Below are 71,760 nucleotides of genomic sequence, written 5' to 3'. Positions count from 1 at the left end.
ATGTTAAGGGTATCGTAGGACCCTTAAGTGCTAGGCGTAACGAACGGCCTAGTGACTCGGTAGCAGCTTACCATTTACTTTACACAAGGCAGGTGTATGGGTTGTTATTTTTGTTAGGGTTCGGCTCCCAGTGTGATTATAGTATTCAGTAATCGGTTAGGCTTATTTGAGCACTATAATTGAACTGCATAGTTTTGGCCTAAACTGTGATTGTGAACTGGTGAGAGGGTGGACGAAATCAACTGGAAAACAAAGGGTATTTATTGCCCCCTAGCAGTTGAAACGTAGTCAAAAAGGGATTTCTGCGTGGGAGCAGCTTTTCTTCCACAGGTGAGTGGAGGCGTCTAGAGGTCTTCCATAGGGTTCATGGATACACCCTTTTTCCAAGGCGTCCGCAGGTAAGTGAAAGTATCTTGACTGTCTTTCACCAGTTTAAATCTTTATTGAAAAACGTAGGATTTGTCTCAGGATGGGAGCCACGCAAACAGTAGAGATGTTAGACAATGATGTGCTGCTAATGGAAGCGCCGATTGGATCGGCACGTCGTATTATGCATACTAAGTATGGTGCTTATGCAATTAGGTACTGTGATATGTGGTTTAAGATGACGATAAAGAGTGTAAGGCCGTTTCCCAGATTTGCTAGTTTTGATAAGGATGTATTGAACAATGTCCGGGATCACATCAGTCTGGTGCGTTCTCGAGTGAAAAAGGTAAAATATAACGAATGTTTAAAATCATGGCAGCATGAATGGGATGCGTGGCTTAAAGGTGTGCAAGTGACGCAAACTAGCGTTGCAAACGCATTACCAGAAAGTACACCCACAGCACTAAATTGCAATGTGTGCGAGCCATGAAATAGCATGCACGTGCAGCAAGGTAGCGTTGTGGAAGGTATTGCCAGTGGTTCACGCGCACCACCGCCACCCTATGTTGACGGTGGTGCAGGTACAGTTGTTGAAAAAACCCATAAAAATGTAACAAGTAATTTGTACCTTCTCTCAAGTAACCATAAGGAAAATGTTTATGATGTGGATGATGAGCCTAATGTTATGTCTGCCATTTCCCATGCTGTACACGTTAGATGCTCCACCACGACAATCACAAGTGGCGCCGCCATCTCCATCAGTGATAGTACATCCACTGCACCCGTAGAGGAAGTTGTTAACCCTATATGTTGCAGTAACAGACTAAACCCCCAGCCAGGTAATAAGGTCAAAAGTAGCAGTGCGGCCGGTCTGCATCCCATCCGGACGATAACTGTTCCAAATGGGAATGCGGATGTAATGCATTGACCTTGGACAAGAGCAGAGCTAAATTCCATAATGAATTATTTCCCTGATCCCAAAAAGGAATTAGCCAAATGTCAAAGATTTTTGAGAATTTGGGTAGTTCTCACGAGCCAACCAACAAAGATTGGCGAGTGGTGTTAAGGGCATGTCTACCACGCAATACCGACGTGACAAAATTTATCACGGATTGTGTATTGGATGGAGATGTTCCCTTAACAGACACAATTAATCAAGGTAACATTTCCCGCATTGTAACTCAATTGGGTGTATATTTTCCAGTAGTAGTTAACTGGAACAAAATCTTCACCATAAAACAAAAAGAGAGTGAATCTGCAGAAGATTATTGTGACCGGGCTCTGCAGGCTATCACCCAGTAATCTGGGTTAGAAGATATTAAAGATAGTACTTGCCACAGGGGAATGATTGTCACTGTACTCATGGATGGTCTTAAAGAGAACCTAAAGACCCGGGTTCAGACTTCACAGCCTGGCTCGAGGGGAGTCACAGTAGACACCCTCATAGAATCCTCAATTAAACATGACAAGAATATCTCTAAAAAGAGAGAGACCCAGAGCGAGAAACTAATGGCTGTCAGTATTCAAGCTCTAGAAGGAATGACGGTAACATCAAAGCCAGCAGACACACCTGCATCCACCACCTGCACCTGAACAGTTACACGTCCTCACTAATCTTACACCACAGCCCTACCCCACTTATCACACACAGCCACAAGTCACATACTATCCAAACCCCATATCTCCCACAATATCCTCTCCCTCAATATCCTTACCCATACCCACCACCTTTCCCTCCTGCTCAACTCACACAACAATCCTTTCATCCACCCAACCCACGAAAGTGTTTTAATTGCAACCAGCCAGGACATCTAAGTAAGAACTGTACGGCAAAAAGAGTAGGACCCACTAACCAGGGAGTACCTGGATATCCCCATAAAGGATATACACAGAGACCAGCAAATGTCCAACAGGCACCAGCTCCAATTGTGGCCGTTAATGCTTTATTGGAGAGTGGAAGCCAACGCTAGGGGTCAGGTCATAGCTGTAGTCTACAGATAGTCAGGTTAACGGGAAGTACTAGGGAAGAACCGGTAATGATGGTTGATGTATCTGATACTAAATATCCTTTTCTTGTAGACACAGGGGTGACCAGGTCAGTGATAAATCTCCCATTAATTTAACCAACGAGACAGTACCAGCAATGGGCGTAATGGGTAAAGTGCAACATTATCCTTTAACCAAATCCACAGAGGTTACTATCATGCCGTTGCATACCAGGCATTCTTTTCTCCTGGCAGCAGCAGCTCCTACTAACCTACTGGGAAGGGATTTGTTATGCAAGATGGGATGTGTCATATATTGTACCCCTGATGGTGTATTTTTAGATATCCCAGAGAGAGTTGCGCACGAGGTGAGGGATATGTTGGGCACTCCCCAAAGGATAATGTATCACTCTACCAGTTTTAAGTGAAAATCCACCTCAGGCAGATCAAATGTTATCCCAAATTCCAGATTCACTTTGGACTAAGGATGGACAAGACACTGGATTAATGGCAAATGTAAGCCTGTAATGGTACATTTAAAAGGCGGTAGGCAAGCTCCAAAAATTCCCCAGTACCCACTAAAACAGGAGGTAGAAATAGGGGTTTATCCCATAATTGAGCGATTGTTACAATAGGGAAGTTTAGTTCGTACAGCTAGTGTAGCCAACAGTCCATCTTCCCGGTAAAGAAGAGTGGTGGGAGGGGTTATAGGCTAGTACAAGACCTTAGAGGTGTTAATAAGGTGGTAGAGAGCCAATTTTCTGTTATGCCAAATCCAGCTGTCATTCTCATGCAGATCCCACCAAATGCAACCCATTTCACTGTCATTGATCTCTGTTCTGCTTTCTTCTCTGTGCGCCTTCATCCTGACTGTCAGTACCTATTTGCTTTCACATACAGGGGTGTACAATACTAATGGACACGATTGCCCCAAGGTTTCATAGACAGCCCCAGTATCTTTTCCCAGGCCTTGCACGACTGTTTACAATCTTTTCAATATGCCAATGGGTCTGTTCTAATACAATATGTAGACGATTTATTGCTATGTTCTGATTTGTTTATGTCATGTTTAAATGATACTAAACTTTTGTTGCTTCATCTCTCGCAAACAGGACACAAGGTTGCTAAGGACAAACTTCAGCCATGCCAATCCAGAGTAGAATACTTGGGACACTGCTTAACCCAGGGGTTACAACATCTAACTACTGTTCGAATCCAGGCCATACAGAACATGACACTGCCGCAAAACCAACAGCAAATTTGTACCTTCTTGGGAATGTGTGGATACTGTAGAATGTGGATCCCAGGTTTTTCTATTTTGGCCTTGCCATTACAGGACTTAGGACCTCATTCAGAGTCGGTCGAAGCGGCCGCACGGTCGTACGCCACCGATGTTCGCTATACTGCGCATGTGTAAAGTTCGCAATGCGTGTGCACAAACTAGCCGCTACGATCAGAAATTTCTCTCTCCTTGAACACAGCCAGGTCGGTAGTTTGAGTGACAGATTGAGGCGTTTGTGGGTGGTAACAGGGGAAGGTGCTTGAAAACGGGGGAGTGGAGATCCGAATGCAGGCGTGCCTAATTATGCGAACAGCGTTTTATGGGAGTGCATACGGTTTATGGGAGTGCATAATTAACAAAGTAGCGTCATGGCACATGTGACATGGGAGGTTTTTACACTGACATGCTTAAGAGAGGGTATGGTCAACCTTAAGCTCTACGACCAGTTCCGATGGTTCACGATGGTCTCGATTAATCCTTATATGCCCGGAGATGACATGCAATGCGCACGAGAAGGGGGCGTATTTTTTTTTTAATTCCGGACGCTTCCTCCCCTTGGTCGGCCAGCTACCGATCCGAACTTAGGGACGCAACTTGCGAGCGAATCATTTGAATATCCAGCCCCTTTTCCCGTACGACTGTGCGGCCACTTCGACCGACTCTGAATGAGGTCCCTAGTCTCTTCATCAAAGCCCGACCATGTCATACACACAGAGGAATCAGAGCAGGCTTTCCTTAATCTTAAGGATAGTCTGACAAAAGCACCTGTATTGGGAATACCTGATTATGAAAAACCTTTTGATTTGTATTGAACGGAAGCTGATGGTTGCACAGCAGGTGTCCTCACACAAAAACATGGTGATGCCAGTAGGCCCGTAGCATACTACAGTGCACAATTGGACACTGTGGCAAGATCACTCCCAACGTGTTAAAGTAGTGTAGCAGCAACCGCTCCATTGGTCACCAAGAGTGAGGATGTGGTACTAGGCCATGATATGATTGTCTATACTCCCCATGCTGTATCTGCTCTGCTGAACTCTGCCCAAACCAAACACGTCTCTTCGGCTAGGTTTACCAAATGGAAACTAGCTTTAATAGCCCCTGCAAACATCACTGTTAAACGATGCAGTACGTTAAATCCAGCAACGTATTTACCATATGTGCAACATGATGCACAAAGGGTGGAGGGAGACGGGTTGCTGGCGGGAAGTGGGTTTAGCAGACATAGTGATGCACATGATTGTATGGAATATCTGAACCAGGCCTTTACTGCACGACGTGACATACGTGATACACCTTTAGAAAATGTGGATGTGACATTTTACACGGAAGGGAGTTGTCATAGACAAACAGACACAGGTGAATTATGTACAGGTTATGCTGTTGTAAATGACACAGACATCATAGAAGCTGAACCCCTTGGTCCTCCTCACTCAGCCCAGGTGGCAGAGTTAGTAGCACTAAAAAGAGCGTGTGAATTGGCAGCAGGGAAATTTGCTAACATTTACACTGACTGTAGGTATGCGTTCGGAGTGGTACACGATTTTGGAGCTCTATGGCATCTGAGAAATTTTATGACAGCAGCAGGCACACCAGTTGCACATTCCAGACATATAAAACAATTACTAAAAGCAATTCAACTGCCCAAAATGGTGGCAGTAAGCCCATACATGTGAGGATGATCCGGTGTCACTGGGCAACAACAGAGCAGATGAAGCTGCAAAATCTGCAGCAGGGTTAAAAATGAATATACCAATGGAACAAATTATGTCTTTTCAAACAAATGATATCCTGAAATTAATTGAGATGCAAAATTTGTGTTCTATCCAGGAAAAGTCAGTCTGGAAGTCCAAGGGATGTGGGCAAGAGCCTTCTAGACTCTGGAGGGACGGACAAGGTAAGCCAGTAGCTCCCAAGGCGTACTACCCAAGCCTGGCTGAGGCAGCGCACGGTCTGACTCATTTGGGAAAGCAAGGTATGTGCAAATTGGTGAGAACATACTGGTGTGCACCAGGGTTTGTCTTCTCAAGTGGATAAGAGAGCAATGTCCTGTCTGACCTGTTTGAGGAAAAACATTGGGAAAATGATCCCTACCGAACCATCCCACATTCCACCGACTGACGGACCTTTCCAGGTAATACAAATTGATTTCATCCAATTACCACCTTGCAGGAAGCTCAAGTATGTATTAGTGTGCACTGACGTGTTTTCCAATTGGGTTGAGGCATACTGTCACGCTGGGAGGCGGTTTTCTGGAAGCTGAGGCCTGAGGCTGCGGGAGGAAAACGGAGGCAAGGGGCCTGAATGTACGACCTCCGCATCCACGGGTCTTGGTCGTTGGCGAGACCTAGTCAAAGGTGCGGAATCTAACCCACGAGATGGTGTTCGCCAGTGACCCCACCAATTGGGATATGGGCTTGAGCTGCACCTCATAAGCAGGTAGCGGTCCTTTGACTAGGTGACCAAAGCCTGCGGGAAAAAGGAGAGATGAACACTCGTGGCCCAAAGGGTCGGTGCCAGTAAGGGGCATGTAGGGACACTGTACTTGAGGTACAAGGTAGTGTGCACTGCGGACACACTCTACCGGGCTGCCGGTCAGAAAGAGTTCACCACGATCCAATACTGTAACACGTAGGGACCTCAGAGTCCAGTAATGAGGTGGGTAGTGACACTGGAGCCAGCCAGAGATTACAACGCTGGAGAGGTGGGTACAAATAACTACACTCAGGCTGTGATGGTAAAGCACTGGTGGAATGGATAGTATACTGCACACAGTATAAGGCAGGCCCCTGTAGTGCCCCCATATTAAGCCCCCAGTAGTAAGGCAGGCCCCTGTAATGCCCCCTGTAGTGTCCCCATATTATGCCCCCAGTAGTAAGGCAGGCCCCTGTAATGCCCCCTGTAGTGCCCACATATCATGCCCCCAGTAGTAAGGCAGTGCCCCCATAATTATGCCCCCAATAGTAAGCCCCCCCACCGCACACCGACATACACAAAAAAAAAAAACAATACTTACCTTAAATCCCGCTCCAGTGCCTGCTGCTGTCCATCCCCAGCGCCTGCTTCTCAAAACTATGGGAGTGACGTCATAACGTCACTCCCATAGTACACTGTGGGACCCGAAAACCGAAGCTCTCAGGAGTGTGCTCCATCCTCCGGCTGCCGCTGGCACCGGGGGGGGGGGAGAAAAGAAGCCGGGCACCTGCTGGTAACACAATCTTAGCGGGCGCCCGGCAAATGGAGGGTGCAGGGGGTGCTGTCGCTGGGCCAGCGAGCCCCTTAAGCCACCGGGCCCCCTAGCAACCGCACCCCCTGCACCCTCCATAGTTACTCCACTGCCCAAGGGTGAGCCTCAAGTACTGCATAGAGAAAGCAAGTACCACCATTGGTACCATAAAGTTAGGAAAGAAGTAAGGAGAAATATTACCTCCAGAACTTGGAGGATGCGACCCCCAGAAATGACCAGAGTCTGGATGATCTTGGAACCGGTGGATGGTTCTGAGAATAATGAAGAGGAACTTCGCAATGAGAATGCCTCATCCCATGTAGCTGAACCCAGGGGTTTCAAGCTGGGGAGGGGGATATGTGGCAGTATCACCAGAGATGGCACTGGTGAGCAGCTGATTCTGTGTGGGGAAGGACAGATCCGCCCACACAGAGTAGAAAAGCATTGAGGGAAGATGCCTAATGGCTGCCTTGTGGAGAGAGCTCAGCTGTGGGCTGATGAGAAGGCAGACCAGTCAGGCTACGTCTGGAAACAGTCTATGTGAGACTGGCAGCCAGAGAGCCCAGTGAAGCTAAGCGAGCCATTGTGGGCCAGGAGGCCTGTGTCTGGACCTTGCAGGAGGCAAGGGGGGACCATAAACCTCTCAGACTGTGTGACCTTGAAGCATCTGGGCTGCAGGCCAAGGAAGCCAGGACCTATTGTATACCTGGAGGATACAGGGAAGGCACAGAGACTGTGAGAGGCTTTATTGACAGTTTAGCTGCACCCTTATAGAGAGGGTTCAAGAAGTGAGTTAGACGCCCTAAATAGTGGCTAGGTTGTTTGTTATTTTCTGTATGTTTCCTGACTTTCAATGCTGGAAAGTAAAGCATCATTATTTACCTGAAAGCTGTGTGTGGACCCTCATTAAGCACCTAAACACTGCACCAATCCACCCTCTGCCGAGCTAATTACCCCCAAGATATCACATAATATATATACATATATATAACGTTGTGCCTGCTGCAACAGTCAGTCATGATGACGGTACTAGTCATTTAACCTCATCTAAATCCGATGTTCAAGGGCATAAAGGGGTTAAGTCAGGGCATCTGAAATAAAAGAAAATTACAGGGGTAAAGACAAAAACACCTCTATTAAAGGGAAAGTTTAGTGCTGATAAACAGAAAATTGGCAACATGCCATCCACCACATGCAAAGGAAGGCTCAGGTCTTGACCTTTATTTATGAGTGGTGGTTCTGAAAATAAAAATAAATAAATATAAAAATAAAATGAAAAATAAATATAAAAATTAAATAAAAATTGCAGAGCCGTGGTCACTTTTGGTACCATCACACTATATGGACATACCGGACCGGATCCACACTCTAAACCTTTAGCAGTTCATTAGAAGTACATATACACATTGTGTTTTCTGCACAAATAAGGACATGGAGCATATCCAATTCAGACAGATTCTGATTGCTCCAACACGATTCTTGGATTTCTTGACCTTCTGATTACCCATTTTCATCGGCCACTTTTTCATTCATTTTTATTTTTCAATTTTAATTTTATTTTTAATTTTATTTTTATATTTATTTATTTTTATTTTTATTTTTATTTATTTGTATATTTAAACTTCATCTTCATACCCTATTTTTGCAACATTATATTTATTTTTCACGTTTTTATCCCCACCTGTTCACCCTTTCCTTCCCCAGTGTGTTGTTACTGTGTTTTTATGGGAAACTAAAATCTATTTAATTTATTAATCTATTTTATTTGTAGCGAGACCCGTAGCGACGGAGCTGCCGTCGCTGAATGGGTCTCGCGCATGTGCACGCCGGAGGCAGCGCATGCGCAGTGGTGGACCGTCGACCCGCTTGCGAGTGCTGTGCGCATGCGAGCGGGTCTGAATCATGTCCCAAGTTTGAGAACCTCTGACTTTGCAGAACTCCTCCCCGGGAGCAGCTCGGAGAGGAGACTCTGCAAACAGCCTCGGGGTGCGGTGCAGCCACCCTCATTTGCGCAGTGGAAAGGAGCCGGACAAAACACAGTCTGCCACGTGTGTTCCAGTGTGGACACCGAACCTCCAGCTCGGTTTGCTATTATTGCACATTCCCCTCACGGACGGATGGAGACGGGGACTATTCATAGTGCTAGCGCAGAATCCCACAACCTGGTACACATCTGCTGGACACTCTCCGTACAGAGAGACAAGGACAGAGGCTGCATTCTAGTGCCAACGCCGAATTACCCCATCCGGTGCCCACCTGCTGTACCCTTTCCGCATAGGGGATTGAAAACAGGGTCATGGTTTATAAAGCACACAACCTGGGGAGCACAGCATCCCGACGACATTTCTATCAGGCCAATGAAGGGTTAGAGAACCAGGCATTCTGCTTAGTGTAAAAACTAAGCAATTAATAAGCAGTGTTATGCAGAGTCTAATACTACCAACAGGATACTGCACTTCAGCAGTCTTAATTGGTAAGCACTACAAACTATCATTTATATAAGTATATGTTGGATCATTGTATCTAATTTTAAATAAAGTGACACTGCCGGCTTACTTTATAAATTCTACATGGAACAACTGATTACTGTTTCTACTTAAAAACGGATATAACTTCAATATAATATTTCAGACTTTTCAGTGTTGTTCTCGAGATTGACAGTGTACATTTTTTTTTCTTGTGGCTGCTGGGACAACAATGAAGTAACATTGCATATTGGAGTATTACTTTTTTCATTTAATCACAGTGGAAATTTTATTTATCTTATTTTTTATTTCCATATATTTTGTTAATAAACATGTAGATCATGTTCATGTATATATATTTACATACATACCAATTGTGCACTTATTTTAATTTATATTGTGTCAGAATTTAATTATTTGTATAATAAATGTGATTAATTTGCTCCAGGTACAAAGGAGCCCATAACAACCCTAAATGGCTGCCTAGCTGAGCTTCAGGAGTGGATGAGTGCCAGTGGCTATGACTGAACCCTGATAAAACAGGGGTCCTTATGACAGGTCACAAGTCAGGGCTACAGCATAGCCAACCAACAGGACTTACGCTTGGGGGATCAGAATGACAAAACACTGAATATGTGCGGTGTCACGACCAGGGTTTCGCGGTGTGGAGGTTTGCGGTCCTTACCGGTGAGGGCGCTGTGGCGCAGTCCTTCTGTCGGGGGAGCTGGCATGTGGAGACTGGCATTGGCTGTACGCAGAGGTCTGCCAGCATGGGACCATCCTGCATCCTGGCAAGGGTAAGTCTAGTGGCATCTCTGTGTCACAGGTGTCTGGGCACTGCCATGTTGTCTTTGGCCATGTGACATAGCAGGCCAATCGTCTGTAGGTGACCTGCTCTCTCTGGCCTATCACGTTCCGCTACTGGGTACTTAAGGGTGTTTGGAGCTCCCTGTAGTTGCCAGTGCAACGTGTTCACAGCGTAGCTGTGAGAGAGAGTTCTCTGCGCTTCTGTACCCAGACTGGTGTTCCGGTGCTAGCCCTAGCTCCTTGTCGGTCTCTGGCTCCCTGCATAGCCTGCACCACTCTGCCTAGCCTTGCTCACTGCTGAGATCAGTCCTGTGCCTTCCACCAGACTCACTCCTGCCTGAACCTGTCTCCTCAGTTAACCCACTCCTGCCTGAACCTGTCTCCTCAGTTAACCCACTCCTGCCTGAACCTGTCTCCTCAGTTCACGCATCACAGCATTTCCGGATCTCCATTTCAGCCAGCATCACTGCATTACTGGATATCCCCTTCAGCCACTATTCAGCAAACCAGGATTTTCACTTCACTCTCACAGTTCATCTGGATTCATCTCTGCCACTGTTCTGGACATTTGTTACTCCCATTCCCTGCAGCTCCGTTCAGCCACATATATCAGTTTATTTATTAATGGACTTTAGTTTATCTTTATTCATGTCTGCACACAGGCACATTAAAATAACCCACCTTTCAGTTTAAACCTGTGTCTGCTCCTGTTTCCACTCCAGGTCCACAACAAATACAGACTCTGACAGTTTGGACTGGCCAAATGGATTCGGCTGCTGGACAGAAGTCCAGAACAGATTTAATTCACGGCATGGCTTCTCTGTGGGAAGGATTGGGAACCATGCCACAGCAATTAACACAGTATGTGCAAGAAATGGCATGCCGTCAGGATAATTTACAAGCTACACTGACTTCTCCAAGTATGCCTGCCTTCACTTCTGTGGTATCTGCCTCTAGAGCTCCTCCTCATTTGTATTTACCTACACCTGGCAAGTTTGATGGCAATCCTAAACTGTGTAGTGGATTTCTAAACCAGTGTGATATATATTTTACTTTGCAACCCTCCAATTTCCCTACTCCTAAAACCAAAGTGGCCTATATTGTGTCGCTGTTGTCCGGCTCAGCCTTAGATTGGGTTTCCCCGCTCTGGGAGCGATCAGATCCACTACTGGAGAATTATCCAGAATTTTTAACATCATTCAGGAGGATTTTTGATGAGCCTGGAAGAACCACCTCTGCTTCATTCAGTATGATGAATATGAAACAAGGTAGCCGTCCTGTCAGTCAGTACGTCATTCAGTTCCAGACGTTGGCATCAGAATTCGGATGGAACGAAGAAGTCCTTACATCGGCTTTCTGGCATGGACTATCGGATCGTATAAAGGATGATCTAGCCCTCAGGTTCTCAAACTCGGTCCTCAGGACCCCAAACTGTGCATGTTTTGCAGGTCTCCTGGCAGAATCACAATTGAAATAATTAGCTTCACCTGTGGATCTTTTAAAATGTGTCAGTGAGTACTGAGTACACGTGTGCAGCTGCTGGGTGACCTGCAAAACATGACCTGTGTGGGGTCCTGAGGACCGTGTTTGAGAACCACTGATCTAGCCACTTGTGATTTACCCTCTAGCCTTAATGATCTAATTTCCCTCTGCAACAAAGTGGATATACGCTTTAGAGAGCACCAAGCTGAGAAGCACAGAGCTGATCGTTTTGGGCCTCATCTTCTACCTGCTCCTACCCGTTCTCCTCCCTCCTTTACAGATGAAGAACCCATGCAGGTTAATAACACCCATCTTTCTAAAGAAGAACGACAGACGCATTCAAAAGAACCTTTGTCTATACTGTGGAGACACGGGTCACCTGGTGGCTTCCTGTACCCGCAAGCCGGGGAACGCCATTTCCTAACTAGTCCCGGGGACACTCAGTTAGGAGTAATACTTCTGTCCCCAAAGCAAAATGACTCTGTCTTGCCCATAGCTCTAGACATTAAGTCTAGTCCTGCATTTGTATCTGCCCTCCTGGATTCTGGGGCAGCAGAAAATGTCATGTCCTCTCGTTTGGCAGATAAATTATAAATTCCTTGCATCACCTTGGATCCTGCTATCTCCTTGACCTCTATCGATGGTAGGCCTATTTCTAATGGAACTGTGTCTAAAAGAACTCAATCTGTTCTAGTTCGTATTGGAGCCCTTCATGTTGAACAAATCAGCTTCTTAATCATACCCAAGGCTTCCCATGAGATTATACTCGGATACCCATGGCTGCATAAGCACAATCCCAGAATTGATTGGAAAACTATGCAGGTTCTGTTATGGAGTGAGGAATACCAGGGGTCTTGTCTTCCGAAGATTCGACCTTTGAGGAAAATTCAGACGTCAGGGGCCCCATCTATACCTAAAGAATATCAATTATACTGATGTTTTCTCCAAAAAACAAGCTAACATCTTACCTCCTCATAGAGAATGGGATTGTCCTATCGACTTGTTGCCTGAGAAGACGCCTCCCCATGGTCGGACCTATGCGTTGTCCCTACCAGAAACCGACGCCATGTCGGAATACATCCAAGAGAATCTAAAAAAGGGATTTATCCGACCATCTACATCACCTGCTGGAGCGGGATTCATCTTTGTTTCTAAAAAAGATGGAGGCCTGAGGCCGTGTATTGATTATAGAGGCCTGAATGATATCACAGTAAAAAACAGATACCCACTACCATTAATCACCAAATTATTTGACAGGGTCAAGGGATCCACGATATTCTCCAAGTTAGATCTCCGAGGTGCATACAATGTCATCCGTATCCGAGCAGGTGACAAGTGGAAAACAACATTCAACACAAAGGATGGTCATTTTGAATATTTGGTCATGCCGTTCGAGCTGTGTAATGCACCTGCTGTTTTTCAAGGTTTTGTTAATGAGATCTTTAGGGATCTCTTATATGTCTCAGTTGTCGTCTATTTAAATGATATTTAGATTTTTTCTTCCTCTCCTGAATAACATCGCAATCATGTCAAAGAAGTCTTGTCTTGTCTGAGAAAGAACCAACTGTATTGTAAACTGGAGAAATGTGTGTTCAGTGTACCAAGTATTCCATTTCTTGGATATATCATCTCCAGATCAGGGTTGGAAATGGATCCCAAGAAAGTTCAAGCAATCCTGGATTGGTCCCGTCCCACATCTTTGAAAACCATCCAGAGACTTGTCGGTTTCTCCAATTATTATCGACGTTTTATTAAGGGATTCTCCTCCTTGGTGGCTCCGATCATGGCCTTAACTTGTAAGGGTGCCAATCCTGCTCTATGGCCCCCTGAGGCGGAGACAGCCTTTCAACTTCTCAAACAAGCCTTTATCACAGCTCCCGTTTTGAGACAACCGGATGTCAATAGGCCATTTTTATTGGAAGTGGATGCGTCGTCTGAAGCAGTGGGAGCTGTACTGTCTCAGTGCTTCGAGGATAGCCAGTTCCACCCATGTGGTTTCTTTTCGAGGAAGTTCTCCCCTGCTGAAAGAAACTATGCCATAGGTGAGCAGGAACTGTTAGCTGTCAAGTTGGCTTTAGAGGAATGGCGGTACCTCCTAGAGGGCGCTAAGTTTCCCTTTACAGTGTTTACAGACCACAGAAATCTTCTTTTCCTGAAAAACATCCAATGTGTAAGTCCTCGTCTGGCCCGATGGGCAATATTTTTTGCCCGCTTTCGTTTTACCCTGATGTATCGTTCTGGGGCTCTCAACCTGAAGGCCGATGCCTTGTCATGATCACTGTCCAGTGAGAGTGGTCCAGAAACATTGCGGAGTACTCTAGTGCTTGAGTCAAAGGTTTTTGTCAATATACAACTACAACCACCTGTTGAAAAGACATTTGTTGCCCCGGAATTGAGAAAACAGTTGCTGACATGGGCTCACTCGTCTCGTTTTGCCGGTCACTCAGGCATTTGCAAGACCTTGGAGTTCCTAAAAAGATCCTATTGGTGGCCATCGATGAAGACAGAGGTAACAGAGTTCATCTCATCCTGTACCCTGTGTGCACAGCATAAATCTCCTTGACAATCTCCAGCTGGAGAATTGGTGCCCCTTCCTGTGCCATCTCATCCGTGGACACATCTGTCCATGGATTTTGTGACAGACCTGCCAAGTTCTAATGGAAATACCACCATCTGGGTGGTAGTAGACAGTTTCTCTAAGATGGTCCACTACATACCGTTAAAAAAGTTACCTTCAGCACCTGATTTGGCTCACCTATTTGTACATCATATATTTCGTCCATATGGACTTCCTTAAGAAATTGTCTCAGACCGAGGGGTCCAATTCTGGGTTTTGTTGCAAAATTCTGGAGAGCCCTCTGTTCTGTCCTACAAGTTAAACTCAACTTCTCCAAGACCTATCACCCTCAAAGTAATGGGTCCACCGAGAGGGTGAACCAGGATCTTGAGATCTTTATGAGAATCTTTATGTCTTCATCCCAGGACAACTGGTCTGAGTCTTTTCCGTGGGCCGAATTTGTGCACAATGCATCATGTCATTCTTCTACGAACCATACTCCCTTCTTCATTGTGTATGGTCTTCATACCAGCTGTGGATGCCACTGTACGGGACTTTGCTTCAGTCTGGGCTCAGGTGCGAAATGCTCATGTGAAAACTTGCGGTACAAAGACCAAGCTGATAGGAAATGAAGAAAAGTCCCTCAGATGCGGGTTGGGGATCAAGTATGGCTTTCTACCCGCAACCTTTGCCCCAGGCTACCATCCATGAAGTTCACCACCCGGTTTATTGGACCATACTCCATTACAGAAATAGTCAATCCAGTCTCCTATCGTCTTCAGCTCCCGTCTTATTTGAAAACTCCTAATTCATTTCATATATCTCTCCTCAAGCCACTAGTTCTGAATAAATTTCTCAGTGTTCTCCCTGTTCCCCCCAGGATCCAAACTGAAAAAGGGGTGGAATTTGAGGTGTCTCAGATTCTGGACTCTCGTATCCGTTATGGTCATTTGCAATACTTGCTTGATTGGAGAGGCTATGGTCCAGAAGAGTATTGTTGAACCAGAGCTGAGGATGTCCACACTCCAAAACTCATCAGGAAATTCCACTCGGCTCATCCCGAATAGCCTGGAAGGTGTCCTGAGGCCACCCGAAAGGAGGGGGGTACTGTCACGACCAGGGTTTCGCGGTGTGGAGGTTTGCGGTCCTTATCGGTGAGGGCGCTGTGGCGCGGTCCTTCTGTCGGGGGAGCTGGCATGTGGAGACTGGCATTGGCTGTACATAGAGGTCTGCCAGCATTGGACCATCCTGGCAAGGGTAAGTCTAGTGGCATGTCTGTGTCACAGGTGTCTGGGCGCCGCCATGTTGTCTATGGCCATGTGACATAGCAGGCCAATCGTCTGTAGGTCACCTGCTCTCTCTAGCCTATCACGTTCCGCTACTGGGTACTTAAGGGTATTTGGAGCTCCCTGTAGTTGCCAGTGCAATGTGTTCACAGCGTACCTGTGAGAGAGAGTTCTCTGCGCTTCTGTACCAAGACTGGTGTTCCGGTACTAGCCCTAGCTCCTTGTCGGTCTCTGGCTCCCTGCATCGCCTGCACCACTCTGCCTAGCCTTGCTCACTACTGAGATCAGTCCTGTGCCTTCCACCAGACTCACTCCTGCCTGAACCTGTCTCCTCAGTTAACCCACTCCTGCCTGCACCACTTTCCTCAGTTCACGCATCACAGCATTTCTGGATCTCCATTTCAGCCAGCATCACTGCATTACTGGATATCCCCTTCAGCCACTATTCAGCAAACCAGGATTTTCACTTCACTCTCACAGTTCATCTGGATTCATCTCTGCCACTGATCTGGACATTTGTTACTCCCATTCGCGGCAGCTCCCTTCAGCCACATATATGTTTATTTATTACTGGACTTTAGTTTATCTTTATTCATGTCTGCAAATAGCCACATTAAAACAACCCACCTTTCATTTTAAACCTGTGTCTGTTCCTGTTTCCACCCCGGGTCGACAACAAATACAGGACCTCATTCAGATTCGGTCGTTGTGGCCGCACGGTCGTACGCCACCGATGTTCGCTAAACTGCGCATGCATAAAGTTCGCAATGCGCATGCGCAAACTAGCGGCTATGATCAGAAATTTCTCTCTCCTTGAACACAGCCAGGTCGGTAGTTTGAGTGACAGAATGAGGCGTTTGTGGGTGGTAACAGGGGAAGGTGCTTGAAAACAGGGGGGTGGAGATCCAAACGCAGGCGTGCCTAATTATGCGAACGGCGTTTTATGGGAGTGCATAATTAACAAAGTAGTGTCATGGCACAAGTGACATGGGTGGTTTGTACACTGACCTGATCGTAATGCTTAAGAGAGGGTATGGTCAACCTTAAGCTCTACGACCAGTTCCGATGGTCTCGATTAATCCTTATATGGCCGGAGATGACGTGTAATGCGTACGAGAAGGGGGCGTATTTTTTGTCTTACGGCCGCATCCTCCCCTTGGTCGGCCAGCTAACGATCCGATCTTAAGGACGCAACTTGCAAGTGCATCATTTGCATATCCGGCCCCTTTTCCCTTACGACCATGCGGCTGCAACGACCGACTCTGAATGAGGTCCACAGACTCTGACATGGGGAATCTTGGTGTTGTCCTGGATAGTGGCTTGACACTTAAACTTCAGGTATCAGCTACAATCAAATCCTCATTCTTTCATCTGAGGAACATTGCCAGGATCAAGCACTTAATTCCCTCAGTAGATCTTCCCAAAGTCATACATGCATTTATATCATCACGCCTAGACTACTGCAATACCCTCTACCTTGGACTCCCAGCAAAAGAATTGCACCACTTGCAGATGGTACAAAACGCAGCTGCCAGGCTATTAACCAACCTGCCCCGTTCCAGCCACATAACACCCACTCTCTACTCCCTTCACTGGCTGCCTGTCAGATGGCGAATTGTTTTCAAGATTGGATTACTAACTTACAAAGCCGTACATGACCATGGCCCAAGGTACCTAAAGCAGCTTCTGATTCCTTACCGTCCCACTCGATTACTGCGATCCATTGACGAAGGTCTATTAACAGTACCTAGAATCTCACAGAATTCGTCTGGGGGTCGAGCTTTCAGTTTTGGGGCTCCAACCTTATGGAACTCACTTCCCCGCACAGTTCAAGAGGCCTCCACTCTAGAATCCTTCAAAAATAGACTCAAGACTTACCTCTTCACCCAAGCATTTCACTAATGTCCCTTGTTTAAGCTTATTTTGTACTGTAAAGGCAAATGTAAAGCACTTTGAGTCCTTTAGGAGAAAAGCGCTATATAAATAAAATTAATTATTATTATTATTATATATGGGCATTTTTCCAGAATATTTTTATCTCATCAGCGCTGTTCACTAATTTAGTTTATTTGTTCTCTATTTTTTCTTGGTTTGCTACCATATTGAACAGCTACAGGGGGATAATTGTTTTGTGACTCCATTCAGAGCCGGAGGCTATTTCTTAGGATCTCTATTTCTGAAGGAAACTGGTACGATCCACATATATCCTGAGGGCACTGACCACATCCAAGGAGGTCTGGTGATTGAAAGGCCGGGACTACAATTTCCTCATTAATGTGGAAACTAGGAACAACCTTTGGAAGGAACCCAGGGCGAGTCCGAAGTACTGCCCTGTCCTGGTGGAAAATTAGAAACGGGGAGCGACAAGAGAGCGCCCCTAAATCAGACACTCTTCTGGCTGAAAAAGGGTCTTCGCTGTTAATCACTTGAGTTCCACAGAATCCAGGGGTTGAAATGAGAACTACTGACAAATCCCAAGGAGCCACTGGAGGGACAAAGGGAGGTTGAATCCGGAGGACACCCTGGAGGAAGGTGTGGATATCCGGTAGTGGAGTAAGTCTACACTGGAACCAAATAGACAGAGCAGAGCCATGCACTTTCAGTGAGGCCAGGCGGTCCTAGGTCCAATCCAGCTTGATAGAAGGTCAGGACTCTGGAAATCCTAAAAACCTGGGGATCGTAGCATTTGATACGACAACATTGGAAATATGTATGCCACACTCTGTGGTAGATCCGAGCAGAGGCTGGCTTATGCGCTCTGAGCATAGTTTTAACTACAGTGCTAGAGAAACCTTTGGACCTCAGGAGGGATGTCTCAAGAGCCATGCCGTCAAAGACAGACGACCCAGGTCCGGGTAAAGGCAAGGACCTTGAGACAACCAGTCCGGTTGTTGAGGCAACAGGAATGGAATGTCTATGGAGAGACTCCAAAGATCTGAGTACCAATAACATCTGGGCCAAGCTGGAGTCACCAGCAGGACAATGCCTCCATCTTGTTTATACTTCCAAAGAACTCGAAGAAGGGGGATTGGAGGGAATAGGTACGCAAACTGGAAGGTCCACTTCACTAGTGCATCTACAAAGGTCGTCTTGGCATCTCATGTTCTGGACCCGTACACTGGCAGTTTGTGATTGTGTCGGGAAGCCATGGGGTCCACCTCTGGGAGGCCCCATCTGTTCACTAGGAGTTGAAACATCTCTTGGTGAAGTGACCATTCCCCCGGGATGCACGTCGTGATGGCTTAGGAAGTCTGCTTCCCAATTGAGAACTCCCGGAATGAACACTGCAGAGATGGCGGGAGGTGACCCTCGGCCCATGCCAGAATGCGTGACACTTCTGTCATTGCTGCCCGACTTCGAGTGCCTCCTTGATGATTGATGTAAGCTACCATTGTGGCATTGTCGGACTGAATCTGAACAAGTTTTCCGTGAAATATGTGCTGTGCCAGGTTGAGCTCGAAGTTCCAATATGTTGATTGGCAGGGTTGATTCGACCGATGTCCAACGGTCCTGAAAGGAGTGCGGACCGGTCACTGCACCCCAGCCTAGGAGACTAGCATCCGTTGTTAGGATTACCCAGTCCAAGATCCAAAAGGGGCGACCCTTGGTTAGATGAGATGTCTGTAGCCACCAAGATAGAGACAGACGCACCTCTGGAGAGAGCACCATCGTCTGAGCTTTGATCTGATGGTGGAAACCCGTTCCACCTGGAGAGGATCAGCCTTTGCAAAGGCCTGGAGTGGAACTGAGCATATTCTACCAAGTCAAAGGTGGACACCATGGATCCCAGAACCTGCATTGCTGAGTGGAGAGACACTCGGGGACTGTGGAGACATTTGCGCACTCATAGTTGAAGTGTGAAGATCTTGTCTGATGTCAGAAAGATTCTCTGATCCTGAGAATCCAGCAAGGCTCCCAGATGAATCATTCTCTGTGAGGGATTCAAGGAGGACTTTTTCCAGTTCCATCCATGCTTGTGCAGGAAAGCAATGGTTAACTGCAGATGGCAGTGAAGCACTTCTGGGGATCCTTCTAGGAGCAGGAGGTCATCCAGGTATGGTAAGAGTCGGACACCCTGACCACGCAGGTCGGCCGCTCTGATAGCCATAATTTTGGTAAACACCCATAGTGTGCATATTTCAAAGGACAGAGCCTGAAATTAGAAGTGTTGCTGTAGTTAAGCAAGCTGGAGATATCGCTGATGTGAGTGCGCTATAGGTACCTGTAGGTACGCGTCCTGAATATCCAGAGATACCATAAAGTCCCCAGACTCCATCGCTAGGATGATGGAACGTAGGGTTACCATCCTGAGCCTTGGCACCCTTAGAAATTTGTTCAAGGATCTGAGGTTGAGGATAGGCCGATGAGACCCATTCGGTTTCTGAACCAGAAAAAGTCGAATAATAACCAGTCCGTCACTGAGATAGTGGGACTGGCACAATTACCCCTGCTTGCAGCAAGGACTGTATGGCTTCCTCCGGGTCTGAATGAGGGCCTGTGTAGAAAAACTGGTGGGGAGACTGTCTGAGAAATGAGAAGGCGTACCTGTTGGAGACCACTTCTCTGACACGAGTATCCGTGGTGTTTTGACACCAGCACTGGGCGAACTGAAGAAGCCGGCATCCCACTCTGGGATATGCCAGAGGGAGGCCTGTCCCGTCAGGCTGAAGGTTTGTCATCGGATTTTGAAGCAGGGCGTCTGGTGTTCCAGGTCTTCTAGGTCCTGGGTTTTGCGGCTAGTGGAAGCCGACTGCCTAGGAAAGGACTGACCTTTAGTTACAATCTTGTCAAGGTCTGTGCCCAACAAGATCTTCTCATTGTAGGGTAACCCTTCTAGGCCTTACTTGGAATCCGCATCAGCCTTCCATGAATGTAGCCACAGGGTACAGCGGGCAGACACAGCCGTGGCCGAGACTCTGGGGCTTAGGAGACTGGCATCTAATGTCTCGTCTCCAATATAGGAAGCTGCATCTCGAATGAAAGCAATAAAAGACATCTGATCCTTATGAAGCATTTGAGGGAAAAGAGTGCGTCAGCCCAGCTCTCTATAGCTTTAGCTACCCATGCAACAGCCATGGTTGGACGGGCAACAGTCCCTGAAAGAGAGTGTATTGATTTCAGGCAAGCTTCTACTTTCCTATCTGTAGGATCCTTCAAGGACGTGACTGTAGGACTAGACAACGTAGCGCTTTTAATTAAACGCGTAACGTGAATCTACAGCAGGGGGTGTTTCCCATTTTGCAAAATGAGCCACAGGAAAAGAGTAACATGAGGTCAGATGTGAAACCTCTTACCAGGTGATTGCCAGGCTGCAGCCATGAGTTCAGCTAGATGATCCGATAGAGGGAAGTCTGCTGAAGCCACTTTCTGTCGTTTAAGCAGAGGGTGCTTCGATTTAGGGGCTGGCTCGTCATCTTCTATTAATAAGATGGATCTGACAGCTCGTATCAAGGCAGGAATATTAATTTTTTACCAACTTTCATAGTCCTCCAGAGGGGAGTCAGGGTTAAAGAGAGCAGCAACTACTGCCTCCTCAGATGATATTCAGAATCTGAGACCTGCATGGACTGTGACGATAACACAGTACACTTAGAGGGTTTACTTGGTAAGGGCTTCTGACCTTGCAACATGGTTTGAAAGGCAGTAGATGTAGCCATTAGACTCTGCACAGAGCAGAGTTAGAGAGTACGTCTACCCATGGTGGGGGCACAGGAGGTACCTGTATCGCCTGAACCTGTTGTGGCAACCCCAAAGGGGGAATTACGGCCTGCTGTGATAATCCCATAGGGGGAATGACACTCGGAACCGCCAGGCGCTTCGCAATAGCGGCCAGAACCTAAGAAAATTAAGCCCAGAGGGGCTTCTTGCACAGGCTCTGATGGGCCTGGCCCATCTTGTATCAAATCCTCCTCTATTAAGCCTGCAGCACATTATCTGCATGATAGCAGCATGGGTGCAGATGCCTGTTTGTTACTCCTGCCTTTCCTAGACATAGCTGCAGAGGGGATGTAGTAAGGAAGCTGACGGTCTAAATGCCGACCGCCGGCTTCCCGACTGTCTAATCCCGGCAAAGTACTAATGACAGGCGTCGAAAACCCGACGCCTGTCATTAGACCTATATCGGGAGACCGACGTCCGGCATACCGAACGAGGGTAAGCCGGGCACGGACAACCGCGCGCGGGGTGGTTAGGTTTTAGGGCTCCCAGGGGGATTTAGGATTAGGCATTCCTCTGGGAGGGTTAGGGTTAGGCTAGGGGAAGGGGGGGTTAGGCACCCCCGGGGGAGGTTAGGGATAGGCACTCCTCCGGGAGACTTAGGTTTAGGCTGCGGGGATGGGGGAGTTAGGGTTAGGCACTAGGGGGGAGGTCAGGGTTAGGTGGTATTACCTACTACACCCCTACAGAATGATATGGCACACAATATGGCACTGGGTATAATGCAACCACTGTGTATGTAGGATACTAGTAGGAATGCAATATACTGGTCCTGTCTTATGCTTTGGTAAGCTGCAGGAGCACACAGCCTAAATATGGCACAGTGCTCTAAATATGGCACAGTGCAACGACCAACTATGTGACAAACCTCACAAATACTTAGTTCTATATATGTGAGGTACAGGAAACCGCTGAATACACCAGTATGTTAGGGTAAAGTCAGAAAAAAAGGGAAAGATATATGCTGACAGTAGAGTAGAAAACAGACAAGCAGCGCTAGCATCAGTCACATATAATGCAGAAATAACATATAACTGCAAAGTGGCACTACAATCAACTACTCAGACTCAGTGTCTGGTAGGCTATAGAGCTACATACGCTGACTCCAGGGAGAGATATGTAGGGGGACCGGACCCTGCATATCCCTGAGAGCTGGGGCTGTGCCTTAGAGAAGATGGCTGCCGGAGACCTCAGAAGGGACATGTTCTGAGGAGGAGAGCAGCTCAGGGAAGCGAGACCTCAGTGGAATGGCGCCCTGAGCTGAGGGGCCGCTTTAACGTGGAAGCTGACCCCTCCTTGATGATTACCCACCGGAACGCTGGTTCCCGCACCATGTGTACCCTGGTGGTCTAGTCGATCGTGGTGGCTGGAGCCTGCGTAGACACTCGGCACCTCCGGTCTGTCCCCTGAGACTGGAGGTATGACTGCTAACACGTGGGTCACCGCAAGCGGTGTTCCGCCTTACCTGTCCCCTTAGCGTCCGGCTGTGGTCTGGGTCCACCAACGGGGCCTTGGCTAGCACTGGCTCCGGGATGCCTGCCAAGATCCCCAGCTCTGTACAGGCATCGCGGCACCGGAGGGGTGATGGAGCAGCAGCGCAGACGTCCCACGGACAGTCTGCTGCTGTACGCTCTAAGTGGTAAAAGTAAAATAAAAAAATCTTAAAAATAAAAAGCTTAAGGGCTGCCTAACCATCCCCCTGGGTAATGGTGACCGACTCCGGCCGCCTATGTTGGCAACACACACCCATATAGACAGGACAAGAGGCAAGTAGAAGCCTTCCCTGTCTATAAAGATTGACACAGTGGGCAGGAAGGGATGGGGCTGCTGAGTACTGACTTAGAGGCGACAGCTCAGCATGTCTGCTGCTGTGGCTTTTGACTCTGTCTCTGAACTCGTCTGAAGAAGAAGACTGTCAACACTGAGTGCGCGGCAGCACTAGTGAGCGTTGTGGGTACAATGAAAAAAACCATCGCCATCAGCCCCACACCCACCATCGATGGCAGAAAACCTCGTGACCCGCAGAGACACGGGGAGGAGCAAGTTCAGAATATGAAACCCAACGTGTACCCTTGCGGGCTTGCTTTCTTTCCCCACGCTTCGGGCTCGCCCCAAGTTACTATTCCCAATAGATGTCCACATGGATAGTAAAACTGCTAGCCCACCAGCCTTGCACCTCCCCATGCCGTTGTGAGTCAAGTGGTTGTGATATCCGAGATTCTTTAGCCCACTGGTTCTCAAACTCGGTCCTCAGGACCCCACACAGTTCACGTTTTCCAGGTCACCTAGCAGGTGCACAGCTGTATTCATCGCTCGCAAACACATTTTAAAAGATCCACATGTGAAGCTAATTATTTCACTTGTAAATCTGTGAGGAGGCCCAGAAAACATGCACTGTTTGGGGTCCTTGAGAACCACTGCTTTAGCCCACTTGGTTCTAGCATCAACAGACCTACCCTCCAACGTGATCCATTCCATTAGGTACAGAATGCTCTACTCCTGGACTTCTTTCTTAAGTTATGATTGCAGACACCTGTGTTGAACTAGGTAATTGATGAGAAAGGTGTTTCTACACAGATGGCTGCAATCATAAATTAGGTGGGAAGTCCAGGAGTAGATTATTCTGCATGTAATGGAATGGGCATGTTTGAGGGTCTGATTCAACCGAGTGACATATCATTGTGGCCTGGGTAGAGAGGAGTGAGGCAAAGAAGGTGACAGGGAGGACAGGTTGAGGGCGGCACGGGGTGCATTTATTAAATAACAAAAGATGGTTATGATTTTTTTTAAATTACATTTTGCCTCATAATCTGGCCACGCCCACTTTAGTAAAATTGTGGGGGGCGCCACCCCGCGACATGGCTCCACCTCTGATTGTACACGTTAGATTAAGTCTTTATTATATAATATCAGTCATTAGAATGCTTTTGAGAATGCTCTTTGTATTGTGTATTAAACATTAAAATGCTCGATTTTGTAGAGATGTTACTAGAATATCTGCATTACATTAGTTAATATAATTGCATTGATTATTATAATGGGCTCCGTATTGAATACGGGTAATAAGGTGCTGTAATATACACTTTTTAATATATTTCACTAGATATTTCAAACCTGCCCTCACCCACATTGGACATAGACCACCCTTCCCCCACCCGCCTGGAAGTGGATAGATAGACGCCTATAATAATGCAGGTCGGAAGAAAGTAATGCCACCTACAGTATGGCCGCCTACAAGTCTCACCGGAAGTTATACTTGCTGCCTTTGACCTTTTTCCTCTGCGCTGTTTAATCCGCGCTGTGATTGGTACTCAGCACTTATTCCCATTGCTAGTTGCTACGCGTCAGTGTCATTCAGGACATCAAAATGGCGGACAAGCTAGGTGAGGAAGTGCGGCGTGTGCTGATATATTATTATTGTTATACAGCCATCGTAGATTGGTTTGTACGCTGTGATGTGCTGATATGCACCATCTGCGTTTCATGCTGACATAATAATTACGATTATATGGGTAACTACAGTTTTAATATAGAATTTTGTACTACGGGTGTCTTCTATTATGGCACGATTTCCATCATGGATAAAGGACAACTTTAGTTTCTGTCTAATAGGGTGGGGTTACTGGGGTCTGTCCTTTGGAAGGCTAGAGGGCGCCTTTATACCACCCTGTATATGTGTGTAATCAAAATTGTTCTAGGCAGAAAAAAAGCTTCCCCACTCCTGCTCTATGTGCTGGGAACACGACTGCTTTCCATTATCTTGCTGTGCTGCCAGTCCATAATGGTATTCCAGGGTTATATACAATAAAAAAAGTATAGATGTTGACATTATCATATTTTGTTGAGCTAATAATTAAAAGTTTTATACAGGATTTAGTCATTTGTATTATCGGACCTATTTATTAATAATCTCAGCACTGCTGCGATTATTAAGGATCCATGTCGCAGGGGCTGTTTTTTTAATTTTAATGAAAATATTCTTGCTATGTACAAAGGGGAACTTGCAGGGACAAAAGTTGCAGTAACCGCTATCCATGCGAGTTATATCCCGACATTTAGTAGAAGTGTTTCACAGAAGTGAAAGAATTCTCCGGGGGAAGGTGACACTGCACCTGTGTAGATTTGGTGTGGTGCAGTCTCTATACAAGAGAACCAGATATTCTTATAGTAAAAATTGCATCGCTTTAAATTTAAATCTAGTGTAAATCACCACACTTTTCAAGTAATAATATTTGCCATCGGATAGACTACACACATGTTCAATATGATTTGGGAGCTGTTACATCTGCACTCTTTGATTTAGGAAGGAAGCACTGGGGACGGCAGTATAGTGGAGCCAGGCACTGAGCCTGCGCTCACACTAGACCACCAGGGATGCGGGTCTGGAGCGGTGCCGGGGGTGTGTGCTTTCCTTGTTGAGCACAGGAGAAGGCCCCTTGTCCGCTGCTCTCAGCGCCTTTCCCCCGAGGTCTGGTGGGCTGAGGCAGCGATCCTCCTCCTGGGCCCGCCTCCTCTGTCTTCTCCGGTGGCCATTTTCTTGTGCTTCAAGTTGAGCCTGGGTTCCCCCTGCATACCTCTCCTCCAGTAAAGTCGGTGTAAGCAGCGCTCTTTACTACCAAACTGTAGGTATGGGTAGTTGAGGTTAGTGCCATATTTGCAGGTAATTTCCTGCATTGATGTGTGCCTTTATGCTAGCGTTGTCTGCCTGTATTTCTACTGTCAGCCATTTTTACTGTCCCTTTATCTTTAACCCTTTCTTTGATCTAACGGATGACAGTACTGTCAGGGTGGGTATTTGCCTCACAGTTCATTGTTATTGTTTCTGTGTGGTGTTTCACATGCCAAGATGTCAAGTGAGGATTCTGTGTCACTGGGTTCACCTCTTATTTTCTTGCTCCAGATGTAGAGCAGGTGTGGGGGAGGGGGCTGTACTGCAGGATGGCTTATGTACTGCATGCTTGGACATTACTGCTGCTCCTGCTGTGCCCAGCATGTTACAAGAACCTCCCTGGGCTTGTTTGGCACAGGCATTGACTGCTCTGGTAGACTGCGTTTCCTCAGCTGGGTTTCACGCAGCAGGTGCTAGTCTCGGCCCCGGTTCTCGGGGGTTCCTGGACAGATGGTGGTAGCGCAGTGCCCCCCCCCAGCAGACTCCTTCCCAAGAGGAACCCGTCTGTGTGAACTCCCTATCCGCCACGGTGCAGAACAGATAGGTTACAGGAGTCACCGCTTCGGCCTGCTAAGAGGCCGTTATTGTCACCAATGATTACTCACTATGATGAGGATGACATGTTGTCAGATACTGGCAAACTTCTGGATTTGTCTGACACTGACAACCCACACCCAGAGGTTGAGGTTAAGTCTAAAATATGTTTCTTCTTCAGAGTCCATAGGGGGTCCACTGGGTTGACCTTGGGGTATAGGTTGGGAACCAAAATCCGGGCACCACGCAGTTAAAGCTTTTAGCTCCCAGGATGCACTGGGTCTACTCTCCCTATAACCCCGCCCCCAAGCCAGAGGCACCTTAGTTTTAAGTTGGTGCCTGGCCGGAGTCGGGTTATTGCAGGGGGGCTGATTAGCAGCCACTTAGCTTTATTTTATGAGTTAAAGGGGCACTATACCTGGTACCGAGCAGACCTCTGCATCCAGATGCCCTGCTGCTAAACCTAAGGGTAAACTTTCAGCATGACGGGAGAGGTCTTCATCTGAGGGATTCCAAAGTGAGATACCGGCTTTTAGTTCACCCAGTGCTGGTGTCAAGTCACCACGGATGCTTGGGTAGGAGTTGTAGTCTCTCACAGGTACGTCCTCTCATGGCTCAGACTGCCTCCTCACCTGTTGTGTTACACAGGTCCTTCTTCAGACCCGAACAGGGCCTTCAAATCCAGAGAGCTATACAGGCCTTGCTGTAAGCAGAGCTATTTATGCCGGCCCCACTATCTCAGCGTGGTACTGGTTATTCTACTTTTTTTTTTTTTTTTCTGGTGCAGTGGCCGAATGGCCCTCATTGGCCTATCCTCTGTCTCAAATCCCTGAACCAGTTTCTAAAGGTGCCTGGGCTCAGGAGGAAACACCTACGCTCCATCATTCAAGATTTGGAACCTGGGGACTTTATAGTATTGCTGAATATTTAGGACACGTACCTACGGGTACTTATAGAGCCCTCTAATCAGCGTTTGCTCAGGTACGCTATGCCACAGCAACACTTACAATTTTCGGGCTCTGTCCTTTTAGATTGTCCACAGCCCCAAGGAGTTTACCAGGTTTATGGATTTTATGACAGCCCACCTGTTCAGTGTATCCGACTGCTCCAGTATCTGGACGACCTCCTTCTCTTAGCAGGATCACCAATGTACTTTGAAGCCATTTTCAAAGTTAACCATTGCTTTTCTTCACAAGCACAAATGGTTAATCAACTGGGAAAAAGCCCTCCCTGTATCCCTCACAGGGTATGATTCATCTGGGAGCCCTGCTGGATTCTCAAAACCGGTGAATCCTTCTGACGGGAGAATCCTTCTGACGTCAGACAAGATCTCCACTCTTCATCTAAGAGTGCGCGGAGGTCTCCACAATCGACAAGTGTCATTACACTCTGTAATGCGGGTTCTGGAATGCAGGCTGCCTTCCTTCGGAAGGGTGGAATATGCTCAGTTCCATTCCAGGCCTTTGCACAAACTAATCCTCTCTAGTTGGAACGGGTTTCTCCATCGGATCATGGTTCAGCCGATGATGCTCTCTCCGGAGGTGTGTCTGTTTCTACCTGGGTGGCTATGGCCATCTCATCTAAGGTAACCTTTACAACGGAGGCCAATCTCTAGGGCGCAGTGACCGGTCCGCACTCCTTCGGGGTATTTGGACGTCTGGCAATTCTGCCCTGCCAATTAATTTATTAGACCGTTAAGCTGTCTTAGGCCCTTAGTCTAGCCTAACACATACTGCACGGTACACCTGTAAAGGTTACGTCTGATAATGGCAGCGATGACGAGAATTTCACACATTCTGACATAGTCCAAGGGTCTCCTCCCGGCCTTTTCTGCAGTGTTCATTCCAGGAGTTCTCCACTGGGAAGTGGACTTCCTCAGCCGTCACAATGTGCATCCTGGGGACTGGTCTCTTCTCCAAGACAGGTTTCAACTCCTAGTCACCAGAGGGGGCCTCCCAGAGGTGGTCCTCATGGCCTCCTGACTCTATCAAACGCTGCCGGTGTTAGGATCCAGAACTAGAGGTACTGAAGCTACCTTCGGTGACGAGTTGTCAGTAAAGGGTACCTTTCTACTTCAGGGTCCATAGGGGTCCACAGGGTGACCTTGGGGTATAGCTGGATCCTGGATCCTCGGGCACCACGGAGTTAAAGCTTTTAGCTGCTCCCAGGATGCACTTGGGTCCAACCTCCCCTATACCCCGCCCCCGAGCCACAGGCACCTCAGTTTAAGATGGTGCCCGGCCGGAGTCGGGTCACCCTGCGGGGGGGGCTGCAGGAGCAGCCCCCTAAAGCTTTTTATTTAACTAGTTTAAATTTATTTTTCCATTAGTTTGGTTCTCCAGAGCGGCAGCGCTGGGCTGTCTGTAAGACGCCCACGCTGCCGCTCCTTCTCCCTGCTGGCGCCGCAACGACAGCACTGAACTGGGGATCGCGGCGGGGGAAGCCAGAGTCTGTACTAGCCGGACTCTGGCTTCCCCCGGGACTGCTGCCGGAAGACGCCGGGGAGATCAGGTAAGCCGCGCACCGCTGATTAGCGGCGGTGCGCGGGTAATGCCTTTCATATGCAGTCCCATGCCCCCGGTCTAGGGGACAGACCGGGGGCGCTAGCGGTGGCGGCGGGCCCCCCCTCCATCGGAGGCATACCCCGCTAGACCACCAGGGTAATTAAGCGGCAAGCGGGATGCCGCAACCTTGGGGGTTAAATATGCTAGCCAGGGGAGGAAGCCTTCCCTGTCAGCGGCTCCTCCCCTCAGCTCAGCGCGCCTTTCAGCTCGGAGTCTGGCGTCGCTGAGCTGCAGCTACTCGGGCCACTCCTCCTCTGAGGTCTCCAGCGGCCATTTTCTTACTGGCAGCGTGGATACTCTCAGGGAGCACGCGGACCGGTCCCCCTGTGTACCTCTCCCCCGACAAGGACAGTGTACACAGCGCTATAGCCCTCCCAGACACTGAATCTGGGAGGTTGATTGTAGTGGAAAGGTGCAGTGAGTATATCTTCCTGCATGGTATGTGACTTTTGCTAGTGCTGCCTGTCTGTGTCTTTTTTCTACTTACTGTCAGCCTGTACCTATCCCTTTCCTTCTCCTACAAGCCCTACAGGTGTGCGGGGGAAGGGTGTTTCTACTGACCTCACCTATATAGATCACGTATTTGTGAGGTCCGTCACATACAGTTGTGTGCTACACGGTGCCATATTGTGGGCTGTTGTTCAGCACACTGGTGAGTGCGCACGTTTTCTTCCTAAGTCATGTCTGAGGAGGAGATTGAGCACTCCGGGGCTCCAGCATTGTTCTCCTGCAGGCGCTGTTCTGCAGGAGTGGATAGGGAGGATTTGTCACAGGACGGCCTGTGCGGACGGTGCCAGGCGGTCCCTGGTATGTCTAAACCTCCCATTTCGCAGGAGCCACCATGGGCGATGTTTTCCCAGGTGCTGGTGTCCATTGCGGACCGTCTGTCGGTCCCGACTGCCGCCCCTACTAGGGCGTTGCTCCAGCCTGCCATCCCCCATTCCCCGGGTGTCCCACAATTATTGCAGACTCCCCCGGGGTCTCAGCCTGTTGGTCCCTATGCGGGGTTGCCAATGTATATTCAGTCCACCCCTGTGGCACAGCCGGCTGTGGTGCCGTTTCAGGCTCCTGTGACAGCTCCTCCACCCTGGGTGGATGCGCTTTCCCACACTGTCCAAGATTTGGCGGCAGCATCTTCGGCTTTTCAGTCGATGTTGCGCAGTGACGTGCCCTCCAGGGCGTCTAAACGCTCAGTCATGGCACAGGCTGCGCATCTTTCGGATTCTGAGGGGTTCTCGGATGATGGTGAGGTACAGGATGACTCAGCCTCAGATGCCTCAGTCCAGGAGGTAGACACTAAGTCTTCCATCAATGTGCGGGCTCTGGTTAAGGCGGTGCGGGCTATTCTTCTGATTGAGGATGAGGCACCCGCTCCCAAGTCAAGGTATCCTAGTTTTAAAAAAGCTAAGGTTACTTCTACAGCGTTCCCCTTGTCTGATCAGTTGACTGATCACATGGCGGTGGCCTGGCAGACGCCCAGTAAGCGTTTCCTGCCACAGAAACGCTTGGCGTCCAATTATCCATTCCCGGAAGCGCATTGTAAGAAATGGGAAACTCCGCCTGCAGTCGATTCCCATGTAACACGCCTCATCAGGAGTGCTACTTTGCCATTGCCGTCTATATCCTCGCTGAAGGATCCTACGGACAGGAAGGTGGAGACTTGTCTAAAGTCTATTTATTCTCTCTCAGGGGCTGTAGCCCGGCCGTCCATGGCCATCTCCTGGGTGGCCAAGGCCATTGAGGGGTGGGCCAACGCCTTGGAGGACACGTTTACGGATGAATCTCCGGACGTCCAGAGGGCGTTGTTAGGACAGATGAGAGATGCCGCCTCCTACATTGGAGAAGCATCTTTGGATGCTAGCCTGTTGACCTCTAGGGTTTCGGCGGCAGCAGTGTCTGCTCGTAGATCCTTGTGGTTGCGGTCTTGGAGAGCAGACGCGGATTCAAAGAAAGGCTTGGAGGCCTTACCTTTTAATGGGGAATTACTATTTGGTCCGGACCTGGACAAAATAGTAGATACCCTGGCAAAATCCAAGTCAGCCTTCCTCCCTTCAGCTACTACACCTGCTAAGGTCCGGAGCTCGGCGTTTCGTTCCTTTCGGGTTCAGGGCAAGGCAAAGGGTCAGTCCTTCCCGAGGCAGTCCGCACCCAAGACCGCCTCAAAGCCAAAGAAGCAAGCCTGGAGTGCTAGGCGCCCTTCTTCCAAGCCAGAAGATAAGCCTTCTGCGTGATGGGACGGGCCTCCCTCTGGGGGACCCCAGAGTGGGAGGCCGGCTTCTTCAATTCGCCCAGTGCTGGCACAATACCACCACGGATGCCTGGGTGCGAGAAGTGGTCTCCCAGGGGTACGCCCTGTCTTTTCGGCACAGGCCGCCTTGCCAGTTTTTTTGCACAAGTCCTTCTCAGGACAAAACCAAGGCCTTGCAGGTTCAGGAAGCCATAGAGGCCTTGCTGACGGCGGGGGTCATTATACCCGTACCACAGTCTCAACGTGGGATGGGGTATTACTCTACGCTGTTTCTGGTGCAGAAACCCAATGGCTCTCATCGCCCCATCCTCAATTTGAAGTCCCTGAACAGGTTTCTCAGGGTTCCCAAATTCAGGATGGAAACTTTGCGTTCCATCATACTGGCGATGGAACCGGGGGATTATATGGTCTCCCTGGATATCCAGGACGCCTACCTCCATGTGCCTATAGCAACATCGCACCAACGGTTTCTGCGGTTTGCTATTCTCCACAACCACTACCAATTCAGTGCTCTACCCTTTGGTCTCTCCACGGCACCAAGGGTATTTACCAAGGTGATGGCGGTCATGGCGGCTCACCTTCGGAGCCAGGGGATACGGTTGCTACCATATCTAGACGACCTCCTCTTGCTGGCAAGCTCCCCGGAGGTACTGATCCAGCATCTCCACCTGACGGTCGCTTGTCTACAGGCGCACGGCTGGTTGATCAACTGGAAGAAATCCTCCCTCATCCCATCACAACGGATGGTTCATTTGGGGGCCCTGCTGGACTCTCGTCAGCAACGGATTTTTCTGACTCCAGAGAAGGTCTCCTCCTTACAGCTGCGGATTCACAGTTGTCTGAGCAGTGGCAGAGTGTCGGTGCACTCAGCGATGAGAGTTTTGGGGTCCATGGTGTCGGCATTCGACATGGTGGAGTTTGCCCAGTTCCATTCCAGGCCCCTGCAGGGGCTGATTCTTTCAGAATGGAACGGATTGCCACACAGGATCCGCTCTCAGATGCTGGTGTTGTCCTCGGAGGTGCGTCTGTCCCTAGCCTGGTGGCTGCAGACAGCGCATCTCCTGGAGGGGCGCCCCTTTTGGATCCCGGAATGGGTTCTGCTCACGACAGATGCCAGTCTCCGGGGTTGGGGGGCGGTGACAGGCTCCTTGTCACTTCAGGGTCGTTGGTCGGCGGAGGAAGCGATTTTTCCCATCAACATCCTGGAACTGCGGGCAGTATACAGAGCCCTGCAGTCGTCCGGCACCGCTCTTCACGGAAGGGCCGTTCAGGTGCAGTCAGACAACGCCACCACGGTGGCGTACATCAATCACCAGGGAGGGACTCGCAGTCGAGCTGCGATGTCGGTGTCCCGCGTCCTGGCTTGGGCGGAGCGCTATCTTCCAGCTCTCTCGGCAGTTTTCATCCCAGGAGTCCTCAATTGGGAGGCAGACTTCCTCAGCCGTTACGATGTGCATCCCGGGGAATGGTCGCTTCATCCAGAGGTATTCCAACTACTCGTGGACAAGTGGGGGCTGCCAGAGCTGGACCTGATGGCGTCCCGTTACAATCACAAGCTGCCTGTGTACGGGTCAAGGACAAGGGACGCAGGCGCAAGTCTGATAGACGCGCTGTCGGTGAAATGGCTGTTTCAACTGGCTTACTTGTTCCCTCCGATATCTCTGCTGCCTCGAGTCCTGCGCAAGTTCAAACAGGATGGAGGCACACTGATCCTGGTGGCCCCAGCGTGGCCCAGAAGGCCGTGGTACTCCGATCTGCGGAGCCTGTCCATCGACGCTCCGTACCTCCTACCTCAACGGCGGGACCTGTTGTCTCAGGGGCCCTGTCTTCACCCGGATCTGGGTCGACTATCTTTGACGGCGTGGCTCTTGAGACAGCCGTCCTGAGGTCTCTGGGCTTTTCTAGCTCCGTTATTACCACCATGCTGAGGGCGCGCAAGCCTGCTTCCGCGAGGATCTATCACAGAGTGTGGCACACTTTCTTTCAGTGGTGCGAGGCCAGAAACTATGATCCCCAGGTGTTCCGAGTTTCGCGTATTCTGGCTTTCCTTCAGTCCGGTTTGGACTTAGGAGTACGTCTTTCTTCACTGAAGGTACACGTGTCTGGTCTGTCGGTGTGGTTCCAGCGCAGGATCGCTGCTATGCCGGACATACACACCTTTTTCCAGGGTGTTTTGAGAATCCAGCCTCCCTTTGTGCCACCTGTGGCCCCGTGGGATTTGGCGGTGGTTCTTAGGGCCTTACAGGGTCCTCCTTTTGAGCCCTTGGAGTCAGTGGAGCTCAAGTGGCTAACTTTTAAAACTGTTTTCCTCTTGGCAATTGCTTCTGCCAGGAGGGTTTCAGATTTGGGGGCGCTTTCTTGTCGTCCCCCTTTTCTGATTTTTCATCAGGACAGAGCGGTGCTTCGCACTCGTCCTGATTTCCTGCCTAAGGTGGTTTCCAGGTTCCACATTAATCAGGAAATTGTTGTACCAGCCTTTCAGTCACCTGATCTTTCGGCTGGGGAGACTTCCTTAGACGTTGTAAGGGCACTCCAGGTTTATGTGGACCGGACTAGTTCTGTGAGGAAGTCTGATTCTTTGTTTATCCTCTTTGGTTTTCACAGGAGGGGTTGGCCTGCCAACAAACAGACTCTAGCCCGTTGGCTTCGTTCTGTTATTATTGAGGCTTATATGCAGGAGGGTTTACCTGTTCCAGCCTCTGTTAAGGCTCATTCCGCTCGGTCCGTGGGCCCTTCTTGGGCTGCTAGCCGTGGCGCCTCTGCTGTTCAGCTCTGTAAGGCGGCCACCTGGTCTTCCATTCAGACCTTTTTGAGGTTCTATGCGTTTGACACCTTTGCCTCTCAGGATGCATCCTTTGGGCGCCGGGTTCTCCTATCAGCACAGGAGCGTCCCCGCCCTTAGTTGGACTGCTTTGGGACATCCCCAAGGTCACCCTGTGGACCCCTATGGACCCTGAAGTAGAAAACAAGAGATATGGTAAGAACTTACCTTTGTTATCTCTGTTTCTACGAAGTCCATAGGGTCCACAGGGCACCCGCCCTGACGCACCTGGCTTCATATGGGCTCTGTGACTGGTCACCGGTTTTCCGTCTCCCATTTCTGTGAGTATGGTTCTTGTGTGTTCCAGACTTCCTTCTCTCTGTTTCGTCTCCTCCTCCGGCCTGGGCTGCTTACCAACTGAGGTGCCTGTGGCTCGGGGGCGGGGTATAGGGGAGGTTGGACCCAAGTGCATCCTGGGAGCAGCTAAAAGCTTTAACTCCGTGGTGCCCGAGGATCCAGGATCCAGCTATATCCCAAGGTCACCCTGTGGACCCTATGGACTTCGTAGAAACAGAGATAACAAAGGTAAGTTCTTACCATATCTCTTGTTGTTTCCTCCGGTCTCCCTTCTTTCTCGGAAGTTTAAAGCGAGACGGAGATACTTTCCTGCTGGTGGCTACAGATTACCCCAGATGTCACTGGTACTTGGATTTTCAGAGTCTCCCCATCGACACTCCGTTCCTGCTGCTTCAATGTCCGGACCTGTTGTCAACGGGTCCTTGCCTTTCCTTGGACCTGGATCGTTTGTCTTTGACTACGTCCCTACTGTGGTCCTAAGGCTTCTCTGGCTCTGTCTTCATCGGGATGTTTACAACATGTAGGCCAGCTTTTGCTGGGCTCTACCACGGAATGTGGCGTACATAATTCTTATGGCATCGCTCTCGTAGTTATGATCCTCCAGGTGTTTCGAATTTCCAGAAGTTCTGGCATTCCTTCCAGCTGGCTTGGGTCTCGCCCTCCGCCTGGCCTTCCTGAAAGTGCGGGTCTCTGCACTGTCAGTATGGTTCGGATGTGGAATTGCTCCACTTCCGGGTATAGCATTCCCGGTAGGCTGTTTTAGCGGGGCGCGGCGCCCTGCCCTTCTTCTGGAGGGCAAAAAGCACCCTGCCCTCCAGGAGGAGGGCAAAAAGCGCCCTGCCCTCTCAGCCTGCGGGTGCCGTTCTCACCCGCGGGACTCAGTGTCCCGCGGGTAGAGAAACATGCGGTGACCCGGTCACCGCCGGAGAATAGACGCCGGGCGCATGTGCCCGGCATCTATTCTCTCTTTCCGCAGCGCTTGGGGGCTGCCCGGCATGTCCGTAAGCGCCGGGCACACACCCAAGTATGACGAAAAGGGGACGCGTCTTACAGACACGCCCCCTTTTCATGACCACGCCACCTTTTCGGGCGCGCGCGGCCATAACTTCCCTCTCCAGCTCCGGCACCCTGCCTGCCGCCGGAGCTAGAGTTAACACCACATATCCTCGCTCCTTCAATGTGTTTTCCCAATTCTACCTCCCTTTATCTCCCCTAGGGGCTCCTTGGGATTAGGCTGTGGTTCTTCGTGTCGTCCTGTGGCTTCCATTTGAACCACTAGTTTTAATAGCCTTTACGTGGTTTATAGCTTAGACTTCTTTCTTATGATGTTTACATCTGCCAGGAGAGTGGCGGAATTGGGAGCGTTCTCATGTGGCTCCCTCTTCTGGATATTTCAACAAGACAGGGTTGTGGGTCGCACTTGCCCTGTGTTTCTTCCTACAGTGTTTTTTAAGTTTCTATATTAATCAGGAACTTATTGTACCTACATTTCAGTCTCCAGTCCACTCTGCTAGGGTGACCTCATTGACTGTGGTCTGGCCTTTACGGATTTTCGTAGTCTGTTCGAGTTTCTTCAGGAAATCAGACTCCTTCTTTGTAATCTCAGACATTTAGCTAGATGGCTTCATATGTCTTATCGCAGGGGCCTACATAGGAAGGCCTTTCGGTTTCTGTTGATGCTGCTTCTACTCGGGCTGTAGGCAGCTCGCTGTGGCGCCTCTGCTGTTCTGCCTTGCATGGTGGCCACGTGGTCTTCTGTCCACACCTTTCTAAGGATCTATGCATTGAATTCCTTTGCCTATCGGGATGCTTTCTTTTGGCAACGGCTTCTCCTCTCATCACAGTAGTGCCCCCACCCTTATAATGACTGCTTTGGGACATTCCCAAGGTCAACCCTGTGGACCCTCTATGGACTCTGAAGAAGAAGAAAATGAGAGATATGGTAAGAACTTACCCTTGTTATCTCTTTTTCTTCGAAGTCCACAGACGCACCTGGCTTCATATGGGCTGTGTTACTGGTCACCGGTTTCCCGTCTCCTTCTCTGTGAGTATGGTTCTTGAGTGTTCCAGTCTTCTCTCTTTTTTTTTTTTTTTTGACTACTTACAAACTAAGCTGCCTCTGCCTCGGGGACGGGGTTATAGGGAGAGTGGACCCAGTGCATCCTGGGAGCTAAAAGCTTTAACTGCGTGGTGCCCGGATTTTGGTTCCCAACCTATACCCCAAGGTCAACCCTATGGATTTCGAAACAAGGGTAAGTTCTTACCCTTTCTATCTCTCTCTCATTATTCCAGGCCTCATACAGGCAGTCCGTATGGCCATGGTAACGATAACCTTCCTTCGGCTACGCCTACTTATGCTTACTTTAAGGATGTTAAGGGTGCTGCTGCAGTTTTTCACCTATCTGGTCAGTTAGAAGATCATTTAGAGGAGGCATGGAAGTCTTCGGGAAAACTCTTCGAACCTCAAAAGCAGCTGGCCTATGCATACCCTCTTGTGGAGGATTATTTCACCAATTGGGAGTCCCCTCCTCAGGTGGATTCTCATGTGACGCCGTTAGTAAGGAGTGCGACATTACCTATGCCGTCCATGTCTTCCCTGACTGATGCTACGGACCGTAAGCTCCCTCGCTGGAGGTGCCTCCAGACCGGCTATGGCAGTCTGCTGGGTGGCTCGCGCCATGGAAAGTGCCCTTGAAGCATCTTTTTCAGAGGAGGCTACCACTGAGCAGGTATTGCTAGTAATTCTGCTGCATATATTAATGAAGCGGCTCTGCATGTGAGCCTTCTGACTTCTAGGATCTCCGCGGCGGCGATGTCTGCCCGGCGCTCCTTGTGGTTCTGCTCTTGGAGGGCGGATGCTGAATCCAAGAGGGGTTTCGAATGCTTGCCTTATAATGTTTAAGTCCTGTTTGGCCCGGATTTGGACAAAATTGTGGATACGCTGGCGGCAGCAAAGTCTGCATGTCTACCTTCAGCTCCGGCTCCAACTGGGGCTGGGACCTCGTCCTTTCGGCCCTATCGCCCACGAGGTAAGCCTAAGGTACAGTCTTTTTCAAGACCCTTAGGAAACTAGAGGCTACCAAGCCCAAGAAACAGGCTTGGAGCACAAGGCGTCCGGCCGCTAAGCGGGACAACAAACCCTCAGTCCGGCGGGTCGGGCCTCCCCTTGGGGGATCCCAAGGTGGGAGGCCGACTTCTGCATTACGCCCGGTGCTGGTGTCAAACCACCGCGGTCACTTGGGGTATGCCCTCTCCTTCCGCAGATGGCCGCCTCATCAGTTCTTTACAGCCGACCTTCCTTCAGAACCGGAAAAGGCTCTGGCGTTCAGGAGGTTGGTACAATCTATGCTACAGGCAGGAGTCATAGTTCCTGTTCCGTTACCTCTAAGGGGGACAGGTTGCTATTCCAACTTATTTCTGGTGCCGAAACCAAATGGCTCATTCCGACCTATACTCAACCTGAAATCCCTAAACAAGTGTCTGGGGACCCCTCGATTTCGAATGGAGACTCTGCGTTCCATTTTTTTAGCAATGGAACCTGGGGATTTCATGGTGTCCCTGGATAGTCAGGATGCCTACCTGCATATTCCTATTGCCAGGGCTCATCAACGTTACCTCAGATTTGCGGTACGGGACCACCATTACCAATTTCAGGCACTGCTGTTTAGTCTTTCCACGGCACCTTGGGTCTTTACAAAGGTGATGGTGGCTCACCTGCGGTTGCAGGGGGTTCGCCTGTTATCCTATTTGGATGACCTTCTGCTGTTGGCAGGGTCTCATAGCCATCTGCAACTAACAATATCAGTGTTGCAGACTCACGGCTGGCTGGTGAACTGGAAGAAATCCTCCCTAACGCCTTCTCTGAGGATGTTTTATCTGGGGGCATTGTTGGACTTTCAGCAACAGAGGATCTTCTTGACGGACGACAAGATATCCACGTTACAGTCCAAAATTAACAATTGCCTTCAGAGTCGCCGAGTGTCCCTTCACTCGGCAATGCGGTTGCTGGGTTCCATGGTGTCGACATTCAACATGGTGGAGTATGTCCAGTTCCATTCCAGACCTCTGCAGATGCTGATTCTCTCCAGATGGGACGGGTTTCCTCATCGGATCAAGTCACAAATGATTGTGCTCTCTCCGGAGGCGCGCCTGTCGCTGATTTGGTGGTTACACAGGTCTCATCTCAACAGAGGACGCCCGTTTTGGATCTCTGTGTCCTAACGACTGATGCCTGTCTGAGGGGTTGGAGCGCTGTGGCGGGTCCACACGTTTTTCAGGGATGGTGGACGTCAGCAGAATCAGCCCTACCAATCAACATATTGGAACTTCGGGCAGTGTTCAGAGCGCTACAATGAGCCAGAGTCATTCTGCACGGTGCCGGTGCAAATTCAGTCAGACAACGCAACTACGGTGGCTTACATAAACAGTCAAGGAGGAACCCGAAGTCAGGCGGTCCTGAGAGTGGTATCCCGCATTCTTACTTATGCGGAAGGAAATCTCCCAGCCATATCTGCAGTGTTCATTCCGGGAGTGCTCAACTGGGAAGCGGACTTTCTCAGCCGTCATGACGTGCATCTGGGAGAATGGACATGTTTCAACTCCTAGTGGACAGGTGGAGACTTCCAGAAATAGATCTCATGGCCTCTTGACACAACCGCAAGCTGCGGGTATATGGATCTCGAACAAAGGACGCAGCGGCTCTCCTGATAGATGCTCTGTTAGTACGGTGGTCTTTCCAGTTTGCCTTCCTGTTCCCTCCGTTCTCCTTTCTTCCACGTGTACTTCGAAAGTTCAGGCAAGAAGGGGGCAAGATTCTGCTGTTAGCTCCAGCGTGGCCCAGTTGTCACTGGTACTCGGATCTCCATCGACACTCTGTTGCTGTTGCCTAAACATCTGGACCTGTTGTCTCAGGGTCCTTGCCTTTACCCGGACCTGGGTCGTCTGTCTTTGACGACCTTGGCTCTTGAGACATCCCTCTTAAGGTCTAGGGGTTTCTCTAGCTGCGTGGTGAATACCATGCTTTGAGCTAGGAAACCAGTCTCTGCCAGGATTTATCATGGGGTGTGGCACACCTATTTTGAGTGGTGTGGCCCTCGGGGATACGATCCCCAGCTGTTTCGGATATCCAGAATTCTGGCTTTACTGCAGGCGGGCTTAGATCAGGGTCTGACTCCTTGTTTGTCCTCTACAGCTTCCATAAGAAGGGTTGGCCTGCAAACAAGCAGGGCGATCTCTGTGGCTTACACTCATGAGGGCATTCCAGTGCCGTCCATTGTTACTGCTCATTCTACGAGGTCTGTGGGTCCTTTGTGTGCAGCTTGCCGTGGTACCTCAGCTGTTCAGCTGTGCAAGGCAGCCACGTGGTCTTCTGTCCATATCTTTTTTGTAAGGTATTACGCTTTTGATATCTTTTGCCTCTCAGGATGCTTCCTTCGGGCGGTGGATTCTCCTTTTAGCACAAGAGCGACCCCACCCTTGAAGGGACTGCTTTGGGGCATCCCCAAGGTCTCCTGTGGAGACTATGGACCCTGAAGTAGAAAATAAGAGTGATGATAAGAACTTTTGTTATCTCTTTCTACGAGGTCCATAGGATCCACAGGACTTCCACCCTGTCGCACCTGTGCTTCAGATGGGTTTTGTTCTGGTTACCGTTTGTTTCTATCTCCTGCTTTGTGAGAGTGACTCTTCTGTGTTCCAGACTTCCTTCTCTGTTTGTCCTCCTCCGGCCTATGGCTTGCTACTAAAATTGAAGGTGCCTTGGCCTGAGCGCGGGTGCATCCTGGGAGGAAAACTTTTGACGGTGTGGTGCCCGATGGACGAAGCCATGCCTATACCCCAAGGTCTCCTGTGGATCCTATGGACCTCGTAGAAATAGAGATAACCAAAGTAAGTTCTTACCATATCTCTTTTCCTTTATGGCATAAAGTGAACGGACGATGGTAAATTTGCCAAATTATGCAGGAAGGTAGTAAGTTTTCAATAAGCAAGCTAAACACATGGGAGATTTAAACTTGTGATTTGTAAATACATATCCCATAACACCAACTTTCAATTTTGTTTATTTTTCATTAGTTCCCCTAGCAGAGAAGAGACTCCTGGACGTTAAGCTTGGACAGCTGCCCTCCTGGCTTTCCACGTGTAATTTTACTCCAAATGGTATTCTTGCAGCCATTGGGAGAGGTCAGTACCTAATCTCTAAAAGAATATATATACTGCTGAATACCGCTGACAGGCATATTATCACATGTATTACTCCATTTTGATATTTGACCGAACACTATTTATTAGATTTGTATTTGTACTTTAAATTAATCATTTTGGGGGAATTCAATCAGGCGTGGGGTATAACTTTGGTTTCACTTCTGGAGCGATTCAGTTAATTGTCATTTTCCCTGCATGGTAAACCATGGGTTAGAATGCTCTAACTCATAGATTCTGTACAAAGTTCTGGAGTCTATGGGTTTCCACTCATGTTAAAATGCAGATTTCTTCTACACAGTCCATAGGGGGCCCAGGTATGACCATGGGGTATAGGGTGGAGCAGGAGGAGTCCGGGCACCAACTAGTTAAACTTCTTCCAGCAGCCCTGGCTCCTTATTATATCTATATATTTACTATGAGGGGCAGCGCTAGGCATCCTATAGGACGCCCTCTCTGCCATTCCACCGACTCCCAGCCCCGGTGGCTGCGGCACTGGCGAGCGGGTCAGTGACCTCAGGCGGTCCCACAGCACACGCCTGGGACCCGCAGCCGGACGCCAAGGAAATGAGCACGAACTGTGCTCTGAGGTAAGAGTGGGAGCGCTGAAGCGGTTGTTACCACCGGTCTGGGGAGACCACATGCGGTGCTGACAGCAGTTGCCCAGGCCGCCTGGCACCTCTGCTAGACCACCAGGGCACACGCAATGGGACGCTTTATTAGAAGCAGCCATTGCCCTGGGGAATCTAGATCAGCTAGGGGGAGGTATGCTCTCCCCATTCAGCCCCTCCCTTGGCGCGCTCCCTCATCGCAGAAGCCATGCCACAGTGAGTCAGTTTCTCTCCCCCTCTCTCTCTCCCCTCCCAACTGTCGCACGGAGAAGTAATTTTACTACTGTGACTGGAGAGCAGAAAGGGCTCCTGTCTCCCTGGTTAGCTATCCCCTCCGGGGTCAGGTTATACACTAAGCTCCTTCCTACCGACTGGTGGGTGTATGGATTGTTGAACATTATCTGCCCATTAATACAGCTTTGAATGTTTCTGTGTGCATGTACAGTATTTGTGTTCAGAAGTACATTTTATTTATAGATTTCTTCTGACAGTTTAGTAAATACCTTGCCTGTAAATTCCCGCTTATTGTGGGGTGAGGCCACATTCATTGCACTTCTCCTGTTATGGCACACGGTAGTTTACCTAACTGGTGTGTGGTGGCTGCCCTGGATTACTTACCATGTTCTCCAAGGGAAAGCACCCAGGGATGGGGGTGTTTCAGTGTTGTGTAACTGCAGGACTTGTACCCTTGAAGGGACTGCTTTGGGACATCCCCAAGGTCTCCTGTGGAGACTATGGACCCTGAAGTAGAAAATAAGAGGACCACGATGAGCTCTGCTGCAGTGTTCGCAGACTGTCAGTCCGTCATGACTTCCATTTGGAACCATCCAGACTGCCTCTCTTATAGGTAAGGTTGCACTATTGCACATCCTCTGCAGTGTCCGTCACATGGACTGGAAGCCCTAGGGCCCGCTACCCCTACTCCTACCGGAACCTTGCTGGTTGCCTTATAGCATTCTGCCTTAGGAGCCATGGATGCAGCCCTTCTCGCGTCAAGTGCAGATGTCTGCATCTTTCCAGCTGAGGCTGGACAGGAACCGCACTTCAGGGGCCGACACAGTGGCGTGTGCCGTAAAGTCCTGAGGCACCGCATACAGCATGCCTCACAGCACTGAGGTTGTAAACTGTGTGGAGTTTTGTCCTCCCTGTACTTGGGTGCGTTTCCTCCGGGTGATCCGGTTACCTCCCACACCAGTCTAGATAGTGCTGCGTCCTGGTCTAAATAGTGTTGCATTCCTGTCCGGTAATTAGAAGTTCCTCAACTCATTGGAGCAATATGGCCCCCATTTACTAACGAGTTTTATCACCAAAACGAGTGATACATTTCACTGTGTATGATAAATGGTTCTTCAGCCATTTAACTCCCAGCTGTCGTTTTTTTTCAAACAATTGACAGGTGGGAGCTGGTGGGCTGGAGAACCATTAATCATACACAGTGAAATTTATTACTCGTTTTGGTGATAGGGCCTCATTTATGAATGAGTTTTATTATCTGATAATTCAGACCTTTGCCTATCCCATACCACCGCTAGATGTAGCGTCCGGTTTAAAAGGATAAGGGCTGTTCGTAGCTTTAAGGTTACTGAGCCCTACGACCACACCACCCTGATTGCGCTCGATATTGTCTGATCTCTGAAGCTAAATAGGCTCAGGTCTTGGTTAGTACTTGGACTGCCTGGGAATACCATGTGCGGTATACCTAGGGCTAGCACTTCGGTTTTCACACTTTGAAAGACTGCAGCGTGTGTACCTTCTTCGGAGGCCTCGCCCTAATAGGCACCTCCAGGATTCTAAACCAAGTACAGCAGGTGGCTCCATGGGCACCTATACTACAGCTACAAAGTGTGGATGTCGCAGGCTTGTGTCCTATGATCGTTTCCTTGCCTCCTCTAATTCTCTACCTGCTGCAGACCGGCCATAATGGGCCTCCTCCTCTGAGAATGCTCATTTGGTCCGCTAAGATCTTTGCCCTTCCTAGTCCAATATGCCATCCCTTGGGATCCGTCGGACAGGACAATGGAACTTTCCTCTTAAAATTGCATCCAGTCCTAACTTCTCCTTATGTAGCTAAAGCCGTTGGAGGTTGGACGGATGCTCTTCAGAAGAACCTCAGCTGTGTCAGGTGAGATAATCAGAGGGTGGCCTCTGATGTTGAAGAGGCGACATTCGCCACTGGTGTCCTGACTTGACTTGATGTCAGCATCTTTGGTGGCGGTTAGGCAAACTCTCTGGATTAATTTCTGGCGCTTACTCACACTTCAGTAAGACCATAGGGCAGTGTTGGCTAACCTTGACACTCCAGCTGTTGTGGAACTATATATCCCAGCATGCCCTGCCACAGTTTTAGCATGCCCTAATAGCAAAACTGTAGCAGTGCATGCTGGGTTATGTAGTTCCATAACAGCTGGTTAGCCAACACTGCCATAGGGGCTCTTCCGCTTTCAGATCATTCGCTGAGATCCTATTTTGGATGGGATTGTAGCCACAATGAAGGTGTCCAGGATGGCCTAGGTTGCGAATTTCTATTTTTCGCTCCTTTCTGCGGAGGAAAAGGCCAAAGGCAGCCTTTCTCCTGGCTCTGGGTTACTCTTACTAGGCCCCAAGCTAAACAGCCCAGGTCTACCAGTTTTCCGCCTAGGGGAGTACCAGCGTGGGAAGCAGACTTTGATGTTTCTGTCACCTGGATGGGGGACCGTGTAGGATGCCTGAGGGTAAGATTTTCTCTCCTGGAACTACGCTGTAGCTTTTCAGGAAAGATCCTATTTCTAGTTCAGGTTCTATAGGGGGCCCACAGGGTAGACCTTGGGGTATAGCTGGATCTGGATCCACGGGCACCAAGCAGTTAAAGCTTTTGCTGCTCCCAGGATGCACTTGGGTCCATCCTCCTCTATACCACGAGCCACAGCCACCTCAGTTTTAGTTGGTGCCCGGCCGGAGTCGGGTCACCCTGGGCAGTGGGGTTGCATAAGCAGCCCCTAAGCTTATTATTATTTTTAAAAGAAGAATTTTATTTATTTTTTACTTCTTCAGAGCGGCAGCATCAGACTGTCCATCAAGACAACCCCGCTGGCGCTGCGACGCCAGTACTGACCTGGGGATCGCAGCAGGACCCCGGAGTCAGTACTAGCAGGGCTCCGGAATCTTCCACTGACTGCTGCCGGATTCTACGGGGACAGGTAAGCGTGGGGAAAAATGCAGTCTCTCACCGCCGGTCTCTGGGGAAAGACCGGCGGCGGGCTCCCCCTCTTCAGGAATACCCTGTGTGACCGCTGGACCACCAGGGAATAATTGCTGGAAGGGAACCAGCGTCCCTGGGGTTAATCACTAGCCAGGAAAGGCAGCCTTCCCTGGTTTAGCGGCTCCTCCCTGGGAGGTTGATTGTAGCGAAAGGTGCAGTGAGTATATCTTCCTGCATGGTATGTGACTTTTTGCTAGTGCTGTCTGTCATTTTATACCTATCCATTTCCTTCTACGGCCCGCAGGTGTGTGGGGGAAAGGCGTTTTTCTGTGTACCTCACTTGTATAAATCAAAGTATTTGTGAGGTCAGTCACATACAGTGGTGTGCTACTCAGTACCATTTTGTGGGCTGTTTGTGTTGCATACTTGGGAGTGCGCAGGTGTTATAAGCCTCACCTCTTCTCGGTGATACATATTTATTGCAAATTTATTGTGTCATGTCTGATGAGGAGATTGAGCTCTCCTTGGCTCATGTGTTGTTTTCCTGCAGACTGTTCTACAGGGGTTGATAAGGAGGATTTATTACAGGATGGTCTGTGCGGGCGGTGCCAGCTAGCGCCTGGCCCCTCCAAACCCCATACAGCGCAGGATTCTCCTTGGCCGATTTTTTCCGCAGGTGCTGGCGTCAATCGCCTACAATTTAGCGGTCCCGACTGCAGTCCCTACTAGGGCGTTGCCCCAGCCTACCATTCCCCAGGTATTCCGCATTTATTGCAGTCTCCTACCGGGTCTCAGACTGTGGGTCCTTATTCGGGGTTGCCTGTGTACGTGCAGTCCATGGTGCCCTTTCAGGGGTATCCTCAGGCGGTTCCTCCACCCTAGGTGGATGTACTCTCCAGCTCTGTTCAGAGTCTGGCGGCTTCGTCTTCGGCTTTTCAGTCGATGTTACATAGTGACAGGTCCCCAAAGGCGTCCAAGCGCCCCGTTACGGCTTCACTGGCTGCGCAGTTAACTGACACAGACGTGTCTTCAGATGACGGAGAAGTACATGAGGACACTGACTAGGATGCCATGGCCCAGGAGGTGGAGACTAAGTCCTCTATAAATGTGCCGGCATTGGTTAGGGTGGTGCGGGCCATCCTTCACATAGAGGAGGATGCATCGGCTCCTAGGTCGAAGTATCCTAATTTTAAAAAGGCAAAAGTAACTTTGAATGTTTTTCCCCTGTCTGATCAATTGACGGATCATATGGCGGGGGCCTGGCAGTCGTCAAGTAAGAGATTCCAACCACAGAAGCGGTTGGCATCCAACTATCCTTTTCCTGAGGCTCATTGCAGGAAATGGGAAACACCACTGGCGGTGGATTCCCATGTCACCCGCTTAATTAAAAGCGCTACATTGCCATCTATCTGAAGGATCCCACGGACAGGAAAGTAGAGACTTGTTTAAAGTCTATCTATTCTCTCTCTGGGGCAGTGGCCCGTCTGTCCATGGCCATCTCTTGGGTGGCTAAAGCCGCTGAGAGCTGGGCCAACGCTTTAGAGGATACCTTTCCAGACGATGCTCCGGATATCCAGAGGGCGTTAATAGGACAGATGAGAGATGCGGCTTCCTATATTGTGGAAGCATCGTTAGATGCCAGCCTGCTGACCTCTAGGGTTTCGGCTGCAGCTGTGTCTGCTCGTCGGTCCTTGTGGCTGCGGTCCTGGAGAGCTGATGCAGACTCTAAAAAGGGCCTGGAGGCCTTACCTTTTAATGGGGAGTTGATATTTGGTCCAGACTTGGACAAAAAATAGTGGATACTCTGGCTAAATACAAATCAGCCTTCCTCCCTTCGGCTTCAGCACCTGCTAAGGTGAGGAGCTCCGCTTTTCGGTCCTTGCGGGTTCAGGGTAAAGCCAAAGGTCAGTCCTTCCCGAGGCAGTCGGCGACCAAGACCGCCTCTAAGCCCAAGAAGCAGGCCTGGAGTACCAGGCGCCCTTCTTCCAAGCAGGAAGATAACCCTTCTGCCTGATGGGACGGGCCTACCTCTGCGGGAACCCAGAGTGGGAGGCCGACTTCTTCAATTTGCCCAGTGCTGGCACAAAACCACCACGGATACCTGGGTTCGAGAAGTGGTCTCCCAGGGGTACGCTCTGTCTTTTCTGCACAGACCGCCCCACCAGGACAAAACTAAAGCTTTGCAGATTCAGGAAGCTATAGAGTCCTTGCTGAAAGCAGGGGTCATTGTTCCCGTTCCTCAATCACGAGGGACGGAGTATTACTCTACTCTGTTTCTGGTGCAGAAAGCCAATGGTTCTCATCGCCCTATCCTCAATTTGAATTCTCTGAACCAATTCCTCAGAGTTCCCAAATTCAGGATGGAAACGTTACGTTCCATTATTCTGGAGATGGAACCTGGTGATTACATGGTCTCCCTGGATATCCAGGACGCCTACCTCCATGTTCCGATAGCACCTTCCCACCAGCGGTATCTGAGGTTCGCTATCCTACAGCATCACTATCAGTTTCGGGCGCTACCCTTTGGCCTCTTCACGGCACCAAGGGTATTCACCAAGGTGATGGCGATCATGGCCGCATATCTTCGGAGCCAGAATGTACGGCTGCTGCCGTATCTAGAAGACTTCCTTTTGCTGGCGAGCCCTCCGGAGGTACTGCTTCAACATCTCCACCTGACTATCGCTTGTCTGCAAGCACACGGGTGGTTGATAAATTGGAGAAAGTCCTCCCTGATTCCATCACAGCGGATTTTTCATTTGTGAGCCCTGCTAGATTCTCGGCAGCAAAGGATCTTCCTGACTCCGGAAAAGGTCTCCTCCCTACAGCTGCGGATACACAGTTGCCTGAGCAGTTGCCGCCTGTCGGTCCATTCGGCAATGAGAGTTCTGGGGTCCATGGTGGTCCATGCTGGAATTTGCCCAGTTTCAGAATCAGCCCCTGCAGTGCCTGGAATATCAGAATGGAACGGGTTACCTCACCGGATCCGCTCTCAGTTGCTGGTGTTGTCCCCGGAGGTTCGGCAGTCTTTGGCTTGGTGGCTTCAGACAGCTCATCTGGTCAAGGGGCGCCCCTTTTGGATCCCGGACTGGGTCCTGCTCACAACAGATGCCAGTCTCCGGGGTTGGGGGGCAATGACAGGCGCGTTGTCACTTCAGGGACGTTGGTCTGCAGAAGAAGCACTTCTCCCCATCAACATCCTGGAACTGCGGGCGGTGTACAGGGCCCTGCAGTCGTCCAGCACCGCTCTTCAATGAAGGGCGGTTCAAGTTCAGTCCGATAACGCCACCATGGTGGCATACATCAACCACCAGGGAGGAACTCCCAGTCAGATGTCGGAGGTGTCTCGCATCCTTGCTTGGGCAGAGTGCCACATTCCAGCAATCTCTGCTGTCTTCATCCCTGGAGTCCTCAATTGGGAGGCGGGCTTCCTCAGCCGTCACAACGTGCATCCCGGGGAATGGTCGCTTCACCCAGAGGTGTTTCAGCTACTCATGGACAGATGGGGGCTGCCGGAACTGGACTTGATGGCCTCCCGTCACAATCACAAGTTGCCCGTTTTACAGGTCAAGGACAAGAGACGCAGGCGCATGTCTGGTAGACGCGCCGTCGGTGAATGAACGTTTCCTCCGATATCCCTGCTACCTCGGGTCCTGCGGAAATTCAAGCAGGACGGTGGCACGCTTGTGCTGGTGGCTTCGGCGTGGCCCAGACGTCCTTAGTACTCCGATCTGAGGAGCCTCTCCATCGACGCTTCGTACCTTCTTCCTCAGCATCAGGACCTATTGTCTCAAGAGCCCTGCCTTTACCTGGATCTGGGTTGGCTGTCTTTGACGGGGTGGCTCTTGAGACAGCCGTCTTAAGGTCTCGGGGCTTCTCTGGTTCGGTTATTAGTACCATGCTCAGGGCACGCAAGCCTGCTTCCGCACGGATTTACCACAGGGTGTGGCGCACTTACTTTCAGCGGTGTGAGTCCAGAAACTATGTTCCTCAGGTGTTCCGAGTTTCTAGGATCTTGGAATTTCTTCAATCAGGTTTGGACCTAGGCTTACACCTTGCCTCCCTGAAGGTGCATGTGTCCGCGCTGTCCGTGTGGCTCCAATGAAGGATCGCTACACTGCCAGATGTTCACACTTTTTTCCAAGGTGTTCTCCGAATCCAGCCTCCCTTCGTGCCTCCTGTGGCTCTTGGGACTTGGCGGTGGTTCTTCGGGTCCTGCAGGGTTCTCCTTTTGAGCCTCTTGAGTCGGTGGAACTCAAGTGGTTAACATTTAAGACCCTTTTTCTGATTATTCACCAGGGCAGAGTGGTGCTTCGCACTCGTCCTGAGTTTTTACCTAAAGTGGTTTCGAAGTTCCACATCAATCAGGAACTTGTTGTGCCAGCTTTTCAGTCACCTGATCTTTCAGCTGGTGAGGCTTCCTTGGATGTAGTCCGTGCTCTCAGAATTTGTGGACCGGACTGCTTCCGTTAGGTAGTCTGATTAATTGTTTGTCCTCTTTGGTTTTCACAGGAGGGGTTGGCCGGCCAATAAACAAACGTTAACCCGTTGGCTTGTTCTGTTGTTTGTGAGGCTTATGCACAGGAGGGTTTACCTGTGCCAGGCTCTGTTAAAGCTCATTCCACTCATTCTGTGGGTCCCTCTTGGGCTGCTAGACGTTGCGCCACTGCTGTTCAGCTATGTAAGGCGGCCACCTGGTCTTCCATTCAGACGTTTTTGAGGTTCTATGCATTTGACACCTTTGCCTCTCAGGATGCATCCTTCGGGCGCCGGGTTCTCCTTTCTGCACAAGAGCGTCCCCGTCTTAGTTGAACTGCTTTGGGACATCCCCAAGATCTACCCTGTGGACCCCCCTATGGACCCTGAAGTAGAATACAAGAGAGATGGTAAGAACTTCTTTTTTTTTTTTTTTTCACATGCTTTCTGGTCCAGACAAGGCGGAAACACTGGGGGATTCTGCGGCTTATTCAGAGCCGCTCGCAGGGTCTCGTCGAAAGCCCGTTGGTCACGATAATCGCGACGGACTCCAGGCTGCTCACACAAGCTGTGAGTGGTCACCCACAGATTCGCGAGACGGCTGGAGAAAAAAACAAAAAAAAAACACACACTCTGAATCATGCGCTCTGTTCACTCCCAACTGGTTTCCAGAATTTGTCCCAGTTCCCTTTTAGAGAGGCTAGGACTTTTATGCCAGTCTTTTTTTTCTTTGTTTTATCCATCATTCTAGCACTGGCTCTGGGGAATCTCTGAGCCTCAGATTTTCGGGAGGTCTATTTGCAGTTTCCGATCTGACCCAGTCATCAGAGTTCCTCTGGATTGCGTTCAAAGAGGAGCATTTTCATTTTTAGACTTGGCCATTTGGTCTTTCCAGGGTCCTTGGCTTTTAATGAAAGTGATGGTATATCATTTCCCGCCACAGGGGCATCATGTTTCTACCTTTTTCTTAACAACCTACTGATCCTTGCTGGGTTTCCGGATGTTTTTAAGGGAGCACATCAGTCTCTCAAAAGGTCTCTTCCAGTCCCATGGAAAGCTCATCAGTAGGATGTTTTCCTCCTGGACTATGTCACAGGAGATGTACCGTCTGGAGGCCTTGCTGGATTACAGGGTACAGCAGGTCTTCCTCTCACCAGCAAAGCTTGGGACCTGTAGGCTAGGATTTGCAAGGTTTTTAGACCTCAGTGTTAATACATTCTTACATTCAGATCCTGGGCTCATTTTCTCCACATACGTCATGGCAGTCTGCCCATTTTCACTCCCGGCCTTTTCAAAGAAAGGTGGGACAGGTCACACCGATGGCTCACATCTTTCCTGGGAGCTCCGGCTTCAGGATTCTGCACTGGGTACAACCTTCCAGGGTCAGTCTACAAATTCTGTGAGCTGAGGGGGTCATTCAGACCCGCTCGCGAGCGTCGCAAGCGGGTCGATGTTACCCCAATGCGCATGCGCACGGCGAGGGAGCTCCGTCATGCGCATGCGCGAGACCCGGACAGCGACAGCCAAGCTGTCGCTCCGGGTCTCGCACCAAAGGGGGCGTGCTGTCGATGGTGACTGACAGCACGCCCCCTTTGGTGGGCGTGCCGGGGGCGTGGCTGCCCGACGGAGGCGTTCCCATGGGAACGCCTACCGTCTGGGTCCGGCCCCACTGACTAGTGATGTCAGTGGGAGTGATTTTGGCTCTGATAGAGCCAAAATCACTCCAGGGCTTGCGGTCACCGAGACCCTACCGCAGGTCGCGATGGTCAAGACCATCGCGACCATCTTTTTGGCCGCTTGCATATGCTGTGGGTGGTCACCCACAGCTATGCGAGCAGCCAGGAGGCCGCTCCATTTTCAGGTAGGAGGCACTGATTCAGAGCGAGTGCTCTGGTCAGAGCGTCCGGCTCTGAATCAGGCCCTGAGTGCCTATCTACTTTGTGGATCTCAAAACAATCTTATGAGCTTTCTGCCTGGCTCGGCTGCTCCTACAGCATGGTCCTGTCCATGTTCATTTCGAGAATGACTGCCATTGCCTACAACCCACAGTTAGGGCACTTTGAAGTAGGTGGGTCGCGCTCTTATCTGGGCAGTATGTCAGTTTCCGGCTCGATCGATTAGTCTTCCTCTCCAGAGTCCGGAAGGAGGAAGAGGGCTTCCTCTGCCACCTGGGCATCCACCCAGATGAATAGGGTTTCATCCAGATGTCTTTCGGATTCTAGTTTTTCGCTGGTGGTGGCCAGACTTTGCCTTGTTGGCATCTCGACACAAACTCAGACTACCATGGTACTACTCCCATACCAGGGTTCCGGGAGCCGTTTGGGTGGACGTCTTGCCGTAATCCTGGTGACCTCCTATGGGCCTTGGTCTGTTTGGTATGCAGATCTTCTATCTATGCTCTCCTGTATCCTACTTCTATGCAAGATCTTCTGTCTTGGGACCCGTTCTCTTGACTCCTCAGTCTTGAGCACTACTCTGTTCTCTAGGTTAGTTATTCGTAGTTATTTGTATTATACTGTATGCCCGGAAGTTCTCCTCAGCAGGACTTTGCCACTGCTTTTGCAGGATTTCTTTCGCATGGTTTTCTGACCAAAAAACTTTTGCAGCATGTTTCCATCTCTTGGGTCCTTTCCCTACTGCAGGTGGAGCTGGATTTTTCCCTCCACTACTCTACTTGGAAGTTGCAAGTTTCTACACTTGCTGTGCTTTTCAGAGACTCATTACTCTGATGCCTGACCAAAGAACTTCCCTTCCAGGTGTTTTCCTCTGACTGTGGTGTTTGGGCCTTTGTCTTTTTAGTGTTTCAAGCTTTTCGGTTGTCGTCCTCTGAGCCTTTGGGTTCTGCTGACACTAGCTGGCTTAAGTCAGGCCTTGACAAATGTTTCTAAAATCTAGGAGCCAGGATGAAAGTGTAGAAGCCAGACTGCTGCCCCCCCCCCCACCCCCCCCCCCAAGGCAACCAACCCCCACAGGCACACTGAGGATGTACCCCCAGGCAAACCCTGATCTGCAGCAACATTGCTGTACAGCTTCCCCCTCCCCTGGCCACACAGACCCTCTATGCAGCCGGAGTTGGAATACAGCAGACAGCCGGGACGTACAGGAGGATAGCACAGACTAGGACAGACGGCAGGAGTCACAGCAGGCCCGGGATGGACAGGATGAGTCGGCGCAAGCCCAGGACAGACTGACACAGCAGTCGCCACAGGCGACTCTCAGCACGTGCACACCTGTGCATGAAATGACCACTGCAATACTACAGACACTAATCTGCACTGGGACTGAGGAGGGACTGCTTCTGCCCTCCCTGCAAAATCTGGTCACCATTGCAACCTGGCCCCCAGGATTTGTCAAACCTTGGCTTAAGTGGCTGACCGCTTTCCTGCTCCTGGCAAGGGTTTCTCTGGGGCGCGTTGTAGTGTTCCTACCCAGTGTGGTATTTTCACTGAGATGTTGATTTAACTACCTTCCTATGGTAGTCTCTTGGCTGCTAGTCACTAGGACTGTTTGGTCTCTGTTTCAGGCACCTATATTTCTACGGAGGAAGCCTCTTTTGATTGTGCCGGCCCTCTGGATCTTTGTGGTTAAGTCTCAGGGTCTCCGTGAAATACCCTCTTTTGTCTCCATGTCTTTCGCCAAAAGGACTTGCCAGGTACCTCCCGGAACTTAGCCAGTTGGCTCCATTTGAGTTTGTCTCGCTTCTACGATGGCGATCCTTTCTGTTCAGTCTGTACAGTCTGACTTTTTTCACCGGTTTGGTGGGTTCTACTTGGGTCACTCGCCACCAGTGCCTCGGCTGAGCAGCTTCGTAGAGAGGCCCTACGGTCCTCTGCCCTTTTTTCCGGTTTTGCTCGTTTGACACCTTCGCTGCCACAGATGCGGCTTTTGGCGAAAGGGTTCTTAGTACAGCTTTGGGACATCCCATGGTCAAGCCTGTGTCCCCTATGGGCTGTGTAGAAGAAAAGAGGACTTAAGTCTTACCTTTTCTTTGAACTCCATAGGGGGCACAGGCCTCCCACCCCGACGCACTGGGCTGGTGGGGTTTTTTACTCTGTTCCAGTCCTCCTTTAGCGTTTCTGGGTGCTGAACCAGTTTGTGTAGGTCAGGTTTCCTTCTCTTCCTCACTCCTGCCTTGGGCTTGCTAACTAAACTGGCCTGGCTGGGGACGGGGTATAGGTGGAGGAGCGGGGACTGCTGGAAGAAGTACAACTATTTGGTGCCTGGACTCCTCCACCCTATACTGCATGGTCAAGCCTGTGTCCCCTATGGAGTTTGAAGAAAAGGACTTAAGAAGGTAAGACACGAGGCCTCCTTTTTTCCTCGGCTCAAAAGGCTGGGAGGAAAGATCCTACTTCTGGGGATTAGCGTGTGAGATTTCCCCAACAAGTGGAATTGCAGTGCTGACAGTGGCTATTTGGATATTATGAGAAACTTTCAATTGATATGTCTATAATGACCCATTTAGATGAAACTCTGTACATGCTGTATATTTGATCCCCCCCCCCCAACACAAAAAGTATTTATTTGTGATACTTCTAGGATTTGTGTAGAGAATAACTGTTAGCCTATTCATTAAGTATATAGTGTTACATTATTTTTGTGGCCAAATACGGATGACTGGCACACATGACTGTGTGTGTTTGTGTTGAAACGTTGGTAACATATTTTGGTATCTCATGCTATTATCACTGTGTGTCGCGCTAATCCAGTATCTATCTATACATCCTCTCTTCATAATGCACATACATTTTACCCTTAAAAATACAGATTGTGCTGTGATTTGAAAAGGATACAAACATTTATTCTCGTAGGAACTTTCCATCCTTCATCCTAATATAACCTATATAAATACACACATCTGAAAGAAATAGGATAAAAATAAATACACAGCAGGACATTTTTGTTTTAATTGCAAATGTATTTTTTATTCACACTGTATATTACAAATTTCAGTGTCTGTCTTTTTGATCAAATATTTCTCTGGTCATCCAAAGGGGACACAGACTTCAACTATAGGAGGCAGAGCTGGAGTCTAGGCACCATATAAGTTTCTCTTCCCAGCAGCCCAGGCCCCCTCTCCTCTATACCCCGTCCCCAGATCAGAGGACCAGTTTACGGTTGGTGCCTGCAAGGAGCATGCACTGTTTTTAGGGGCTGTTTTTAACAGCCTTATTTAAGTTTCTTTTATTTACTTTTATTGAGCAGGCGGTGAGTTAGCGTCCTATAGGAAGCCTTCACCGGCGCTCTCCACTGAGGCCCAGCGCACGCTGCACTGGCGATTGGGTCAATGACCCCGATGGGCACACCAGGAGAGCAGGTAAGGTGGCTCCTTGCTTGCAGGGAGCTGCACATATAGCTGATGCCACCGCCAATGTGGGAGACCACTGGCGGTGTTGGCAGTGGGGGGCCCAGGTTACCTCCACTAGACCACCAGGGCAGTTTCGAGGCAGTGGGGCACTACACTAGTGGTGGCCATTGCCCTGGGGTCCATGCCAGAAGGGGGAGGTGCCTTCCCCACTCCTGAGCGCGTTCCCTCACAGCAGACATTTTGTAACAGGGCTCAGTCCTCCTCTTTCCTCCCTCCTAAAGATGCTGAACAGCCATTTAAATCACTGCCTGCCACAGCACCTTTTCAGAGAGCAGCACGGGCTCCTGGTCTCCCTGTGTACCTTACTCTCCTGGTCAGGTTATACCAGTGGTTTCCAACCTGTAGCTCGCGGTCTTAATTTTGGTAGGTCACCTAGCTGCAGTACTGCCGAGTCGACTAGGAGGAAGTGACCTCTGACGTGTGCTCCCCCATGGTATCGACGCCATGGAAGGAGCTACAGGGAAGCACGTAAGGTGATTGCCGCAGCCTCTACAGCAATCACCTGACGTGCTTCTCCCGTGGTTCCACCCACGGTGTCTACGCTATGATGGAGCGAGTGACTCCGCCCCAACTACAACAATATCAGTAATAATTAAATGCATTTTTTTATTTTCTATGCAACAACATTTTTTTTTTTTTTTTTTAATTAAATCTTCAGTTGTTCGGTTATCAGCCAGATTTTTATTTATTTTTTTTCTACAATTTTTAGTAGCTCTTCAGGAGGTTTAATGTTTGTAAAGTAGCTCACACCTCAATTTACGTTGGAGACCACTGGTTTATACATTCAACTCCTTCCTCCCCTGTTGGGGCTTGGTTTGTTGAGCAATATTGGCGCATATATTCTTGCTTTGAGTGTTTTCTGTGTGCATGTAGTAAGTGTCTCCTATTTAATTTCATATGGACCTCCCCATCATTTCTAAAATATTCTCCACAGATAGACATCCCAGTAATCTCATAATAAGGGCGCAATGTTTTCTAGCAACCCCCAACACTGAATGTGGAAGTGCAGAGTGACTCTCAAATTTTTAACAACGTATGTCAACCTGGGTCCATTAATAGTGTTGCATAGGCTGTTTAATATTTATGGGATACGAAACAACAGAGGAGCAGTGGGCTGCTAAAAGAGCGATACAGTAATCTACCTTTCTACTTCAGGTTCCATATGGGGTCCACAGGGATGACCCTGGTGGTATAGCTGGATCCACGGGCACCACGCAGTTAAAGCTTTGCTGCTCCCAGGACGCACTGGGTCCATCCTCTATACCCAGCCACAGACACCTCAGTTTTAGTTGGTGCCCGGCCGGAGTCGGGTCACCTTAACGCAGAGGGGCTGCTTGGCCGCCCCTAAGCATATTTTTAGAGTTGATTTATTTTTATTTATATTTCACTCTTCAGAGCGGCAGCTTCAGACTGTCCATTGGACTTCTAAGCTGCCGCTCCTACAACCCCGCTGGCGCTGCTTGCGGTGACCCGCGTGTACAGCCTTTAAAATCTCTGGGGATAGACCAGAGGCGCTAGCTAGTGGCAGTGGGCTTTCTCTCCTCGGAGGCATACCCCGCGAGACCACTGGACCACCAGGGAGTACCATGCCGGCAGTGGGACTGGCATCCCTGGGATTAAACGCTAGCCAGGGGAGAGAGCCTTCCCTGTTTAGCAGCTCCTCCCCTCAGCTCGGCGCGCCTTTCCGCTTAGGTCTGGCGACGCTGAGCTGCTTCCTCCTGCGGTCACTCCTCCGCTGAGGTCTCCGGCGGGCAGCGCAGATCTCTCAGGCAGTGTACGGTCGATCCCCTTGTGTACCTCTCCCCGCCAAAAGGTTAGTGTACACAGCGCTATAGCCCTCCCAGACACCGAATCTGGGCGGTTGATTGTAGTGATAAAGTGCAAGGAGTTTGACTTTCTGCATTGTATGTGACTTTTGCTAGTGCTGACTGTTTCTGCTGTATTTCTACTTTACTGTCAGTCTATAACTATCCATTTCCCTCTCCTCCAGCCTTGGCAGGTATGTGTGGGAAGGGATTTTCAAGGATCTCACTTATATAAATTCATGTATTTGTGAGGTCGGTCACGGTGCCATATTTGTGGACTTGTGTGCTGCATACTTGTGGGCGCGTCAACAGCTTCCCGGTTGTATTGCTATATATGTTTGGGTATATATACCTGTTTGTTAGCATGTCTGATGAGGAAGTTGAACGCTCTGCGGCTCCCAATCTGCTCACCTGCAGACACTGCGCTGCAGTGGGGACTATGGAGGATTTATTGCAGGATTGTGTATGTGTGTGTGTGGAAAATTTCATCAGTTACCTGGTCCCTCTAATCCCCAACTTCGGGACAGGATCCCTCTTGGGCAGTATTCTCGCAGGTGTTGGGTTCAATCGTGGACCGTCTGGCAGTCCCGACTACCCTCTCCCATAGGGGGTTACCACAACCAGACACACCCCCACCCGCACCCTCCACCCCCTCCTTCTTCGGATGTACTGCAATTATTGCAGTCTCCCCCTGGGCCTCAGACAGTTCATCCATATGCGGGGTTCCCTATGTATGTTCGGTCTATGTTCAGTCTCCGATGACGCAGCAGTCCATCATCCCCTTCCAGGGTCTTCCGCAAGCTAACTCACCGATGTGTGGATGTGTTCTCCAATTCTGTCCAGAGTTTGGAAGCCGCCTCTTTGGCTTTTCAAACCATGTTGCGTAGTGACAAGCCTCACATGGCGTCAAAACGCACTGTTACGTCGTCCCAGTCTGCGCAGCTATCAGACTCAGATGCGTCCTCTGAGGGCAGAATCCTCATGCAATTCGATTCAGATTTCCCTGCTCCGGAAGTGGAGACGAAATCTACCTTTAATGTGCGGGCGGTGCTGTCCATTCTAGATATAGAGGATGATGCCCCGGCCCCAAGTCCAAATATCCAAATTTTAAACCGTGAGTTTGGCTGTTTTTCCTTTATCTGACCAACTGACTGATCATATGGCGGAGGCCTGGCAGCCTTCTAGTAAGAGGTTCCAGCCGCAGAAACGTTTAAGCAGTAGTTATCCGTTTCCTGCTAGTCACTGCAAGAAGTGAGAAACACCGTCTGCGGTGGATTCTCACGTTACTCTCCTGTTCAAGAGTGCTACCTTGCCAATGCAGTCCATTTCATCCCTAAAGGATCCAACGGACAGTAAAGTGGAGACTTGTTTGAAATCTATATATTCTCTCTCTGGGGCGGTGGCCTGTCCGTCCTTGGCCATCTCTTGGGTGGCTAAAGCCATTGAGAGCTGGGCCAATGTACTGGAGGATATGCTTCCTGAAGAAGCTCCGGCGGTTCAGAGAGCTTTGGTTGGTCAGATGAGGGATGCCGCTTCCTATATTGGGGAGGCGTCTTTGGATGCCAGTCTCCTCACTTCTAGAGTTTGGCGGCAGTGGTCTGTTCTCTGGTCTTTGTGGCTTCGTTCTTGGAGAGCGGATGCGGATTCCAAGAAAGGTCTAGAGGCCTTACCCTTTAATGGGGAGATTTTGTTCGGCCCTGACCTGGACAAAATTGTTGATACATTGGCAAAGTCTAAATCTGCATTTCTGCCATCAGTAACTGCGCCTTCTAAAACTAGGACCTCAGCCTTTCGGTCCTTTCGGACTCTGGGTACGTCCAATGGTCAATCCTTCCCGAGGCAGTAGTCAACCAAGACTGCCCCTAAACCAAAGAAGCAGGCCTGGAGCACGAGACACCCTGCTTCCAAGCCCGAAGATAAACCTTCAGCCTGATGGGACAGGCCTCTCTGCGGGATCGACTTCAATTCGCCCAGTGCTGGTGCAATACCACCGCGGATGCTCGGGTACAAGAAGTGGTCTCTCAGGGGTACGCCATGTCCTTCCGGTACAGACCCCCTCAACAGTTCTTCTGCACGAGTCTTTCCCAAGACAAGACTAAGGCATTGCAGATCCAAGAAGCCATAGAGTCCTTGCTGAAAGCAGGGGGGGGTTGGTTCCCGTTCCGCCATCTCAACGCGGGATGGGTTACTACTCTTCTGGCCTATTCTCAACCTGAAATTGTTGAACAAGTTCCTCGGAGTGCCCAATTTCAGGATGGAAACTTTGCATTCCATCATTCTGGCTATGGAACAGGGGGATTATATGGTCTCCCTGGATATCCAGGATGCCTACCTCCATGTTCCTATAGCCCCTTCACACCAGCAGTATCTGAGGTTTGCTATACAACATCTTCACTTCCAGTTTCAGGCTCTGCCCTTTGGTCTTTCCACGGCTCCGAGGGTGTTCACCAAAGTGATGGCTGCCCATCTGCGCAGCCACGGTTTATTGCTTCTTCCGTATCTGGACGACCTCCTATTGCTGGCAGGCTCTCTGGAGGTCCTTTTGCAACATCTACACCTGACGATCGCTTGTCTCCAAGCGCACTGGTGGCTGATAAACTAGAAGAAGTCCTCCTTCATTCCGTCAGAGGGTGGTTCATTTGGGAGCCCTTCTAGACTCTCGTCAGCAAAGGATCTTCCTGACTCCGGAAAAGGTTTCCTCCCTACAACTACGAGTGATCAGTTGTCTGAAGACTTCCCAAGTGTCTGTTCATTTGGCAAAGAGAGTTTTGGGGTCCATGGTGGAGTATGCCGAGTTTCATTCCAGGCCCCTGCAGGGGCTGATTCTATCCAAATGGAACCCGGACTGGGTCCTGCTCACGACGGATGCTAGTCTCCGGGGTGGGGGGGCGGTGTCGAGTCCCCTTTCACTTCAGGGGGCTCGACACCATCAATATTCTGGAACTTCGAGCCGTGTACAGGGCCTTCCAGTTGTCCGGTCACGCTCTTCACGGAAGGGCAGTGCAAGTTCAGTCCGACAATGCCACCACAGTGGCGTACATCAACCGTCAAGGGGGGGCTTGCAGTCTAGCAGCAATGTTGGTGGTGTCACGCATTCTGTTTTGGGCGGAATGCCACCTGCCGGCCATCTCGGCAGTCTTCATTCCAGGATTTCTCAACTGGGAACTGATTTCCTCAGCCGTCATGACGTGCATCCCGGCGGAATGGTCCCTTCATCCAGTTGTATTTCAACTGCTCGTGGACAAGTGGGGACTGCCGGCGTTGGACCTCATGGTTTCCCGTCACAATCGCAAATTGCCTGTGTACGGGTCCAGGACAAGAGACGCCGGCATAAGCCTGGTGGACACACTGTCAGTAAAATAGACATTTCAGCTGGCGTATCTTTCCCTCAGACAGCCTTGCTGCGGACCATCGGAAATTCAAAACAGGACGGCGGCATGCTTCTGCTGGTGCACCCTTGTACTCCGATCTTCGGGGCCTATCCATCAACGTTCTGTTTCTTCTGCCTCAACGTCAGGACCTGTTGTCTCAGGGGCCTGCCTTTACCCGGATCTGGGTCGTCTGTCTTTTGACGGCGTGGCTCTTGAGACATTCGTCTTAAGGGCCCAGGGTTTTCCAGCTCAATCATCGGCACAATGCTACAGGCACACAAGCCTGCTTCCGCCAGGATTTACCAAAGAGTGTGGCATACTTATTTTCAATGGTGTGAGTCCAGAAACTACGATCCTCAATGTTTCGTGTTTCTAGAATTTTGGCGTTCTCTGTCTGGATTTTACTTGGGTTTACACCTTGCTTCGTTGAAAATTCATGTGTCTGCACTTTCTGTTTGGTTCCAGCGTAGAATTGCTGCTCTGCCTGATGTCCGCACCTTTTTTTTCCAGAGTGTCCTCAGGATTCAGCCTCCCTTTTGTTCCACCAGTGGCTCCTTGGGATTTGGCAGTGGTGCTTCGGGCCTTGCAGGGTCCTCCATTTGAACCTCTTGAGTCGGTGGAACTCAAGTGGATGACACTTAAGACTGTTTGTTTGTTTTTCTCCAGGCAATTGCTTTGGCCAGGAGTGTGTCAGAATTAGGCGCACTTTCTTCCCATTCTCCTTTTCTGATAGTTCACCAGGGCAGTGCTTCACACCTGTCCGGGTTTTCTTCCTAAGGTAGTCTCTAAGTTCCACATTAATCAAGAAATTGTTGTGCCGGCATTTGTCACCCTAGGCTGGTGAGGCTTCCTTAGATGTTGTCCGTGCTCTCAAAGTTTATATTGATCGCACTAGTTTCATTCGCAAATCTTTGTTCGTCCTCTTTGGTTTTCACGAGGGGTTGGCCTGCCAACAAATAAACTTTGGCCCGTTGACTTCGTTTGGTTATTTGTGAGGCTCATTCACAGGAGGGTTTACCTGTTCCGGTCTCTGTTAAGGCTCATTCCACTCGGTCTGTGGGTCCCTCGTGGGCTGCTAGCCTTGGCGCCTCTGCTGTTCAACTGTGTAAGTCGGCCACCTGGTCTTCCATACAGACTTTTCTCTTTCATCCACTAAGGGGACACTGGAGGTGCTTACGCTGGGGTATAGAGGCGTGATAACTGGAGCCGGCACTTTAAATAATTTAGAAGTGTGAAGCTCCTCCCCCTCTATGCCCCATCAGCCCTCAGTTTAGAGAATGTGCCTCTAGGAGCTGGTCACATTATGCTGTGCTCCAGCAAGACACTTATTTATTTCTTTATTTTTTTATTTTATACATCTTTTACATTCCTATAGGTACCCTTCGCCACCTATCTAAAAGGTGGGGTCTGGGTACCTGGCGCCCTGGTGTTTTAGAACATCAGGAAGGAGTGCGCAGGGCTCATTCCAAAAGAGCTCCTGACAGCTCCTTATCACCACAACAGGGTCTTCACACACAAGAAGAGAAGACTCTGCTGACCTGCCGAGAGAGACCTCCGGGGACACGCAGTGAGTAACATGCTGCGCATCCCCCGGCTGCCAACAGCACTAACAAAGCATGTCTGCGCTGTGCTGGTCTCAAGCGCTACACGTGGCTCCTGTCCCGCTGTAGGCGCTACAGTGCGCTGTGTTAGGGAAGCTGCGTGTACACAGCGCTACACGTGGCTCCCTGCTTCTCCCCTCTCCCCGCTGATACACACGGTGTAGCGCGTAGGGGGAGGTAATGGCCACATAGCAGCCATAATTGGAGCCCTTAGGGCATGAAGAAGGGGGTGGAGCCTAAACAGCGCGGGCTCTCTCTCTATACTCGGCAAGCGGCTGTGTTAAACAGCGTGGCTGCCGGTTTTTACTAATACATGCCTGCATCTCTCCCTTATTCAGGAAGTGAGCAGCAGAGCTACAGAGGCTGGATTCTCTTGCTCCCCAACCTGGCTGCAGTGTGCAGATACAAATTAGGCACAGAAGGCTCTGGTACAGAGGCTGTGCATAATACACTGGGGGTGCAGGGAATATGATATGTGGGAAGGGAGTGGGGTGTATCTCCTCCTCTGTGTCCCAAGCCAGCCTTCTGTTTTCGTTACTTCTGTTTATACTCTGTCCCTCTGTGTGTGGTGACTGTGTGTATCCTTGTCAAACAGAACAAAAACTGCTCAAAAGATGTTTGTCTGTTCTAGGTGTAACAACAAACTAAGCCGCATGCTGCTGGGTCCACGTTATGCGATGCTTGTATAGCAATTGATCCACCTATGGCTATTACTTCCTCACCTGCGCCTCCATGGGCCGCTGACATGGTAGGAGTAAGGGCGGATTTAACGTCAGAGTTAGCTGAGGCACGTAAGTCTCAGCCTCCCTGGGTTGCTGGGCTAACCAAGTCTCTAGACACCCTGGTACAGGTAATGGGTACAGCTGTGTCCGCACCCTCCACTTCCTTACAAGGACCGACACAAAAGCGTCCTTTATCGAAGACCCTTCTAGAGTTAGAGTCCACCTCTCCTGGGGTGGAATCTCTAATTTTGGCGGTCAGAAAAATCCTTAACTTACCTGAGGATGTTATTCCTGCATCAAAGGAGTGTGAATTATTTCGTGAACAAAGAGCTCGGCGGCTTTTCCGTTCTCACTGCATCTTCAACAGCAGCTATCAGTGGCCTGGAAACAACCGGATAAACGGTTCCAAATTCCACGCCGATTTCAGTCTAGCTACCCTTTTCCATCATCCATGAGGGAAAAGTGGGAAGCACACCCCTCCAGTAGATGCGTCTGTCTCCCGTCTCTCTAAGAAAAGGATCCTTCGGATCCTAATTTGGAGACAACGCTAAGATCTATTTATACCGCAGCGGGTGCTTAACTTAGGCCCACCCTTGTTACTGCTTGGGTTAACAAGGCGATGATTTGCTGGGCTGACCAGGTGATTACAGGTTTGGACTCTGGTAGTTCCAGAGCAGAGTTACGTCTACTAGCAGAACACATCCGTGAGTCTGCAGTTGACCTGGGAGAAGCGTCAAAAGATGTCAGTCAGATTAGTGCTCGCATATCTGCTTCTGCTATTTCGGGCCGCAGAGCCCTCTGGTTACGCGCCTGGCATGCGGACGCAGAATCCAAGCATGCGGTGGAGGGTTTACCATTCAATGGCGGCATGCTGTTTGGCCCGGAATTAGACGAATGAATATCCCAGGCCACGGGGGTAAGTCTTCCTTTCTCCCGTCAACTGCACCGGCTCCCAGAAGATCTTACACTGGACCTTCGTTTCATTCCTTTCGTGCGCCAAATTCCTTTCGTGGTAGAGCCAGAGGTGCTCCCTCACAAGCAAGAGGCGGCAGAGGTAGAGGTCGCCCACACACAGTTGCACGTAGAAAGGAGCCTAAACCAACTGAGAAACAGGTGGCATGACGGTCTTCCGTCCCACCTGGGACCACCTACAGTGGGAGCCCGCCTGCAAGGCTTTCAACAGGTTTGGAGCCAGACCTCTCCAGAACCGTGGATCCGCAGACTAATTTCCCTGGGGTACCGATTAGACTTCGAGGTCCCCCCTCCATCTCGGTTCTAGAATACAAGTCTGCCAATACCTGCAGAGAAGGCCATAGTTCTACAGGAGGCTATCCAGTCTCTAGTAATATCATCTGTGCTAGTTCCGGTTCCAGAACATCGAGGTATGGGGTTTTACTCAAATCTATTTGTAGTACCTAAATAGGATGGATTGGTGAAGCCCATCTTGAATCTCAAGTCATTGAACCTGTATCTGAAGATGTATCTGTTCAAAATGGAGTCTCTGCAGTCCGTTATTGCGAGCTTGGAACAGGAGAGTTCCTATTATCCATGGATATCAAGGATGCTTATGTCCACGTTCCCATCTGGGAACCACACCAAGCCTTTCTTCGTTTCGCCTTACTTAAAGATCATTATCAGTTTCGGGCATTGCCGTTCGGGTTATCCTCTGCTCCCCGTATCTTCACCAAACTCATGTCAGTCATGATTGCTCTCCTTCGGTCATCGGGAGTGAACATAGTCCCTTATTTGGACGACCTGTTACTCAAGGCGCAATCGGTATCTTTTCTAACAAGTCTTGCCTTACTGACATATCAGACTCTAATCCAACACGGTTGGATAATCAACTTCAAGAAATCAAATCTCAATCCCTCCCTGAAGCTCCTGCTTCTGGGCATGATCTTAGATACGGTATCACAGAGGATCTTTCTTCCAATAGACAAAGCCCGGAATATCCAGTTGTTAGTTCGGCTGGTACTCAGACCAAGGAAGGTCTATACTTCTTTATCTGCGTCTCCTGGGGAAGATGGTAGCTGCTTTCGAGGCACTACAGTTCGGGTGGTTCCACTCAAGGGTGTTTCAGCTAGACCTACTATCACAGGGGTCAGGGTCTCATCTGCTTCTACATCGACAGATCCGTCTGAGCCCAGCTACCAGAGGGGCCCTTCTCTGGTGGCCACAATCCAACAATCTTTTAGCGGGCCGAAGATTCGGAGTGGGGGACTGGATCATCGTAACAACAAAAGTGGCCAATAAATGTGTTGGAACTCAGAGCGATTACAATGCTCTGATAGAAGCAACAGAGTTTCTAAGGACTCGTCCGGTAAGAGTTCAGTCCGACAACGGACGGCCGTCGCGTACATCAACCGCCAAGGAGGGACTCTGCGTCGCATGGCCATGCGAGAAGTAACTCTGATCCTCCGGTGGGCCGAGAGCCAGTTAGTAATCCTGTCGGCGGTATTCATCCCTGGTGTGGACAACTGGGAAGCGGATTACCTAAGCCGCCAGGATATCCATCCCGGGGAATGGAAGCTTCATCCAGACGTATTCAACGCGCTGAAACGTCGATGGCATCACGATTGAATCGTCAGCTCCCGGTATACGTGTCAAGAACTCAAGATCCGCAGGCAGAGGCAGTAGATGCTCTGACAGTTCCGTGGATCTACGACTTCGTTTACCTTTTTCCTCCGGTTCCACTTCTTCCTCGACTGCTAAAAAGGACAAAACACGAGTCAGTCTCTGTCATTCTCGTGGCTCCGAACTAGCCTCGGAGAAGCTGGTTCTCGGACCTTCGGTCCCTATTGGCAGACGATCCATGGCCCTTTCCTCTGCGCCCGGATCTGATACAGCAGGGTTTTTTTCATACACTCCAACCTAGCGCAACTGCGTTTAACGGGGTGGCTCTTGAACCCGATATTCTAAGACGCAGAGGAATCCCAGACTGTTATTCCCACCATGCTGCGCGCCAGGAAACCATTTTCGGCTGCGCATTATCATCGTATCTGGCGTTCTTATATCTCATGGTGTAACAAGCGGGATCTTCCCTCTAGGACTTTTCGGTTGTCCCGGTTTCTGTTTTTTCTTCAGACTGGTCTGGATTCTGGCCTTCGTCTTGGAACTTTAAATGTGCAGGTTTCTGCCCTTTCCATTTTCTTTCAACGGAAATTGGCCCTCATTCCTGAGGTGCAGACGTTTCTTCAGGCGGTCTTGCGTGTGCAGCCTCCTTCTGTACCTCAGATAGCGCCCTGGGACTTGAACTTGGTGTTTCTGTTTCTTCAGTCGTCCATGTTTGAACCTTTTGGAAGAGGTTGATATTAAGTACTTGTCTTGGAAGACGGTCCTCCTCCTGGCTCTAGCGTTGGCTCGTTGAGTTTCAGAATTGAGTGCTCTGTCCTATAAACCACCTTACCTTGTGTTTCATGCTGATAGGACGGAACTCCGGATGGTAGCCGCCTTCCTTCCCAAGGTAGTGTCGGCTTTTCATATTATTCAGCCTATTGTGGTACCGACTTTGGTGGAGGACTCTGGTGGTTCTTCTACCTTGGATGTGGTTAGAGCTCTCCGCATCTATGTTGACAGGACTGCTTCCCTCCGTAAGTCTGAGTCGCTTTTTGTCCTCTATGATGCGGTTCGGAGGGGTTGGCCAGCGGCTAAGCAGACTTTGGCACGTTCGATCCGGCTGGCTATTCAGCAGCCTTATGTTAGTGCCGACCACCGGCCTCCTTCGTCCATTTCGGCTCATTCCACACGTTCTGTTGGTGCGTCATGGGCGCCCGGTAGTGGAGTCTCCACGTCACAATTGTGCCGTGCAGCCAGTTGGTCTTCAGTTCACACGTTTGTCGAGTTTTTCAAATTTGATACGTTGGCTATTTCGGCATCCCATTTTGGCCGCCTAGTTCTGCAGGTGCCGCAGAGCGCTCCCGCCCATGGGGAAAACTTTGGGACGTCCCCAGCGTAAGCACCTCCAGTGTCCCCTAGTGGATGAAAGAAAATGGGAGTTTGGTACCTACCGGTAAATCCTTTTCTCTGATTCCACAGGGGACACTGGACGCCCACTTCAGCGCTCTTCGCCTGCCTGTTCGGTTTGTTCCGTATGTTGTATGTTTTGATTGTGTTCTTCTCTCCCTTTCACTCCGCTTGTTCTCCATCTCCTCTCGGTCTTCATTTTCTAAACTGAGGGCTGATGGGGCATAGAGGGGGAGGAGCTTCACACTTCTAAATTATTGCCGGCTCCAGTTATCACGCCTCTATACCCCAGCGTAAGCACCTCCAGTGTCCCCTAGTGGAATCAGAGAAAAAGATTTACCGGTAGGTACCAAAATCCCATTTTCTACGGTTCTATAAGTTTGACACCTTCGTCTCTCAGGATGCATCCTTTGGGCACCGGATTCTCCTTTTAGCGCAGGAGCGTCCCCGCCCTCAGTTGTACGGCTTTGGAACATCCCCCAGGTCAACCCTGTGGACCCCCTATGGAACCTGAAGCAGAAAACAAGATATGGTAAGAACTTACCTTTTATCTGTTTCTACGAGGTCCATAGGGTCCACAGGGCGCCCGCCCTGACGACCTGGCTTCATATGGGCTATGTGGCTGGTCACCGGTTTTCAGTCTCCCTTTCCGTGAGTATGGTTCTTGTGTGTTCCAGTCTTTCTTCTCTCTGTTTTTATCTCCACCGGCCTTGGCTACTTACCAAGTGAGGTGGCTGGGGTGGGGTACAGAGGAAGATGGACCCAGTGCATCCTGGGAGCAGCAAAGCTTTAACTGCGTGGTGCCCGTGGATCCAGATCCAGCTATACCCCAAGGTCAACCCTGTGGTCCCTATGGACCTCGTAGAAAAGGATAACAAAGGTTAGTTCTTAACATATCGTTTTTTTTTTTGGGGGGGGGGGGGGGGGTTCTAGCTCCCATGTCATGCTCTAAGAAATCTGCGTAGTTCTTTTACAAATCATTAAGGTCAGAAAAAATGTCATGTTAATCTAATCTATGAGATAAATGGTAAGTTCCAAAGCTTGTGTATTCTGATTTGCCTATTGCTATTACATGAAATGAAATGTTACTTTAAAGAAAAAGTTATTTAATGAGACCAAATCATAATGTTATACTGTGGTTTTTTTTTTTTTTGTTTTGTTTTTTTGTGCTTTTAGGTCGAGATCGGTATTTTAACAAGTACATCAATGTGAAGAAGGGAGGAATTGGAGGAGTTGCCATGGTGCTTGCTGGCTATGTAGTGTTAAGCTACACCTGGGGATATGATCATGTCAGTAAGTGACATAAAATAAATTATGTGGAAGGCATAGTAAATTGTTTTCAGGATTACTGCTAAATTAGTACATTCAATATCATTTGGAATAGAACTAGACAACTGACTGAAACTGCTCAGATATCATTATTATTATTTTTTTATTTTACAGCCATGCGGGACACCGGAGATACCATGGGGTAGTGCTGGAGGAGTCTAGGCACTAAATTTTAAGCTAACTTTTAAGGCTACTCAGGCTTTTCCCCTTTACTTCCCCCTGCAGACAGGTTTATGTTTTATTAGGTGTTTGGTATGTTTTTCAACTGTTCCTGCAGCTGTATCATTTTTCTTTTAGTTATTTTTAATAGAATTGTGGGCTGACAGCAGAGCTGCTGTTCTGCCCTGCAGTGCTTACACTGCCCGTTCCAGTACACGCTCATGCAGACTCGACACCAGTAGTCAGCAGCCTCCTTGTCCGGAATGCTGGGGGAACAGGGAAGAGGCTTCCCACATAGTGGGAAACCAGTGTTGTTGGTGTTCCCGCTAGACCATGGGCAGGGAGTTGAGGTGCGGGCAAGGATGCTCTGCGTGGTTAACCGTGGAGCGACTTCAGGGTCCTTGTCACACTTGGGGGGAGTGCCTAGCACTTACGGAGGAACTGGGCTTCCTCCAAGCTCTCTTCTCACTATGAATAGATACCGTGGCAGGATCCAAAAAAAGCGCTTGAATCTCTTCCTTCAATGGTGAGATCCTCTTTGGACCTGAAATGAATAAATGTATTGCTTCTGCCTCTAAGGCTGCTTTTCTGTTTTCTTTGGCTGCTAAACCTAAACTCTGTCTTTTTGCTCCCAAGGTTGGACCAGGTTCCAGCCTTCCTTTTGAGATCAACGTTCCTCTTCACGTGTTGGAAAGTCCAAAGGAGGGACAGTCTTGGGCAGTTTGCAAACCTACCCTCAAACTCACTGAAAAACAAACTGCATGGCTGGTTAGACTCCCGCCTCTAGGAGTCCGCAAGGTGGGAGGCCATCTAAGTTTGTTTTGCGAGGAATAATGAATTACATCCGTTTCTTGGGCATTGTAGAGCTACATCCAGTCATTCAAGGAACCCCCTCTGTCACTTATTCATCACTGGTGTGCCTCGTGCTCCTTCAAAGGCCGGGGTTTTGCAGGTGTGTATCTGATTCCTTCTGGACTCCCCTGTTCCTCCACATCAAAGAGGAGCTGTTTTTATTTAAACCTCTTCCTCGTAGGAAAGTCAGATGGTTCATTTCGTCCTATCCTCAATCTGAAGTACCTAAATGATTACCTCCCGGGTTCTTAAATTCAGAATGGAGTCTCTCAGATCCATAGTACATTCCCTAGAATCAAGGTACAGATGTGTCCTCATACATCTATCCTCCATGCGCCACACAACACGGGAGCTCTGTGTGACTCTGTAGCGCCGAGTGTCTTTTTGTTAATTTTTTACCTTCAAATGTGTCTTATTCACACAGCGATGCAAATAGGTAGCACAAGCAGCTTTTGCTGACTAAAATTATATGCAGCATGCCTATGACTCTGTGTGCGACTGCGGTTGTGTATCTGCGCTAAACACTGTTAGTGTTCCAGCCACTGACCCCTAACGTTTTGCATGCAGACGCACACAGAACATAGGCATGCTGCATATCATTTTAATCGGCAGAAGTTGATTGTGCTATCTATTTGCATTGCTGTGCGAATAAGACGCATTTGAAGTTAAAAAGACGCATGAAAAGTCGTTTGGCGCTACTGATTTGCGGCATGACTAGAAGGGCTGTTTAATGCACAAGGAGGCTAGATGTATTTGTACCCATCTGTATTTCCTAGTGTCCCTGGGAATAAAGGACACTTACTTGCATATTCCGATTTTGGGAGGCACACCAACAGTTCCTGCAATTTGGGGTCCTGCCTGTGGCCTTCTACGCAGCAAGTGCACCTGGGGGGACCCTCCTGGGCACACTGGTCCAAAGGGTTTTTCTTCCCTGGGACAAGATTGTCTCCCTACAGGTGATTCAGTCTTTTCTCTGATTACGGAAAGTTTTGGTGCATCTATGCTTGAAGGTTCTAGGAAAGCTGTACACCTTCAAAATGGTGGAATTTGCCCAGTTCCGTGCCAGGATCTTTCAGTCAGAGATTCTGCCCAAGGTAGAACAGCTTGCGTGTCCAGATCAGATCTCAGCTGATTTCATTGTCCCAGGAGGCTCGTCACTCTCCTCTTGTGGCTTCAATAGTTTCATCTGGACAAGAGTCATCCTTTTCTTGTTCAGCATTGGATTCTACTCACTACAAATGCCATGCTGTGGGTTGGGGTGCAGTCATGCTGGTGACGACTTTCCAGGGTCACTGGACAGAACAGGAATCCCGCCTTCCATAAACCTCTTAGAACTTTGGGCAATTTACAGCGCCTTGTTTAAAGTACGACATCTGGTCAAGGTCTGCTCAGACAATGCCACTGCCAACTCCTACATAAATCATCTAGGTGGCACAAGGAGTTGCCAGGCCAATGCGGGAAGTGAGCAGAATCCTTCGGTAGGTGGAATGGTTTCTACCAGCTGTCTGCATTATACTGTACATCCTGGGAAAAGAAAATTGGGAGTGGTCCCTTCACCCAGACGTATTCCAGCCATAGGGGTCATCCATCCATAGACATGATGGCGTCGCACCTCAACCACAAACCTCTTCGTTACTGTTCCAGCACTCAGGTGCCGCCTTCATGAATGCAACAGTGGAAGGATCCATTTCCACGTTTGTACATCTTTCCCCCAATGACCCTTCTTCCTCAGGTGATTTGAAAGCTAAGCAAGAAGGAGGGACCATCATTCTAGTCCCCTGGATTGGCCACACAGGGCATGGTACGCTGATGTCAGATGCTTGTCAATAGCAGCACCTTGGCAGCTTCCTCTCAGACCAGACCTCTCAAGGGCCTTACCTCCATCCCGATCTTTAGTGTCTGACTTGGATGGGGTTGCTGTTGAGACAGCCCTCCTAAGGGCCAGAGGTTTTTTTGGATGTTGTGATCCGTACCATGCTTTGTGCTGGGAAGCCAGTTTCAGCTAAGGCATGCTACAGGGTCCGGAAAGCCTACTTTTACCTGGTGTGCTCAACAACATTTCAAGCCTGAGATCTTCAGTGTTTTCGAAAACTCAGTTCTTTTTAGAGGCCAGCTTGGATTTGGGTTGTCCTTGAAAGTTGTTTCCTGCTCTCTGTTTACTTTCCAAGATACTTGGCTATTCCTGCTATTCAGACTTTTTTTTTTTTTTTTTTTTTTTTGTTCTCCAGGGGTTCTTCACATTCAACCCCCCCTTTGTATCTCCAGTAGAGCCCTGGGATTTGGTTTTGGTTCTCTGAGCTCTTCAACTTCCTCCCTTTTGAGCCTTTGGAGTCAGTTGATCTTAAAACGTGGAAAATGTATTTTCTTTTTTTTTTTTTTATCATTTGGATGTTTTTTTCGGCCCCTCTGGTCTCTGAGTTAAGTGCTTTGTCTCGTATATCTCCATCGCTTATTTTTTACCTCAACTGGCGGCTTTATGGACTAAACGGTCTTTTTTTATTTGTTTCTATTGCTTTGACACCGCCTCCAGAGGCCCTGGTTTTGGGCAAAGTGTTCTCAGTGCAGCTCAGGACCATTCCTTCCCTTAGTGGACTGTTCAGGGATGTCTCTTTCCCATGGTATCTGTGTCTCTCCATCGCAAAAAGAGAAAACAGGATTTTGGTTCTTACCATATCTGTTTCTATGATTCCATGGAGAACACTGGATATCCTCCCATTCGCTCCTGACTTTCCTTGATTGTTCGGGTTGCTTTATGCTAGGTTGTCTGACCCTCAAGTTTGATTCTGTCTGCCTGGTTTTCTTCTCCTCCTCTTCTCCCTTTTGGGCCTTTGCTAGATGAAAGTGGTCTTCCCTGTGCAGGGGGCGGGGTATAGGGAGGAGGAGCCTGAGCTGCCTTTAAAAGTAACTTTTAGTTTCTAGATACCTCCAACAATACTCCATGGTATCTCCATGTCTGCTAGTTGCACTTCAGCCATGACACGTTACGTATGTCTTAACACTTAACTGAGATCCAGTTTTAAATATTGTAACTATGTAGCTTAATAGTAATTATTCAGTGTAAAAATTACTGAATGCAACTACTCAGTGTTAATTATATTCATAATTAACTGTTACTCATGACATGTAGTTACTGTAATTCTGTTTCTGTTGTAGAGCACGACCGCTGGAGAAAGTACCACTGACCAGAGCCTTCACAAGTTAAATCAGGCTTTACTGTCTCTACTCTGTACTATAAAAAATAAAAAGAAACAAAATATCCCCACCTGTATTCAATCACTTCATGGGTGCCATGACCGTTCTTGCGCATTAAAATGAATGTGGAATGTGCTTCCACTGTCTCACAGGAGCGCTTAGACCCAGAAAATACTACTTGCTGTTTGGAATTCATGACTTTGTTTTGAGATGGTTGGATCAGGTCCTCTCCGCCGCTAGCCACTTTTGCACTCTTATTCGGAAGTGTGTGTATATATATATATATATATATATATATATATATATATATATATATATACACACATATACACAAATCTTTATAAATGTGCAGTTCAGCAACTAATACAACAGCTCTTGCAGACACACTGGAACTTTTAGCAGGGGATCATTTATAATCTATAGAATTTGTTGGCATGACCAATAGACAAATGTGTCCACTTGTACGGCAGCATTGTAAGGTTGACATTTTTTTTGTAACTGTCATTCTAAAGTAGGGGTGGGCAATAAGTGGCCTTCCAGCTGTTGTTGAACTATACATCCCACCATGCCTTGCATCAGAGAGCCACATAAAGCTGAGGGTTGTAGTTAAAATAAAGGCGGACGGGATTCTAGC

The 71,760-nt window shown here is 49.3% G+C and overlaps 1 protein-coding gene across 1 annotated transcript; it reads left to right on the top strand.

Annotated features, from left to right (window-relative positions):
• The first annotated feature begins 24,428 nt into the window (after nucleotides 1-24,428).
• On the top strand, nucleotides 24,429-71,192 carry ATP5MF (ATP synthase membrane subunit f). The gene is made up of 4 exons (XM_088466677.1): nucleotides 24,429-24,554; nucleotides 40,377-40,484; nucleotides 66,771-66,887; nucleotides 71,088-71,192. The coding sequence occupies exons 1-4, from the start codon at nucleotides 24,539-24,541 to the stop codon at nucleotides 71,114-71,116; spliced, it is 270 nt and encodes an 89-aa protein (XP_088322803.1). The 5' UTR covers nucleotides 24,429-24,538; the 3' UTR covers nucleotides 71,117-71,192.
• The last annotated feature ends 568 nt before the right edge of the window (nucleotides 71,193-71,760 follow it).

Source organism: Taudactylus pleione, unplaced genomic scaffold (genome assembly GCF_031769625.1).
Source record: "Taudactylus pleione unplaced genomic scaffold, aTauple2 ptg000066l, whole genome shotgun sequence".
NCBI classification, from domain to species: domain Eukaryota; kingdom Metazoa; phylum Chordata; class Amphibia; order Anura; family Myobatrachidae; genus Taudactylus; species Taudactylus pleione.
The sequence above is the reverse complement of the archived record's forward strand: the minus strand, read 5'-3'. Positions and strand labels throughout refer to the sequence as shown.

Excerpts from the sequence above, each read along its gene's own strand:
- ATP5MF (XM_088466677.1), top strand. Across the intron at positions 40,485-66,770 it reads TCTTGCAGCCATTGGGAGAG|GTCGAGATCGGTATTTTAAC; the intron begins GTCAGTACCTAA and ends TTGTGCTTTTAG. Across the intron at positions 66,888-71,087 it reads CTGGGGATATGATCATGTCA|AGCACGACCGCTGGAGAAAG; the intron begins GTAAGTGACATA and ends TTTCTGTTGTAG.